Source organism: Pararge aegeria, chromosome 4 (assembly GCF_905163445.1).
Source record: "Pararge aegeria chromosome 4, ilParAegt1.1, whole genome shotgun sequence".
Taxonomy (NCBI): Eukaryota; Metazoa; Arthropoda; class Insecta; order Lepidoptera; family Nymphalidae; genus Pararge; species Pararge aegeria.
The window spans coordinates 1588120-1660208 of NC_053183.1; the positions used below are offsets into that span (position 1 = coordinate 1588120).

The 72089-nt window shown below is 35.7% G+C and overlaps 2 protein-coding genes across 2 annotated transcripts; one reads left to right on the forward strand and one right to left on the reverse strand.

Moving 5' to 3' along the window:
* Window positions 1–10806: 10806 nt before the first annotated feature.
* LOC120637923 lies at window positions 10807–15583 on the reverse strand. Its single transcript, XM_039909990.1, has 7 exons — window positions 15498–15583; window positions 15045–15212; window positions 13577–13731; window positions 12813–12903; window positions 12230–12376; window positions 11651–11770; window positions 10807–11037 (listed from the first exon to the last, which is right to left on the reverse strand). Exons 2-7 carry the CDS (start codon window positions 15108–15110, stop codon window positions 10807–10809), a joined length of 810 nt encoding a protein of 269 aa, XP_039765924.1. The 5' UTR covers window positions 15111–15212; window positions 15498–15583.
* An 18881-nt stretch (window positions 15584–34464) lies between these two features.
* Window positions 34465–47110, forward strand: LOC120623464 (innexin shaking-B-like). The gene is made up of 4 exons (XM_039889498.1): window positions 34465–34529; window positions 44321–44474; window positions 46027–46163; window positions 46939–47110. The coding sequence occupies exons 1-4, from the start codon at window positions 34465–34467 to the stop codon at window positions 47108–47110; spliced, it is 528 nt and encodes a 175-aa protein (XP_039745432.1).
* Window positions 47111–72089: the final 24979 nt, after the last annotated feature.

The following is a 72089-nucleotide window of genomic DNA, read 5'->3' on the forward strand; positions in this document are numbered from 1 at the left end:
CAACTTGCTGTGATAAAAATGTTTCCACTCGTTCTGTTATGAAATAACGTACAAACTGTCATTTAATGTGGCGTAGTTTTAATCGAATTATATTAAAGTGATTCAAATCAATTTAAATTTTTTCGTTTTTCGTTTATAATATAAACGAAAAACAATAATAATCAAAAAACCTTTGTTGAACAAAAAGTAAATGAAACATTAACAAACTCCCAGTAAATAAGCACATGAAAATATGAAGCCAACAGGAGTGCCTGGCTACTCGTTCTAGGGAAAGCGATGCTGTATTACGAGTGCCGTAGCCTTCCTACGGATCCATGCAGAAATTTAGATTTAGATTTAAAGTTGTCATATTAACCCATTAACGGCCCACTACAATACAGTAGTCCACCACGCTGGCCCAGTTGTTGAGTTTTACACGACTTTGAGAACATTATATATATTATGATGAAAATCGGTTCAAGATGGCCGCCACAAATGGCAGATTACATTTTTTTCCACAACTTCCTCAGTATAAATATCATATGAAAGAGCTCGACTAGTTATATTAAAAGTCGGGGTTTTTGAATTTTTAATTGCTTAAAACGCACTTAGCGCGGATGTCGTCGGTCGTCAACATGTTTTATGTCCCACTATTGGGCACAGGACTCATCTTCCATAGGACAGTGGGCTTAGAGCATATAATGTCTGGTACAACGACAGCAGCCGCAGAAGGTACCTGTAAGGCAGAAGTGCAGCTGGCACTCGACAGTTCCACCCTCATGCAAGGACGTGTTCCTTAGTGCGAATTTATGGCCTGAAGGCATAGGCTCTAGGTAGGCGAGACCAAAAATTATTTCTTAGGTCTACTTATTTTCATACTTACGAGTATGTATAGAATGTTAAGATTATTATTTATAAATAAATAAATAAATAAGCCATTTAATCCCAAGTAACATATTAAACATCTAATTAGAAAAAATAAAGAAATAAACAAAATAAAGAAAACCTAAATAATAAACATGCATCAGTTAGTTGGGCACCCATCTTCAGGTAAAGGCCTCCTCCATCTTTACAATTTATATATCGGAATAATTATATTTTGAAATTTTTGTATCGTATTTTACTCGTTTCTTATGGGTCTAGTTGCCTGATTCAAATAAAATACCCAACACGCTTCTTCAAAGCGCGTTGGTTCGCTTCAAATCTACTATTTTGCATTTAATTTCTAGCGCCTTCAAAGAAATTAATGATACAACTTAATTATGTAGCCCAAAATCCCTGTGAATGTAATTTAAGGCTGCATAATTTTCGTTTTAGGACTGGGATTAAATTCACCCAAAAAACAAACCCTAATAGAGGTGTTTTAAGTATTTTCGAAAATATTGTTCAAAGATTTCTCAGATTCATCTTCATTACCACCATCAACTCATTACCAGCATTACAGGGTACGGGTCTCCGCTCAGAATGAGAAGGGTTTAGGCCGTAGTCTAACACGCTGCCCAAGTGCGGATTGGTATACTTCACACGCTGTTAAGAGCTTTATGGATAACTCTCAGGCATTCAGGTTTCCTCACGATGTTGCACTTTACCGTTTAAATCAAGTGTTATTTAAATTGCTTACATTATAAACGCACATAACTCCGGACAGTCAGTGGTGCGTGCCGGGGCTCGAACACGGTCTCCACGAAAGAAACGCCGATATCTTACGCACTATAAGCGATAGGAAATTCTTGACCTACCAATGCATACATTTAAAAAATGTGTAAAAACGCATCTAGTACAGCTAGGTTACTATACATTTGATGAATTCCTCAATGACAAGGTAGAATGGAAGCAGCCAGCCTCGCTCTCAACTCCCGCAAGATAGCAAAATGATTGTAAATGTTGATGTTGGAAAAGAGCAACTACTGAGTTTCTTGCCGGCTCTTCTCGGTAGAATCTGCTTTCCGAACCGGTGGTAGAGTCACACAAACATACATACTTGACGTTTCAAAAGTGCTTATAAAGTAGGCCTACTTGAAATAAATGAATTTTAATTTTGAATTTGAATTTGAACTAGGCTTTTTTTTTATTCCACTACAAGTTAGCCCTTGACTGCAATATCACCTGTTAGTAAGTGATTGTACGTGAGCTATGGTGATACTTTCGATCGTAACAATAGGAAGATCTTCCTCCGAGCGGGTGATCGTGCTCGGGGACCGAGGTCCGAACTTTCATATATTGAAGTTGAATATATAGTCAATTTTTGTGAACACTTCGCAAGCGCGATGCAGGATTTTTGTGGCGCCATCTAGTTCGGTAATGTGGAGTCCGCTGCATGATGATCTGTAGCAGGCTAACCTGGGAGTATGGTACGTAGTCATACCCCTAATAGGTTTCTTCGTGACATCGCACCGAAACAATAAATCGCTTAGCGGCACGTCTTTGGCGGTAGGTTAGTAACTAGCCACGGCCAAAGCCTCTTAATACATTTCTCAGATTACATAGAAGAAATTAACGCATTATTATTCGTGCTGTAGGGGAAATTTTTAATCATATACTCCATTTAAATTTCTTTATTTTCTGTAATCTTACGTTTTATATAATCTTTGAACCTATTGAGAGACATATCGGTACTTTGTTATAGAATACAATCGCCCTTGAATTAGCAATTTTAAGTAATCTAGTAAATTGCACGAGTTTATTTTTGTATACATTCCGAGCTCAATAATTCCGGTCGTTTTTTAACTGCGTTGATAGGTCAGTCAGTTTAGGAACTCCTTTATTGATATCCCGGGTAGATTTACAGCGGTGGCCAACAATGACATACAGGGGAGTTTATCCGCCCTCAGCGGTCTCCGAGTCGCGGAGTCAGCGGGCATAAATTCCGGGATCTTATTTATCAAGAGAAATGGCCGGCTCACATGCCTGCGCCTTACAAATGCACTGGGGGAATTAAAATATGCCCGCAAATGGCCTTTGGACTTTGAAGATCAATGAAATATACCTAGGGAGCAAATAAAATGTTTGCATTTGCGGACGGAATATCTACAAGTCGATTTATGTTGGTGCTCAATAAGTAACAGGCAGGCTGAAATGTTTTGCAATTACCTATTCTGTTTGCTCATAAAATTCACAAGTTGAAACCTACCTTATGTTACAGTAAGTAATTTTGTAAAGTGGGTAGATAATTGAACTCTCGATAACTGTAACTTGATAGTTATCATTTTACAAATGTGCTTATATTACTTACTTAGTTTATGTGCAGAATTCAAGAAATAATTAAAATTTCGCAAAAATACTTCCCAGTGTCTCAGTCGTTACCACTTGTATATAAATAAACTTAAAACTTTACTGTCTTCATGATGTGTTAGAACTTAAGTTTGGAGTCTGATTTAATTACCGCCAGACCATTTGAGCAATGTAGAGCTTCAAATCCCTATCTCCTACGAGTAAGAGTCATGGGTCAAGTCGTGGAATATTATACAATCTCACGTGGTCACAAACGTCGAACTTCTAGCACCTTAAGGCCCCAGTGGCCCATTGCCACTTCAGCTTCCCGACTCGCTGAGCTATGTTAGTAACTTTAGCTGATCTACGGATCTCCTAATTTCTGATTTGATACACTCCTCGCATAGCTCTCTCCATCGCCAGCTGAATGACTCTGGGCCTTCTTTTGAGGCCCATAGTAAGCGACCACGTTTCAGATCCATAAGTTATCATTTAACAATATCTATACTTCTATACTAATATTATAAACGTAATGTTTTTGGGTTTATGAGACTGTTACCAAACAGTAAGATAAGACAGTCTCACAAACCCAAAAACTTGATCTACTGATCTTTTGAAAACTATGAGTGCCATAGGCTGTATATTATTTATTTAATTATATTCTTTATTTGCACACTGCAAATTAAACAAATAGAAGAAGAAAACAAAAATACAGACAGAGGCACTATACAAATGTGGTGGCCTTGTCGCTTGAATTCTATAGAAAAGTTGTAGAACTTGATAATGTATGTGTAACTTGTATATTTAAGGCATGCAACAAACATATATATGTACTAAAATTTAAAGAGCTTCAAAGATTCCTGTAAATGTAAGAAAATATCTTATTAGAAAAATCTTATACTCAACAGTTTCAACCTATGACCTTACAAAAGCGAACTCTATTAGTCCAACGAGGCATTTACCGGTCATTATCACTTGAACCTAAAAATAATCACGTGATCTACAACAAGCAGTCGTCGTGAACTATCGATCAGTTTTTATGTCATAGCAACAATATAGTACGCCACGTAGCAAAGGCTTCTCAGGTGCAATAAAGGTTTAGCCCAGATACCCGGCGACGTTGTAATCGATAATGACATTGAACTGATTTATGAACCGGTTCCTATTCATTAGTTGCTGAACTACGGAGGTTTGTATCCATATGTTTCGGTCATTTGTCGTTTTGATTAATCCCACTTCTGATGAGATTGTATCTTTTTTACTTCGCGCGGGAACGATTTATGTTGTTTATATACATATATAATTTTAGTGTCTTTCTTGATGTCACTACTTAATATATTTATCATGAAAGAATGTAACCCTTCACATTTTCAATCTCTGTGGTGCAGTGTTTAGCGTTTTTATAAGTGGGAGGTTCCGGGTTAGATTAATTGGGTAAACAATTTAACTTTTGATAAGTATAACTTGATGTGTGCCAGATATTTTATATATTACTAGCGTACCCAGCCCGCTTCGTCGGGCTAGATTTTGCTTTATTTTATTAAAACAATAAACTTACGTGATTAAATTTTTAATAAAAGCTGTATTTGACAGTTTGACAGTTCAAAAATAGGAGTGCTCCGACTGTCATCAATCTTTACAGGATTACTCGCCAGGTCAATCCGGAGATTCCGGATCGGATGAAATCTTCATTGAAATCGGTACAGCCGTTTCGGAGCCTATACGGAACATACCCACACACTTTCTTTTTATATATATAGAAATAGAAAATATTCTTATTTAATTAGGAAGTTTTCAAGAATTATTCATAATTAGATTTCATTCAAATTTAGGTGGATGTTTTGGTTGTTAGAAACACTTGTGCATTCTCGGTACACTTCGGGCTTGTATTTAGACTGTACACAAATATCTTCCCATGACTTAAACGTTATCAGAATGTTCTTTATTCGTACAGATAACTTCCCTGGAGCAGTGTTACTGGGTTCATTCCGTAACAAGGCAGGTTTGCGAATTAATAATTTCTGAATTTTCTCTGGTCTGGTCGATGTATCAAATTGCAGAAGAAGGGCGTGTTCTTTTCCAAACAATTTTATCTTACGAAATTAATTATAATTATACAATTTTATCTAACGAAATTAATAATAAAAGGCATATAAAATTTTACAACGTAGGAAAACTAAATTAAAAAAAAACCTTCTTCGTGTTATAAGAAAGTATTGCAACTTTCTTACATATTCCTTGTCTCTTCGCCATCATGTGACCATCTGAGACGGCTCCCGGTTACTTTCTCTGATTTAAGCGTGCCTTTGACCAGGAAGAATTCAGGAGTCTCAAGGAGCGTATATTATAGTTAAAGTTTACATTAGCGTTTAACTATAAATTTGGGAGTAAAAATCGTTAGCACGAAAAATATAGTAAGAAATCAGTGCGGCCGTAACGTGAGTCGTAAATTCCGCAACGCGTAATGCGCGTGCGCTTCCATTATGATTGTATATGATACGGGGTCACGAAGCAAGCGGGATATTTTATTTTGCTTCTCATAAGACTGTGGCAAAAAAACTGAGTATGTATAGCTATTAATTCATAGTAAAATGTTCCCACTGATGAGTTAAATTAACTTTAAAAATTATAGACCATTTGACTAGGTATAACTTTGATAAAGATATATCTTGAGCAATACAAAGAAATATTCGTTTAGCATAATAAAATGAAGCTTAATTTGCTATACTCCTCGAAAACAGGAGAATCTGTATGGTGTTAAGTAATTGTAGAGTCAACGTCTCCTGAGGATGCCTCGGTAATGGAGTACATTGCTAAAGATCTGTTTGGTGTGGAGTATAAAGATTGAAAAAATTATAAATTAAACTGTAAAGATTCTTATGGTTTTCGGCGTATGTATAGCACAAAAAGCTTAATGTTTAATATATATTATCATGGAATTTCAAATATCCCATACTATAAATATCCCTTTCTTTCTTTCCCATTGAAATAAAGAAGTTTCACTTCCAAATTAAAGCTTTCAATTCCATTCATTCTTAAATAAATCTAGTGAAGTGCCAGTTTATGGAAGAAAATGCGAAGTCGCTTACTTCGAAGCCCGACAAATATGAACATCAAGCCTAACAGCAATTTACTTTTTTATAGTCTATAAATCTGGTTTGTCTAATAAAAAGTTATGCGTGTACGCACGCGGTGAGCCGTATGTACCTACCTAAACCTCACTTGTCGTATTTAAACAAATAAATATATCGAGGTGGACATTTATAATTGTAATAAAACTGTAACTGGAAGATTTCTGTACATTTCTTATATTTTGAAAATTTTCAAAACAGATTTTTATTTATTTTTTTGTGTGTGTCTGTCTGTCTGTCCGGGCATCACGTGAAAACTACAGAACGGTTTCAAAACTTGGTATAGTGGTAGTTGATATTCCGGATCAACATATAGGCTACTTTTTATCCCGATAAACAATAAGTTTCTTCCGGAAAATGGGATAAATTTTTTTATTAATTTTGGTCAACGTTAAATTTGAACCGATTTTAATAATTCTATTTTTTATATGAAAGTGTCAAAATACTATCAAGCATGTATGGTCTTATTTTACTAAGGTTCTGATAAATATTGTGGGAGATAAAGAACATAATTTTTCACAAATAACAGCAAGTCGCAAGGCATATGAGACAACGATCGAATGCATGCGTACAATCCTACTAATATAATAAATGCGAAAGTTTGTGAGGATGGATGTATGTCTGTATGTATCAACTAAAATACCACGTAAAACAATAGTAGGAACATAGCTACCCACGATCTTTATGATGCATCAGATATTATATTCTAGCTTCTCGACTGACTCATACGCGGACGAAGTCGCGGGGTCCGTTTCAAAATATTGTTTGCTAAATAGATTTGAATAAATTAATTCACTTTTATTGTAGACTATAGGAAGTTTAACAGTTATAAAACAAGATTACAAATAGCAAGTTAGATAGAGTGTAGAATTTGGCGGCTTTATCGCAACAAAAAGCGATCTTTTTCAGGCAATCAAAGGCGTAAAAGAATATAGATTTAATTCCAAGGTAGTTATTCGTTTAATCCAAGGTAGGTAATATTAGATCTACCTTTAACTAAGTTTGAACAATATATTAAAACACATTTAAAAATCGTGGTTACTACACGATTGATGAATTCCTAAACGACAAGGCTGCTTGGAAGCAGGCCACTCCGCTCTCATCTCTCACAAAACAGAAAAATTCTAAAGATTGTTAAACTTTAAAATGATATTGGAAAAGAGCAATCTGCTGAGTTTCTTGCCGGCTCTTCTCAGTGAAATCTGCCTTCCGAACCGGTGGTAGAGTCACTACAAACAGACTTGACGTTTCATAAGTGCTTATTAATAAAGCCTACTTGAAATAAATGAATTTTAAATATTAGATTATTGTTTTGGGAAACAAGCGGCCCATGACTGTGGATATAGGATCACCCTACAAAATACCTATGTCCAGCACTGATCTTAAATCGGTAGATAGGTGAAGTGGTAATGACCGGAACACAGCATTGCAACAATGCTGCTTTTCATGAAGAAATACTTCCGCGGCTTAGGTCTCCTCCGAAAAGCCTACTACTTTTACATTAAAACGTCTGGAAATAAACGGATATTGACGGCCGGGTGGCGCAGTGGGCAGCGACCCTGCTTTCTGAGTCCAAGGTCGTGGGTTCGATTCCCACATCTGGATAATGTTTGTGTGATGAACATGAATGTTTTTCAGTGTCTGGGTGTTTATCTGTATATTATAAGTATTTATGTGTATTATATTCATAAAAAAAATATTCATCAGTTATCTTAGTACCCATAACACAAGCTACGCTTACTTTGGGGCTAGTTTGCGATGTGTGTATTGGCGTAGTATATTTATTATATTTTTTTTTTTTATTATATTGTATTTGTAAAAATGAGCTCCTATTTAATTGGAAATCTTATTCTTTTTTAATGCTGCACCACCCTCAAAGCAAGGGTTATTTAATATGCAAAACGGATATCCTCGATGTTTGGCGAACGTCCAGCGACTACAAAACTGCTAGGAGTCAAAGGCTTTTTGAGGTCGATCCCACTTTGAGAGTTAGCTCTGCGACTACCTAGTGCCTGTTGAGCTGATAAACTTATGCAGATTTCCGCAATGCTCTTCACGGAATTTATGGAGTTGGAACGTCTTTGAAGTACCTAACGTCTTTGATCGAGATTCTCTCTCTCTATCTTTGTAGAAGATACTTTTGACCCGGTAGATTTAATAGAGGGTCGCTTTTGAATGAATAACAATATTATTATTATGAATAGTCTGTACTATAGGCTATATTAATATACTATTATGATTTTACTGGCTGGAGAACAACGCTACAAACACCTTGCGCATTATATATTCGTAATCGATAAAAAAGCTTGGGTGTAAATTATTGCTCGAACCAGGCTGCTCTTCTAATAATTTAAAATGACATTGTGAGATTGTGATAACAAAAAAAAAAACACCCGGCTAAGTTTGTTGTGGGCTTCTTCTTAGACCAGGATGCGTCCAAACGCATCCTGGTAACAACCCTCGTAGCTTTAGTTTAAAGTTTACGAATGTGGTTATCGCCATCATCTCACTACCGTGTAATTCTTATGTACGCATCAAGAGTGCCACTTATGGGCCTACTTGATTAAAGATATCTTTGACTTTGACTTTATTAGTACCGCTGCCAACCGGGACTGACTATTGCATACAAACTCTTCCGCTTTATCTATTACTATAATATTATCAAGAAGTATTGATTGTAACTAAATGTAAAATTACATCCCTTTAAGTCCGATATTCCGTTGCTTTTATTGCGTTTACGGACGTTTACCATAAACACTTTGGTTTTTTCCTCGACTATACAGTTCGAAAATTAGTGGTTGTAAATTTTCTTTCTTAGGTTACTTTTGTGTGAAAACTGAATATCGTCAGCATCACATCCACCCATTACTAGCCCACTATAGGGCACGGATCACCTCCCACAATGAGAAAAGTTTAGGCTTTTGAAAATATCATGGAGAACTCTCAGGCATGCAGGTTTTCTCACGAGTATCTAAATCGAGTATATATTAGTGATAATTATTTGAGGGGCTTTATAATTTTTATTAGTGTTTTTGTACCTACACTTGGAGGAATTATCAATTTTATTATTTTAAAATGCATGTAAAAAAATTCGTAACTGACATTTTAATCTGCGACTCTGTGGCAATCGCGGCCTGAGCGCTTAAACCACTGGGCTACGGTTCCGCCGATGCCGAAATTAGTATATGCATTTTTATATCAGTCTTATAGCGAATGTAGCAAACTTATGAAACATCAATGTTTCATCTCTCGTTCCAAACGTGTCTCATTGTAATATGGACCTTTGAAACAATAGATTGTAACTGCAATGTTTCCTATTAGATGCTAATAAGAGTGACATAAAAAGGCATAAACGAAATTCGGCATCGGTGGTAGGAGAGCCGTAGCTTAGTGGTTAAAGCGCTCAGGCAGCGATTGCCACAGAGTCGCAGATTAAAATGTCAGTTACGAATTTTTTTACATGCATTTTAAAATAATAAAATTGATAATTCCTCCAAGTGTAGGTATAAAAACACTAATAAAAATTATAAAGCCTTGATTCTCCATGATATTCTCAAAAGCCTAAACTTTTCTCATTGTGGGAGGTGATCCGTGCTCTATAGTGGGCTAGTAATGGTTTCGTTAAAAAAATTTATACGCATTTTAATTTATAATATTCGTGGTGTCCGAGTAGGTACTTCCTTTGCAACAAGCTTTGAATATTAATAAAAAATTGAAAAGGTATTAGCAACTTTACTGCCTTTTACGGCTTTTTAGAAAACCTTTTGAATCCTTTCAGTTTTATAGTGCTGGGCACTCGCCAAACATCGGGAATATCGAATTTGCATATTGTATGCTCCTACTTTGCCCGCCTCGAAACGGCGAATATAATATTAAAGTAGCTTACAAACCTCTTATTGTGCTCGTAAATTGCACATTTTCAACATTTGGGAATGGCAAAGAGAATTTTTGGTTTAAAATGTAAATGCGAGTGGTCTAGTCTAGTTTTGTATCGCGAGCGTGCAATCAAAGGAATTTTTACATTAAATAGTTGAAGCGGTTCGAAACTAGAATTTCAGTTCATTGAAACGTAGAAGGTAAGTATCCCAGTGGTTAGAACTTCTGCCTCCCTTTCGGGGTGACCGAGTTCGATGACCCCGGCACGCACCAGTTTTCGGCGTTTTTGACCGACTTCTTTCAAAATGAACAAGGTTTTCAATTCGGTTTGTATATGTATATTCGGATATAAAACCATTATTTATCATCATCATCATCATATCAGCCAATCACCGGCCAGCTACTAGGCACGGGTCTCCTCCCACAATAAGAAGGGGTGAAGGTCGAAGTCCATTACACTGCCCCAGTGCGGATTGGTTCACACACCTTCGAGAACATTATGGAGAACTCTCAGGTGTGCAGGTTTCTTCACGCATGGAAAAAAAAGACAATAAATACATCTCCTTGAAGCTCAGCTGAGCTTCAAGGAGAATAATAAACAACCATAAGCTTATGGTTGTTTATTATTAAAGATGCCAAGCCACGTGGACGGGCAGGTGTCCTTGAAAGCGGGGCTGGAGTGCGCAAGATGTATGTCCAGCAACTCAGCTACCGGTAAAAGCCTCGATGCCAAAGCTTTCAGCATGTCTATGACTTGCGGACCAACCATTTCTGGCTTTGTCGCCAGTACTTCCAGGGCTTTGGCTCTGATCACGAAGCTGGCTGTGTTTCGTAGATGGTACTGGAACAAGAATAAAGATTATTTTATTGCACGAAATATATAATAGTAAACAGATAACTCAAATGTACCTGTTTGTTAAGAGACGGCTCAAGTAGAGTTTCTGAAGTTAGGACTTGTAGAGTTAGAAGCTTGGCTGTACATGAGATCTAATGACTTTTTGAACGAACTGCTTGTCTAGTAGTTAAACATTTTTTAACACACGTTAAACAAACAAACAAACACACAAATTCTTCGTAAGATTAAAATTAATGATCTGTATCTGTAAAATAAAAAAAAAATTGCTAAATAAATTCAGAACTCCAACTTGTTTCATCAAAAGTAGTTTTCATGTTCATTTCCAAGCTTTAGGTACTTTTAAAAAATAAGGGTACAAGGTGCAAAGAAATAAATATCACTTGACTTTTTAAACATAATTCACCTGAGTTTAATGTTAAGATTAACATAATATATGGGAAGAATATGCATGCACGAATTAACATAAGAGCACTAAATATCCTGCAGTCCCAAATGTTTGAAGCGTGAGGGAATACATGGTAATTAATTATTTACTTATTAAAAGAAGATTGCGAGTTGTGAATGCGGAATGAAAAAGTATTCAAAAGTACGTTTTTACCTGAATAAGTAACGCAACGCCCAAGTGGACAGGTTTTATTTCCATGTCCTTTAGTTTTTTCACGAGAAGTCTGGGCGTCAAATCGTCTAGGTTACCCAGATCAGCTATAATTCGAGGAGCCTATGAAACAAACATAGAATTAAGAACATACAGAATCCTCATTCTTCTTTGCATGCAGTGCATTGTGTCCAAAATCACCACGTCCTACTTCACACACGCGAAATGTGCCTAGCCCACAAACTTTCAACATTTTATGGTAAATGTTTGAGATCATTACAGGTAAAATAATTACTGTCAACGGCTAAATGGAATGAAGTAATTTGTATTCTTCCTGTTCGAGAAACACTATTAAAGTGGAGTGGTTTTTGATACTTCAGTAAAAGTCGTGTACACGGTTTATGTCTGTTCTTAATTCTGTGGAAATATAAATAATATCGAAGAAGTATCATCAGAAAAATGATTCAATAACCAAGTTACCACACCGTTATTTTTAACTATTATTTATGTTGAGATCCAAACCATGTCCATGAATACCAGTCAGGTAATGCACAGAGTTCTCAGCCCAGTGCAGTGTCTTACAGTGAACATCACGTCGTAGAGGCGCGCGCATGCGTGGAACACCTGCACGTCAGCCATCTGGTCGTGCATATCGCGTGTCTCCACCGACATGTAGTAGCGGTGCGCCGTGTCGATGCGGCTCGCGGCGCTGGAGTTTCGCGGCAGATCCTGAACGAATAGAGAGATAATAAGAGAACAGAGAAATCATAAGAGAACAGAGAGATCATAGGCCAATAGAGCGATTGTAGATCTACAGCCGCTATAAGACTGAAATAAAAAGGCATATACTCTCGAGGGCTCTCGATGTTCGAGGGCTATCTTTTAATTTCGGCATTGGCGCTAGGAGAGCCTTTACTGGTTGGAGTAGCTTAATTGGTTACTTAGAATTTTCTCTGGTCTGGTCTGTGGGAGGCTTCAACCGTGGCTAGTTATCACCCCACGATTAAGGTACGATGCCCAACAGTATTTGTAAAATAAACCGTGATAAATAAGCCTACGTTACAAATGACAAAGTTACTACGGACAAGAAGGTCAGACCAATTTCGCGTCATCAAACATAGGAACTCCAAGAACATTACTTTATGGTACTGAATAAGGTGCCCACCTTGGCAATGTCAATGAGTTTCATGATGAGCGAGGAGTAGACGCGGCGACTGATGGCGTCGGTGCGTCGCGAGCGGTAGTTGTCCACCTCCCTAAAATATACAATAATAATAATAATAATTTATTAACCAAAATTCACAAGAAGACTAAAACTATTATGGTGTAATCATAAATTCTTACGAATTTTACCGTACACCACCGTGCCGTCGACAAAAGGTAACATCTAAAGAAATTAATTAACACCCACCTACTTACTACATCAATCAAGATATTCCATATAATATAAATCACGATTTATGCTATATTCATGTATTCCTATAACAGGCACTTATGAACCGTTCATACCTATATATATACATAATTGTGAGGTAATGGTGATAACTTTATTCGCCAACTTAAACCTAAAGCCGTTGTTCCAAACGCGTCCTGGTCTGAGAAGACCCCACAACAAACTTAGCCGGGTAATATTTTTGCTAACACCATCTCACAGGCAATTAATATTGAGATAGATAAAACTAATTTAAAGTTGTGATAACCCAGTGGGTAGCAGCTCGACTTACCTTTTGGGGGGTCAAGTTCGAATTCCAGCACGGACCTCTAACTTTTCTAAGTTATTTGTCACTTCTCACTGAAAGAAGATCCGTACTTTGTAGTGGGCCGGTAATGAGTTGTTGATGACGATGAAGCTGGCTTCTGTTTTCCAAAATGCCGCCCCTAAAATCGCCGCCCTTAAAGTCACTGGAGTTACCAATTAGTAATCATTACCGTTTGACAATATATTTGATGAGTAGAGACATGGTGCGATTAAGGTACACTTGGTTCTCCTTCTTCAGATCGAAAAGCAGCTCCTTGTCAAAGTGAGTGTCTTGGAACGCCTCGACGATGGCTTTAGATAGGCGGCGGTTTTCTTGGAAGAAGTCCTAAAAAATTATCAGAACTTAGAAAAGTTTTTTTCATAATTTTTATGGTTATCTGACACGTACCTAAGGAAACTAACTTACTTACTAAGTCTAGGCTGTCCGTCTGTTTATCTGTCTAATGAACCTTAACCACATAAATTATATCCGTACTTCGGAGGGCACGTTAAATGGTCGGTCCGTCGGTCGTTCGGTTATCACTAACTTGTTATAAACTCGTTAAGCCCACCAAGCTGCATTGGGGCATCGTGGTGGGTCTATGCTGTAAAACCCTCTATCTTATAATTAAATAAATTGTAACAGAGGACTTGGGATCCAGTTGACAATCAAAACGGTTCAGATACAATAGCACTAAAGCATGCCATGATGTACCAGGCACTCATAACTTATGAGTTGGTTTTCTTAGTACATATTCATAACGCAGCACATTGTGATAGTATTGTGAATGCGCCCGAGAGCCTGTAAGCCACTCGGGGCCCATTGACACTTCGAGACGCCTCGCTGCTCAGACACGGCCATTCCCAGTCCCGGTTATATTTTCCAGACGTTTCTTTTCATTTGTTAAATCAATACGTCGTTAACTAAACCAATGCATAGAGACATCTGCAATATTTTTTTTTTTAACGTATTGATTAATTGTTTGTTTGTATGTAATGGTTGTAGTGGTTGGGACTTCGGCTTCACTTTCACGGGGTCGAGTTTGAATCCCAGCAATCCTCTAACTATTTAAGTTATAAATAGTTAAAGGTTTTAATTAAAATATCACTTGCTTCAGTGGTGAAGGTAAAGTTTCGTGGGGAAACCTGCATGACTGAGTTCTCCATAATGTTCTCAAAGTCGTGTGGAGTCCATCAATCTAGCGTCCAGCGTGCTGGGCTACGACCTAAACCTTTTTCATTATGGGAGGAGACTCCTGAAGTTGATACTGTCATGGATAAATTAGAATAAGAAAGAAGAAGAAGAAATACTTTATTGCACACAAACATCAAAATATACATAAAATATAGAATAATAAATTATAAAATACAAATTATTGAACCTATTAAAAAAATATTCGCCCATACGAAGCAACATTCCCCGAAAGTAGCATAGGCGAAATAGAATATAGCATAGGCCATATTCTTTTTCGCTTATAATAAGATTTTAGCCTGAAAATTCATTTATTTCAAGAAGTTGCAGTAATTAAGATAACATTCAAAGAGTACGAGGCGAAATCTTTAAATTCCGTATCAAGTATTAAAATACTTTAAGCAATTGAAGCATTTTTTTAAAAGAATTCTAAAACAAAAATTAAAAAACAGTAGCGGGATAATTACCTCGTAGCCGTGGGCAAAAATTACGCAAAAAACACAAAATGTCGTCACTTTGTTGAGCACACTCATTTTCACTGGAAAATGTCCACATTAACAGCCTATATCCATGTTATTTTCAGTAACACGTATCCTTAAAGCCTTTACAGATGCGCCAACACGTTCCTAAACTGTCTACAAATATTCCGACCTAGTTATTATAATAAAATTGGACAGAGGCTGAGTCTAGATGGCTAGCTTATAAGATCACTCTTTACTTATGATGCCAGAAATGCATTTCATGCCTAGTTGCCATGCAAATCTACTCTATATAATTCCGTTGTACTGTGAGACGTCGTAGTAAGGTTTGTGAATACGGCTATGAGATGCAGGTAAAAAAAACTAGAGATGTGATTGAAAGTTTCACTGTCAATCTATGCTGAAGTTGGAAATTGGCGTGTCTGTAGATGCTTAACATACAATTTTCAGCAAATTCCACTTTAAAATTCTGCCCGGAGAGTTTGTACGTAAATGGAGCCAAAATTTTTAAAACGTGTTGCAGCCACCTCTCGTTTTGAAATAGTTTCGGAAACTAAACTCCTATACTACACTCTTTAAATTGAATGTTCTCAATTTAATAATATATACCGATATAAGAATTTGTAAGTTTAGGTCCGTTTATTGGGTAGAGTTTTTAATTTTCTTAAAAGCATTTGTATGTGAATATGAATTGCTAAATAAGTGAACCCCAAATGTAAACTTTAGTTGTGTTTATATGCTTCTTTTGATAGTAACATATTGAATCAATGCTTCTTAATATTTTAGTAATAGTAACTCAATATATTCACTAAGTTTACTACATACATACACTAATTACTTTTAAAAGTAAATACCATCTAAATACAGGAAGTAGACATAATTAAGAATATAACTAAGTATGGCTTTAAAACTATACAGGTTTAGGGAGCACTATACAATAGTCTACTAAAAGAGATTTTTGTAAGAAATCTATTAAATTATTTAAAAATAAGTTAAAAAAGCATTGTTTAAATCTTCTATCTATCTATATATATAAAAGAGTAAGTTTGTGGGTATGTTCCGTATAGGCTCCGAAATGGCTGGACCGATTTCATTGAAACTTTCAGGGAATCTCTAAATTGACTGGCGAGTAATCCTGTACAGTTTGGTGACGATCGGAGCACTCCTATTTTTGAACTGTCAAACTGTCAAATACAGCTTTTATTTACTATGATGATATTCTATTGTTGGGTGTACATGGGTGTAGATAATGATCTTCACCCGCTCGAGCAGAGAATAGAAGAGAATGAATACGGAGAGAAATAAATGATTTCATATATTATGAGAATTTAATTAAAAAAATTATGAAGTAAGTTTATTGTTTAAATAAAATAAAGCAAAATCTAGCCCGGCGAAGCGGGCTGGGTACGCTAGTTTCTTATAAACGCGCTACCTTTATTTTAGTAACCTACCACTAAATGCTGTGATTCGTTTAAGCTGCGAGTTTTGTATCACACTAACTAGATAAGTACAATTTCTTTACGTAAATTTGAATTTCTAATTAAGTGAAACTGTTTCTTATGAGAGTCAACGTCTTTAAACCAAAGTTCCCTTAGTTTACCAAAGGATAACTCAAAAATACAGAATCTAAATGTTCTTTTATATCCTTCTTCACTTATTTTATTGTTCTTTTTCACAGTTTAAGCAAGTGATATTTGATTGCCTAAAAAAATGCAATTAAAGTTTAATAGCGTTGATAGCTTAGTGGTTAGCACTTCAGCCTTCTTTTCGTAGGGACAGAGTTTGACCCCCGGCACCTCCAATTTATCGGAGTTATATAAGGTATTTATATAGGCAATTAAATATCACTGGCTTCAACGGTGAAGAAGAACATCGTGAGGAAATCAGCATGCCTGAGAGTTCTCCATAATGTTCTCAAAGGCGTGTGAAGAGCGTTATTTCAGGGCTTTTTATAACTCTTACAGCCTATCCTCAAGTTTTTTATAACTCGTATTGGAGATTTTCCACTTATTATATCATCTGCGAACCCTCTATGAACGCCACTGCTAGTTACCACTCTACCAACAAATACATGCCGCGAAGTTTTTTCGGATTTTGTGTAGCTATTATAAAAATTAAGCTTAATTTGCTATCTTAAGAATTATTTATTGTTAAGTCAACATCTCCTGAGGATGCTCCGGTGTTTAAGCGAAACGTGCGTAGAGAGTATACGTTGCCGAATATCTGTTTGGTGTGGAGTATAAAGTTTAAAAAAATTATAAATTACATCATACAGATTCTCCTACTTTCGCGGAGTATAGCAAATTAAGCTTAATTTTCATAATGTATCATGGAATTCCGCAAAGTATCGCCTGCTTCTATACCATATTGTGTGTACCTATAACCCTACTGATTTTAGCAGCTTATCGAATCAGAAATGTGGAGATTCGTAGAAGAACCAAAGTTACCGACATAGCTCAACGAGTCGCGAAGCTTAAGTGGCAACGGGCCGGGCACATAGTTCGGAGAAAGGATGGACGTTGGGGTCCCAAGGTGCTGGAATGGCAGCCCCGTACTGGTAAGCGCAGCGTTGGTCGACCCCCAACGAGGTGGACAGACGACATTAAGCGCGTCGCAGGTAGCCGTTGGATCCAAGCAGCTCAGAATCGTGGAACTTGGAACTCCCTACAAAAGACCTATGTCCAGCAGTGGACGTCTATCGGTTGATGTGATGATCGCGGGCTTGTTGGCGTGCCTCGGAATTGGCTCTGCCAGGAAGAGTTTGTACCTTATGGCTCAATGCGAAATTGAAATTCATATTCTTTTATTTGCATAAAACTTTGTAGGTATACATGTTTAGTCATAATATATGACATGCAAATTAATTTAAACAAATTCTATATAATAATAACGAAAAAAACATCAAAATAAACAAAATCAAACTAATCAAAATATGTCAGCTGAATATGTTAAAACTGACATAAATTTTACTGTATGGAATAATAAATAAAACGAAGGCTTCGGCCTGAGGGCGCCTCGTGTGAGCCCGCAGCTCGCCTCAGGCGACGATTGGAGTGAAAGGGTTTCAGACGGTGATAAGTCCGCGTGCCTCCGAGGCCGTGCTGTGAGGCCACGTCCGGATGACGTCAGGAGTCGGACCTGCCGCGAAGTGATTTAGCGTTCCCACTTTGAAATTGTAGGGATTAATATAACTACCGTACCTCTTACAGGTCACTGTTACAGCTACTGCTTACTACCTTTAGACTGCATCACCACCATCAGGTGAGATTGCAGTCGAGGGCTAACTTGTTGTTGGTAAAAAAAATCGTCAAAAATATAGATTTAACATTGCTATAAGCGACAGAACTAAGTCCTCAATTATGTAGTTTTTCAGAAAAATGGTAACATATAAACGTACATACAACCTGTAACGCCAAACGTAATAACTTTTTCCGTTCCGTAAGTAAAAACATTTTATAAAACACAAAGGTTTACTCTTATTTCTGTGAGTGATCTCTACCAGCGACTTTAAAAGAGTCGAGACCGAGTACAGTCCTAGTAAAACACTTGTATAATATTAAAGCGGTGTAAAATAAAACGTCAGGTCGCGCGGTGAGTAATAAAACGAGATTGTTTTATGCCGCCATTTTGTTTCGCGGCCGTGTTATGACGGTTTCGATGGAGCTGTTTATATTTCCGCTGGAAGCGCCGAAGGGAAATCTGTTTGTTTTATCGCACAGATATTTTATAAAGCATTTCTGAAATATTCAAGGCTATCATGAAATATGCTTTTAGGGTTCCGGACCAAAAGTGTAAAACGGGACCCTATTACTACGACGCTGTCAATCCGTGTCTTTTTTCAAATCTGTCTTACTTAGTGTTGCCTTGCTTATAGGAAATGGTTTTCCACATAACATAAGGTGGGACATATGCTTGGTCTACCAAATATGTTAGTTAGGCAGTTAATTTGAAAATTTACACAGATGTGTAAATTATAAATATGATATTTCCTGCAAATGTAGGAAAAAAAACTATAATAAAAATATCTAATTTATAGATGACCAGCTGTTGCCCGCGACTTCGTCTGCGTTTGATTTTGTTTTTTGATGTGGCATTAAATTTAGTTGTAGATCTAAAAATAATTAAAGTATTCAGTATCGCTTAGCCTTAAATGAGGGGTTTGCTGCTGTCCGCTGGGGAGTTCTGTCCTAGTATATATGGTACAAAAATAATTATTTAAATCGGTTATAATTTGTCGGAGTTATGGTGTAAAATCGTCAAACACTCATCCCCTCTCCCAAAGGAACCCAGCTTAATGTCGGGATAAAAAGTATCCTATATTACTTCTAATACTTCCAAAAATATGTGTAAAAAGTTTCATGAGGATCGGTTAAGTAGTTTTTGCGTGAAAGCGTAACAAACAAACTTACATTGACATTTATAATATTAGTAGGGATTGTGATGTATTTCTGTTTACTATTATAACAACAAATACTAAAAACAATTGGAAAATAATTTTTTGCTGTTTTTATAGATAATGGTACGGAACCCGTCGTGTGAAAGTTCGACTCGCACTTGGCCAGTTTTATTTTGTTTAAACTTTCACATCTGCGCTCGCACCTTTTTCGTAACATCAAGCTTTTTTAATAACCTATTTTATTGCACAGATCGCTTCTTCCATAGGGTACGACCTCCCTGGTGGCGAAGTGGCGCGTGCTGCGATCTTATTGGTTGCCTATTCCGGCAAATCACCGGGTTCGATCTTCAGTAGGGGCATTTTAGAAATTAATATTATTTTAACAGGTATGATGACTAAATTTGAAAACTGCCCTATGATGTGCGGAAGTATCTACTTTATCAAAGAAGTATCTTTAAACGAATTAAATCCTGGAAAAATAAGATACCTACTTCTTGTGTTCATATAAATTGCAAATTATATTAATAAAAATGGTTTCCCGCGAAAACGCAAGCCGGGGCGAATAAGTCCTAGTTCTATAGCTAAAGATTTTTGATTTTGGTATCGATAACAAAAATCTTAGCAACTTATAATTTGAAATACTTGATAGGCCTTAATGGACTTGAATCCATGGCCGTAAAATAAAAAATAAAAAAGAAATACTTGATATACGCAGAGATATTCGAAGTTCAAACATTACAATTTTTTTCTTTATATAGACGTGGCATCATAATTTTGTATTCGGCGTTTCACCTGTCATGGCGGATCGCTACATTTTGCAGTTTTATTTATTGAAAATAAATACAAATCTCACTTCGAAGATAAATAAAAATACGTGTTTCACAATATGTCATTAGATAAATACAATATTTTAGCGATTCTTTGTTACTGTCATCATGTCTATTGTTGTCTAGTCTGTTGGGAGGTAACGATTGTGGCTAGTTACCACCCTAACAAAGAAATGCCGCTTAAATAGCGTTCCGTAAAGGCGCCTGTGGAAACCGATTAGAGGTGTAGAAGTTAAAGGCTAAGTTTATAGGCGATGGTTTTCCACTTACCATCAGATGGACCTGATGGTAAGTGGTGATGACTTGATTCGTCAATCATTACTCTAAAAAAAAAATCATCAATTACAATTCTAAATCAATGACGAACACAAAAAAATTTCCCGCGTTAAAGTGTGTTCATTTGTTTTTTTTTTAATAGATAGTTTTCTTTTTCCAAGCCATTTCGAAATTCAAATAAAACCTTTGATAAGTTATCTCCTTGGTTGCTCGGAGTAAAAGATCGTTCCATTTTTAAATTACACCACAGATATGAGTTTACTATGTAATTTATTTGGCCGCTGAACCACGACAGATACGAATTTTTATCTCGAAGAATGTCGTAAAATAATGTTCGAATTTCCAAGCCTGTTTGAGAAAAAAATATAAAATCAATTAAAATACAACAAAAGGTTGTTTTGGCCACAGAATTAAGAACATACAGAACCCGTGTATACGTCTAATATTGAAGCATTGAAAAACTACTCCACTTTAGTACTGTTTCTTGAAAAGGCGGTTAGTCAGTACATTCAATTTAACAATAATTATTTAACCTCCGATGCTCTAAGCGTTTACCATAAAATGGGGAAAATGGAAAAAAATTGTGAGCTAGCTACATTCTGCGGAGTGAAGGTGAAGTGAGACGTGCACGGGGCGATTTCCCTATTATCGGACACATACATGAATGAGGGTTCTGTATTTTCTTTATTCTATGATTGTGGGAGAGCTCGCGTATTTCTGCCAACCTCAGAATGCTTAGGTATGAATCAACCGCTGCAATGAGGCCGGCAGACGGATGCTGCCATGAATTCTCGCCCTAGATTACTTGAGAATAATAAGAATACCTTGCCTTTCATTTTAATTGTAATCAGTAAGTAACAGTCTATTAATATTCCACTTCTGTGAAAAGCATTCCATTCTAATAAGAGATGGGAGAAATATAATTTAAATTGACAACCGTTCTAACACAGTATCAATAGATTTATTAATCGAACAACAGAAAAAGTAAGTTCTTATATAATTAAAAAACATAAACACAATTAAAGTGCTAAGAACAATCAAATTTTAAAAAGTTTGAATTAAAGATGTTTTCACATAAATCAAAAAAATAAAATTATTCAAATAAATAAAAATAAATTAAATTATTCCCATCCAATGTCATGTGCAAAACTATTGGCTTTAAATAAAGAGTAACAGGATATGCAAGAGCGAGGGTTTTTAAATACATAATTATAAACAGTTACATACGATATGAAACTTCTAAAATATTCTGAAATATCTACTGACTCATTACATCATTCTGGGCTTACTGTTAATATTAAAACAGCCAGTCCTAGTAACCTAATATTATTAATTGCTGAGTATATACAAATAAAATAAGTATTAATGCAATAAGGATTTGATTAAACTACTTTTTTTTCGGCGCGGGGCGTTCAGCGGACCACGTGCGTGAATGACAATGTTATTTTTTTTGAAATTCATATATATACCACGCACCGAGCGGGAAGGAATTGTCTGTCTGTGTGAAACCCTTTGCGCAAACGGGATAAAAAAAACAAAGCAGTGTAATGATGAAATTCAGTACCACAGATGACGTGGCTCTACGGTTACATCCCTTTGCCTTCCCGTTTTTCATGGGAAAGAATAAAGAAAAAGAAGAAAAAGAAGAAAATGAAATTCAGTACAACATTAAATGATCCGTTTGTGGTTATTATATCATCCAAACGGATGGCAATAAGCTAACTGATTCAGAATCTTTTATTGAGGATTTAAAGAATGGGCGTAGACAAAATAAACAAAACCCCTTCCCTTGCTAGCTATTTTTTTGGGAAAAGAGTCGAAAATGTGGGAAAAGATTTTTTTCAATGGAAAAATTTATCAATTTGTCATAAGAAATAACTTCATTCAAGAAACAGGAAGGTAGCCAGAGGTTGTTCAAGTACTAAGTTTCTCTCAAATTTAATATTAAACTTTTAGTTTTTTTTTTATAAGCGTCCGTAGCGTGAGTATAAATAAACTATTGGGGCCAAACAAGTATAATGAGATATTTTAACAGAACTTCTTGAGCCTTTTTCCGCGTCGACATATAGAGCGTCGGGAAAGAATTCGTTGGGGCGGAAAAGAAGCGGAAATTGAATCGCGTTGCGAGCATTCGCGATAACTTCGCGGACGCCTGTGAGGCGAACCAACATCATATTTCGATACGGACGTTTTTTCTACTCATGTTGACAACCTTTTTTTTATTTCACTACAAGCAGTGGCGTGCACTCAATAGAAATACAAAAGCAGGCAGTGCTTTGCCTAAATTTTATGCTGTCTTGCTTTATGCCTGCCCTGGTTGCAAACCCTATGCACGCCACTGACTACAAGTTAGCCTTTGACTGCAATCTCACCTGGTGGTAAATGATGATTTTTTATATTTTTTTATTGCACTAGTTAGCCCTTGACTGCAATCTCGCCTGGTAGTATGTGATGATGCAGTCTAAGATGGAAGCGGGCTAAGCTGTTAGGGAATATGGCACTCATAATCGGTTATTACGCGACTTCGCACCGCCTTGCTAGTCTTTGTCGGTAGGGTGGTAACTAGTCACGGCCGTAGTCTCCCACCAGACCAGACCAGACCAGATAACATTCGGAAATTATTAATTGCCGAATCTACACCGGGAATCGAACCTGTGACCTATGATCCGTATTTGAACTTTCTAACCATTAGAGCAATGAGGCGTAGGTGATAATAATCAGTATTAGGTAAGTAGGCAAATAGTAAACTGTATTAGGTAAGAATTCGTTGGCAACATTTTGTGCTAAAATTTTGTTCGTTATACCCATCTCCCCTATGAGGGAGGAGGATGCCGAGACGGAACCTTGGCGATACTGATGATGAAGATAATAAACTATATGGACTCTGTAAAAGTCGACTTATCTGGTTAATTAGTCATTTGGCAATTGTGTAAATAAAACATCTTTTAAAGATGCTCCAGTATCGAAGTGAAAAGTGCGTAGAGATTGTTTTTTTTTCGCATTTCTTGCATTGTTAAATGCACAAGTGAACTTATTTTATTTATTTATTTAAACAACTTTATTGCATATAAAGGAAATACACCCTGGAACACTTACAATAACATAAATTATATGCAAAAGGCGGCCTTATCACTAACAGTGATCTCTTCCAGGCTACCTTAACTATTGGAATAAGGCAATGAGAGACGGGAAATCGCAATAATATATATATATATATATTTATTTATTTATTTTTTTATTTATTAGCTTTTCAAGGTAAACAAACAGTATAATTATACATAAAAGTAATGCCGTATTTTTGTATCACATAGACCAATAAAGTTTCCACAACTTGGTTATACATATAACACGATAACATTAACCACAATTGCTTAGGAGTAAGTACCTAGCAAGCAATTATTATACAAAAAAAAGAAAAAATAATAATAATGTAAGTAAAACAAAAATGAAAAACAAAAACTTTAAAGCTATAGTACTTATTTTGTCAAAATAAATTTTCTAAACGTGCCAATTTTGACATGAAAAATGTCCGTCTCACAATATTTGTTGTTAAAAGCATTGCACGCACGAGATAAAAAGTTATTTGCCGAATACCTTGTCTTCCATCTAGCCCACGCAAAGGGAGGTTTACGCTTTGCATTTAACCTACGACATGCAAAATCGATATTACTTAGAAGTGGGGAGTCAACTAAATTATGTATTATTTTATATAACAACATTTGATCTCTTAAATCGCGTCTTTTTTCTAAAGTAATTTCAGTTGCAGATATACTGTGATCACATAACAAATTACGACGTTTAATATAACGCAGAAATCTTAATATATATAAATCTCCTGTCACGATGTTTGTCCGCGATGGACTCCTAAACTACTTAACTGATTTAAAATTAAATTGGTACACCGTGAGCAGTCTGGTGCAACTTAAGAGATAGGATAGCTTAGATCTTTAATTATAGTCGCAATTTTATTTTATTTCAAATTATTTGTCTATAATTAATTGGCAGTCACATGTTATATATATATATACTACTATACTCATTTAAAGCTTAGCGATACTGAATACTTTAAAACAAAATCAAACGCAGACGAAGTCGCGGGCAACAGCTAGTTTATTATAAATCCTTTCAATTGCATCAATGCTGAACAGTATTCAAGAATAGAACGTATTAAGGCATTAAATAAAAGAACCAGAGTTGACGTCTTCTTAAAATCCTTAGTAACACGCATGATAAAACCAAGCATTCCAAATGCCCTATTAGTAATTATATTTATGTGCGACCTGAACAAGAGCTTGCTATCAAGTTGTACACCCAGGTCACGCAGCTCATCCACTCTAACAAGCAAGCTATTGCTTAGGTAATAATCACTAATTATATGATTTTTCTTTCTGGTAAAAGTATTAACATTACACTTCTTGACATTAATATCAAGAAGGTTGACTTTACAATACGTATTCACTCTAGAAAGATCTTCTTGTAGGAGTTTACAATCATGAAGTGTATTGATAGACCTATAAATTTTCATGTCATCTGCAAAAAGCAAAACCTTTGAATTTTTAAAACAAGAAATAACGTCATTGATAAAGATGTTGAATAGCAACGGACCAAGATGTGAGCCTTGAGGGACACCAGAGGAGACTGGCAGGAATGAGGAACAGTATCCTTTTATAGCTACATCCCTAAGGTAAGATGCAAGCCATCGTAACAGGTCACCAATTTTATCGAGCTTCTGTATGAGAATTTCATGCGATATTTTATCAAATGCTTTAGAATAGTCGGTATACACAGCATCAACCTGAACCCCGGCATCCATGGCTCTGTAGACATAGTCGAGGAATTCACAGAGATTGCTTTCTGTAGACTTCCGTGTAACGAACCCATGTTGTTCCTGTATAATAATTGGTCGAATAATACGAAAAAGGGTATCATATATAATTTTCTCGAATAATTTGGGAATAGTACTCAACTTTGAAATAGGACGATAATTACTAATATTGTGCTTGTCACCACATTTGAAGATAGGAGTAATAAATGACTTTTTCCATACCATAGGCATTTTGCCCTGCCCTAAGGACTGTCTAAATAATAATACTAAGGGATACGCCAGCTGATAGCAACAACTTTTCAAAAATATAGGAGGAATACAATCGGGTCCTGCTCCCTTACTAATATCTATTTTTTTTAAATATGAAGCTACTAGGGGCACACTGAAGGAAACAGAAATAACAAATATTGAAGTGAACGAAATTAAAGACTGAGTATCCCTAGGGGAGTCCTTATTTTTGTCAAAAACCGAATAAAAATAAAAATATATAAAAATATATATACTTATTTCAATATCTCGCCTAACTGGAGACGCTATGAGAATCTAAATACAAACTTTTTTGATTGCAAATTAGGGTAATTTATAATACACAATTTTTTTCTTTCACGCAATCCTACATTCTGAGCATGATCACTTTAATTTGGTTTTATGTACCTAGAATAATATATATATTTATGTACCTCATCTGTTATTTAAGAGAAACCCATACAAAGTTGAAAAGGATACAAATACTTTTAAACAAAAAATTTGATATAATATTATCTGTAGTGTTGGTGTATAAATAATAAAGAAATTATAAATTGAGTACAGATTTGTCGAGAGCACAGAATTAAGAACATACAGAACCCTCATTTAACCATTATTGTATTCATTACATTGTGCCCCGCGCACATCTCACTTCACACCCGCGGAATGGTGCTAGCTCACAAACTTTTTCCATGTTATGGTAAATGTTTAGAACATTAGAGGTAAAATAATTACTGTCAACTGTTTAATGAAAAGAAGTAACACACCACCGGTTCGAGAAACACTACTAAAGTGGAGTGTTATTGAAATTAAGCTTAATTTGCTATACTCCGCGAAAAGCAGGAGAATCTGTATGGTATAATTTATAATTTCTTCAATCCTTATACTCCGCACCAAACAGATCTTCGGCAACGTTAAGAATTATTAACAATTTTTATATAATTGTTAACAATTGTTCATTGTAAAGTCAACATCTCCTGAGTATGCTCCGGTTTCGGAGCGAAACGTGCGTAGAGGGCACATTGCCGAAGATCTGTTTGGTGTGGAGTATAAATTACACCATACAGATTATCCTGCTTTTCTCGGAGTATAGCAAATTAAGCTTAATTTTCCATGGATTTCCGCAAAGTAACGCCTGCTTCCATCCAATAAAGTGAAGTGGTTTCGATGCTTCAATATTAGTCGTGTACGCGGTTTCCGTAAGTTTACTTAATTCTGTGGTCGAGAGTATATTTTTAAAGATCTGTGCGGGGAATGAATTGTAGAAATTATGAATTACACCGAACTTATTTGTTAAGAGGATATTTTGTAAGATCTGCGTGTTGTAATAAAAAATAAAGATTAAAGACAGTATTCATTTTAACGTAACGTAAATCTGTGTTCATTGTATACAAAACCTTTGTTGTGAGGTTTTATTTGTACTTGGCTGGCATTCGTAGTAGTTCAAGAAGTCATAAAATGTTTCACAGCTCTGTAGTGACTTGACATATACGGTTGCACTTATGGCGTCATAAACTGCTGAAAATCGATTGGTGTGCTGTTTTATGACAGCAGTTATCACCTACTTTGGATAGTTTTACGAGAAAGAAACATTGTCGGTATTTCTTAGCCGACTGCAAATAAATAAGTTCTTAGTTCGATGCATATTTTATTCATACCACATTAATATCTACTAGAAGAAATGAATCTATAACTACATCACGAAAAAACTTATAAAACAAACTACAAATAGTCGCAAAATCACTTACAAAAACACACACTGACAAAAGTACTTACAGAACACATCACAAAAACTCTCACAAGACACAGTCACTAAAATAATTACCATAAAGACTACAAAAACTCTCACAACAAACTCACAAAGCACACACACAAAAACGCTTTTCAGTTGGTAGTGGTATGGAAGTTAATTTACATGCGTTAGAAGTTATACTTCCTTGGCGTAACAAGATAAAGATCGTTTCAAGAATTTTATCTTACGCCGTATTCTACGTTTGTAGAGAAAACGACACTGACAATAGAAAAAAGGTATTTAATACATTGAAAGTTTTATTATGACCTAGTTATCTCGTCATCGGAAAACCAAGTTTCACTCAACATTAAAATTTGAGATTGTTGTACAATAGAATCAAATAAATCACCGGAATGAGTCCGAAGACTTTGACAATTGATAGTGTACACTGTCAAACCTTATAGCTAACTTTAGGGTGCCGGTTTTTTGTGACCTTCATCCTGTTAAAATCGCATTTCGTTCATTTAGCAATCGCAATCGTTACTTATAATTTCACTCCCATAATTTTTTCCTAACGCCGGTAATGAATATACTCGTAACTTCAAAACAATCCAGCACAATGAAGAAAAGCTCAAAGAGTTATAAAAAGTGGGCGGGACACCAAATCAATGGACTTTGGGGTACCAAGGGTAAATTGATTCCACCAGAAAACACAGTGTTGGCGGAACTTCTTATGCAATTATGGCAAGATGCAGAGAGCTGCTGGATGTATATATAAAGTTGCCAATTCTGTTGTACAAAAATCTCTTAATGTAAATAAATTAAAACTTCTAAAAATAGTACCTTCCTTGTTTACCTCATCACAAGATGATATCATTGGCACAATTAGTTTTCGTTTCTATTTGTAGATACATAAGGTATTTGCGTTTTCATCTATATATATTAGAAGGTATTCATGTAAAACAATGCATTGAATTTGTTTTTGTTTTAATTCCTACAGACAAAAACGGTAAATCATACTATCAAATGTCGGATCAGATTGCCTGTAACTGGGTCAGAGAAATGATTGATATGTTTCACGACTGATTATTTACCAATAATGGCACCAATAAGTCATATTATACAATGATTAGAGGTTGTGTGAATGTGTATGTGTTTGTACTGTTATAGCGGTGACGCATGTGGGAGGTCCTGGGCTCGGTTCCCGTTGGGGCCTATTTGGATGTTTATAATTTTCTTAGAATACGGCCTAAGTCCATCTCATTCTAAGGGGAGAACGGTGCCCCGCAGTAAGTAGGTAATAGATTTATATTTATGATATTTTTCCCAGTTCAAGTCGGCCTTGACTGCATTCTCACCTGGTGGTAAATGATGATGCGTTCTAAAATGGTAGCGGGCTAACCTGGTAGGGTGTTAAGCAGTTATATTAGTCGTCATGATTCTTCTTGTAGTTGGGTAGCAACTAAGTTTAGCTACACCTATTAAGTGTCTAACATTTCAGATTTCACTCCAACCATATAATCCAAACCTTTAGCCATTGCTTCTTCAGAATGCTAAATCGCTTCGCCGCTAGTCTTTGTCTGTAAGGTAACTAGCCCCGGCCGTTGCTTGCCAACAGAAAAAAATGTTGATGACATAATGTATAGGAAAAATATCCCTATCCCTACTAATATTATAAATGTCAATGTAAGTTTGTTTGTTACGCTTTCACGCAAAAACTACTCAACCGATCAATGATCATGCAACTTTGTACATATTAACATATTCTTGGAAGTGTTACAAGTAATATAGGATACTTTTTATCCCGACATAAAGTTCGGTTCCTTTGGGAGAGGGGAAGAAAGTGTTTGACGATTTGACACCATAACTCCGACAAATTATAACCGATTTAAATAATTATTTTTGTACTATAGAGGTACAAAATAATATGTGTTTAACGTGCGTAGTATAGTTTGGTTTGGATTATAAGGATTGAAGAAATTATAAATTACACCATACAGATTCTCCTGCTTTTCGCGGAGTATAGCAAATTAAGCTTAATTTTCATAATGTGTCGTACATTTCCGCAAAGTAACGTCTGCTTCTATCCAATGTTTCTCCAACTCTTAGGTAATAACTATCAGTGAATAATTGATGTATGCTTAGGGATGTCCTTAGATTAGTCGTTGCTTATTATGGCATTTCCTTGTTCGTCGTCTAAGTGTCTTATTCGACTCTAACCTTTCGTATTTCATTCCGCCCTCATCGTCGTCGGAACGTTGGAAGCGTGACACCCAAAAACGTATAACTCCCCCTTGTTGGGTAGCAACAAGGTTAAGCTACACGTACTAAGTGTCTTACTCGGCTATGACCTTTCGGATTTCATTCCGCCCTCACCGTTGAGCTATTGCGGCTTCAAGTTGTCAACTCATGTAGCTGTAATGTAAATCCGCAAACCTAATGTTCTTACATACCGGTGTACAAGATTTTACAATCGATACCCGTTTATCAGTCGTCGCCTGTCGGTCAGTTGACCGGTGTCGGCGAGAGTGTCGGTAAAATGATGCGAATAATACCGTGTGTCGGCGATGTCTGTCTGTGTGTCTGTGTGTCGTGTGGACTGGTGCTAGTGCGACATGTTGGTGTGGGCTATGGTGCTGTTTCTGCTTTTTCTCTTCCTCTCCGGCCACATTCAGGGTCTTGCATGGAGACATAGCTTCAGGTAGACTATACTCCCATTTTCAGTACATATAAAGCGAGTTTTATTTTTAATTTTTCTATAACGTTAAATATAGATTTTGTGAATTATTTTTCATCCCCCGGTAATAATTTATGTCTATTTTTCTGGATAAGGTAAGGTTGGGTGCTAATTTCTGTATTTCCTACTTTACATTCTGTAACAAAGTGGATGCAAAGCTTCATGTTGAGTAAGTAGTTACGGCGTTATTGCGCTACAAACAGACTAACATTGGCATTTACAATATTAGTTAAGAATTGGCAAGCATTCAGTATATATCTAGGCTTTGCTGTTAATAGCTGGATTTTGATGCAATTTGGCAGAAAAGTAAGTCAAAATCTTAAAAATAATTAATGAATGTTTTTGTTATTCATATAAAAAACTTTTTTATTCTGTTTCGCGGAAATTGGCGGGAAATATATTTATTTTTAAAATGTCTTTTCTTTAGGTTTGATTTTGTTACCATACTAACGAAAAGAGAGGAAATGTGAGCGTCAGTTCTTTGCGATTGTACTTCACAAAGACTCAATTTGTTCAAAGACCCTGTTATAATAAAATTCATATATCACTAATTGCTTCCAGTAGGTCTACTTTATAAGCGCTTTTGAAACGTAAAATATCTATTTCGTATTTACCACTGGTTCGGAAAATCGATTTTACCGAGTAGAAACTTTTCCTGAATTTCACCATTTAACAATCGTTTTTAAATCTTGTTTGTAGTGAATGCGGAGGGACCTGCTTCTAAGTAAACTTCTTGCAAATTTCATAACAGTATTGAATAGCCAATAAGCATTGGCAATAGTTTATTTTGAGACGATTGTCCTGCCCTAATTTTTGTTATTTATGCGGTCATTAACCCGATTCAGAGACATGACATATTTTAAGTATTTATTTGTTTGCCAGAACGCGCTGAAATGTTTTACACATTTTCAGTCGGCACTATGTGTCATTTGGAGCCCACTTTCTGAAACGCTGATCATTGAATTAATCATGGGACTATAAATCGTTAGATTTTACTCACCATAAACTTTATTCAAACCTAAGCATTGTAGTGACAGCTTCAATCATAATTTCAACCCATTGCCGGCCCACTACAAGGCACGGTTCTCCTTTCAGAACGAGAAGGTCCGTAGCCCACCACTCTGGCCAAGTGTGGATTGGTAGATTTTCACGCCTATGAGAACATTATGGAGAACTCTGAGGCGCAGGGAGGCGTATTTCCTCACCATGTTTCTTACACCGTTAAAGCAAGTAATATTTCATTGTATAAATTGAAAACGAACATAAATATTGATAAATTAGAATCGAACTCTGTCCCTCCGAAAGGGAAGCCGAAGCCGTAACCACTAGGGTAAAGTAGTAATACAAAAGGCGGCCTTATCGCTTGATAGCGATCTCTGCCAGGCAACCTTAGAATTAGGAAAAAAAAGAAGAGGAGAATAGACTGCTGGTGGTACAAATATTAAAATACACTATATAATACTTTGTATACTCATTGAGCGTATCGGCGCGCAAGGAATGCAAAGCGGTCCTCCGCAGGAATCAAGTTGGTCGCCTTGGTACCAGCTTTGTTTTAAGTCATGTGATGTTTTCTTTAAATTGTTGGCAAGGAGTGGTCAATTCAGCGTATACTACTGGCTCAGAAATCTTAAACAATGCGTTATGTCACATAAAATAACGCACACATTCCATTGCTTTATGATACCCGAAGGTGATGAGGTCTGCCAGGCTTTATTTGGAAATAACCTTTGTCAGTAGCGGTCAACATTGAATGTGTTCACCATTTGGCGCAGTGAGCAGCGACCCTGTTTTCTGAGTCCACGGCGGTTGGTTCGCTTCCCACAACTGAAAAATGTTTGTGTGATGAACATAAATGTTTTTCAGTGGCTGGGTGTATCTGTATATTCTAAGTATTTATGTATATTATTTATAAAAATATTCATCAGTCATCTTATGACCCATAACACAAGCTACGCTACTTTGGGGCTAGATGGCGATGTGTGTATTGTCGTGGTATATTATTTTAATTATTTATTGCGCCAGTGGGGTAGTTGCGGCAGTCTGCGAAAACTTTATACCTCCGGGATCATCGGTTGTAATAGTCAGCGGTGACCGCGGTAGCTAAGTTAATTGAGCAAGCTTCATTTCTACAGCTTCAATAGACAAATGTAATACTTCCATCATAACATTGTAAGTGTATGTTAGTTCGTTTTCTTTTTTATTACACAACAAGTTGGCCCTTGACTGCATTTCATCTAATTTGAAAATTAAGCTTAATTTGCTATGTGATCACATGCTGTACTGATAATTTAATTTCCATTTAAACAAAACATCAAATTCATCACATCACGATGGCCCAGTGCGGCTTTTGCGGTGGACTCAACACACCTTTGAAAACATTGTGTAGAACTCTCAGGCATGCAGGTTTCCTCACGATGTTTTCCTTCACCGTTGAACATAGTGATATTTTAATTACTTAAAGAGCACGTAACTTTGAAAAGTTAGAGGTGCCAGCCCTCCGAAAGTGGACCCAATGCACTATCGAGTAATGTAACATCAAATTGAAAGGTGGAAAATAGAAAGGAAATGTAAGTAGAACCACGTATATCGCCTATGCAGCGTAATTAGCTTATAACTCACCGCGCGGAGTCAGTGGGACAAGTTCAAAGGAATTACCCCTATTTGCTCCACAGGTTCCTATGCTGGCTACGTTATTAATGTCAACACTCAACTCTAACTCTTTCTCTAATCGATAAAATGTTATATGATGACCAGTGGCGTGCATAGAGGGTATGCACAACGTAAATGATATAATGATTTTCGTGGGAGTCGGATTTAGAAATTAAGTCGGAGAAAAATAAATAAATAATAATAATAAATATACTACGACAATACACACATCGCCATCTAGCCACAAAGTAAGCGTAGCTTGTGTTATGGGTACTAGGATAGCTGATATTTTTATGAACATAATATACATTAATACTTATAATATACATATAGACACCCAGACACTGAAAAACATCCATGCTCATAACACAAACACTTTTTCAGTTGTGGGAATCGAATCCACGGCCTTGGACGCGGAAAGCAGGGTCTCCGCCCACTGCGCCACTCGGCTGTCAAAAAAAACGGCCTATCGAAATCGTTTCTTACGAACTCTGCCTTAACGATGAGAGTTATATTATTGAGTTCTATAGAAAAGCTGTAGAGCTTCATAATGCCTACAAAAAAATCCGCGACAGCAAATATATAAATATTATTATCGTATATTTTATATAGGGCATTTAACACGACATTATATATCGACCTACTGTATATTTTCTTTACATTGCGGCACCGCACATATGTCAACAGCCTCATTTGGTGGGCCATTTAGTCGTGCTTCTTAAGATATTATGAGTTTGATGCTATAACCACAATCCTAAGCTCTGAAAAGCTTGAAAAATATCTTCGTGACCAATTTATTTCAGCAGTTCTCTATCTATCAGAATTATTATTGTTTTATCTTATATCTTTAAACTAGCAATTCTTGTATATATATATATATATAATTAATTGGAATCTCGGAATCGGCTCCAACGATTTTCATGAAATTTAGTATACAGGGGGTTTCGGGGGCGATAAATCGATCTAGCTAGGATTCATTTATTAAATAAACACAAACACAAATAAAATGTCATTTTAATTGTGTTTTCCGGTAATCGGTTATTGGTGCAACGAAGTTGCACGGGTCAGCTAGTAATTATTATATATTATAAATTACAATTGAAGTTAATGATTCAATCGTTGGAGCTATCTCATAGTTTGGATTAATTATCTCATGAAGCCTCTACGTAACCTCGCGAGTTGAATAAGCGAATAAGTGAAAGAGCTGAGAGTGCAAACAATAACCGAATTGAACTAAACGCTAAAAAGCCTTGTTTGTTAAAATGGTAGCACTGTTAATGATGCTAGCTGGTATTTTTTTGGCAGTTGCCAGAAGGTTCAAAATTACGTCACTTTCCAGAGAAATACGCATAAAAAAATATCAAGTTAACGGTAATGGCTTCCTGAATAATTTATCTTCCTGGAACTGTAATTTACAGAAGCTGAAGCTACAATCAACTGTATTAATACTGAAAGAATGCGATAAAAATCGCGACATACACCTTTATTCTTGTGAAAAACTTTAAAACCATTATTTTTTATTAATATATTTACAGAGTGTCTAAATCAATATTTAAACCAAAAGGAAATATCATCTTTTACGTAAATAAATATAATTATGAACTACCCACAAAGTTGACTCATCGATCGCTCTTATCTAGTTGTCGTAGGTCCACGTTAGATGGCGCTGTCTGGATATCGTAGGTAGGCGCTAAGCTGACAGTCTCGAGACGACCGCCCAATGGGAAAGACGTCCGGTGGTCGGCCCGAGCCAGGAGTACGCTTGCACAGAATAAATAATCGCAGGTGATTTCGACTATTATAAAAGGGCATGGAGCAATTTAAAAAGCTAACTAACATATTTTTAATAAACAAAAACAAATTGGCAGCTTTATGTACTGCACGCATGACTTGTTGCTTTTCGGCTGCTAAGAATTACGCATTATTCTAACCTAACTATTTTTGTACAATAAAAACTAAGTAATTTAGCTCTGAAAATATGCTTTTAAACATGCTTATATTAACTTACTTGTAATAAAATTATAATTCGTTGCACATTTTTTATGCCTGGTACGGATTTATGAGATTATTATTATGAATCTTTTGAAATGAATTCCCAAGATTTACAGTGTTAGGTTTGACAATTTAATTTGATGGAGATCTTCAGGTAGGTTTTTTTATTCCACGCAAGCTAGCCCTTGGCTGCAATCTCAGCAGGTGGTAAGTGATGATGCAGTCCAAGATGGTAGCGGGCTAACCTGTTACGGAGTATGATAGTCATATCCCTAACCTTACATACGCAACAGCGCACTGGAACACGAAATCGCTCAGCAGCACGTCTTTCTCGGTAGGGTGGTAACTTGCTACGGCCAAAGCCTCCCACCAGACCAGAGATAATTTGCGAAATTGCCCCTGCCAGAAATAGAACCCGGGACCTCCTACTTAAATTCATAGCGCTCACCGTTGCGCCAGGGAGGTCGCCAAAAGTCGGTAAAACTCCTTATTCTCCTGTTAGTAGGAGTGATGGCAGATCGGAATAAAGTTGCCAAATCTCCACTTCCTGCGGGTGTCGTACAAGGCGGATAAAGTAATATAAAGGAGAACGGACAGCAGCGTTGTCTGTGCTGCTACTACCAACTAATGCTATCACAAACCTGTCTGTTCAGCGTACCTGTAATTACCAATTACGGGAAATTTTCCAGTTGGGCAATATAAAAAAATCTAAATTCTTGTCAGTCTGTCTGTAGTGACTCTACTACCGGTTCGAAAGGCAGAATCCACCGAGAAGAGCCGGCAAGAAACTCAGCAGATTGCTCTTTTCCAACATCATTTTATAGTTTAACAATCTTTTGAATTTTTCTGTTTTGAGATAAGAGCGGAGTGGCCTGCTTCCAAGCAGCCTTGTCGTTAAGTAATTCATCAATTGTGTAGTAACCACGATTGATTAAAATGACCATTAATATTTATTACATAATATTTTGTTAAAACTTAGGTAAAGGTAGATCTAATATTGCCTTCGGAGCATGTTATAAAAGCATATTCTCACAAAGGATTCCTGTACTTTTCTCATACGATATGCAGACATCAGCAGAGGACTGTTATATGGTTTATCTTAACGTACTGACGGTTGCAGTGGCAACTTATATCAGGGAAACTACACTTTGGTTTTATAAAATTCAATTAAGTATTTTTTCATAGTCTTTTGCAGTTCGATTTTACAAGATGGTGTCGCGAGGTGCCAAGTTGGAAGGGTTTAACTAAACAATAAACACGTTGATCAAATTAACAACACATAAGATCTTTTAAGGTAATCAACAAAACAAAAAATTAAAATTTACAATATTATAACAATGCTATCTCTAAAATAATTAAAACAATATAATATTTATAAACATAATACCACAGAATAAAGGACATACAGAAACCGTGTACACGAATAATATTGAAGTATTAAAAACCACTCCACTTCTGTAGTGCTTCTCGAACAAATGGTTAAACACTTCATATCATTTAGCAGTTGAAAGTAACTATTTTACCTCTAATGTTCTAGACGTTTACCATAAAATGGGAATATGGGACAGAGTTTGTGAGCTAATTTGTGTAATTCCACGGGTGTAAAGTGAAACGTGGGCTTTATTCAGTCCATACTGGCCTAGTGCGGATTGGTGGACAGTGGAATAAAAAAAAGGAACTTCTGAAGCGCAGAATTAAGAAAATACAGAAACCACGTATACAACTAATATTTAAGCTTCAAAAGCCACTCCACTTTAGAGTTGTGAGTGCGCGGGGCGTTTTCACTGTTTTTGGATACATTGCACTGCATACAATAATTGCTGAATGAGAATTCTGTATATTCTTAATTGAATGCATAATACTATAAATAAGAAATAAAGCAAATTCATTTATAGAGGTGGAACGTAAACATAATTACAGGCTTTTTAATTAAAATCTCACTGCTAATTTGATGCGCCTGGAGGGGCGGTAAGTAACGTTTATAAACGCCGATTACATGGTGGAAAATTAAATTAATGGCCAAGTATGTAGCTACTCTACAATGCCTGATTGTTTGCTGAATAATGAATTTAATTATTATTCGCTATTTTGATGTTAATAAAACGTTTGGCATTTAAACTGATTTTGCGATTTTATTTTGCAGGATGAAACTTGTTTGCTGAAATAGTTCTATTTGCTGTAGTTGTTTTATTTATGCAACTTATCTGGATCTCATTATTTTTGATTTGGCCAAGGAGACATTCACACATTAATGGATTTTCAATGAAAACACGTCGCCAAATTTTTCAATCACGTCCAAGTAATATTAGGTGATGGTGATAACTGCATTCGTTATTTAAAACTAAAGCTAGGAGGGTTCCAAACGCGCCCTGTTCTAAGAAGAGCTCGCAACAAACTTAGTCAGGTATTTTTTGTTATCACCATCTCACAGTCGAGTTACTATTTAGCTATGAAGTTAGAGCAATTCATACCCAAGTTTTTTCATTGTACATGTAATCCTTAATATTATAATAGGATTTTTCTATATTCGTTTGATATAAACTTTGAAATTATTGAGAGACGTCTTAAGGATTTCATCTGGTAATTTCTTATAAAATGATATACAATTATTTTCCCTTAAATGAAAACCCAAAAGGATTATTTATATAATTTGTAAACGCTATCCTGCCTAACGGAATAATGAATAATGATTTTGACTATTTTTCTGAACGAATGCAGTTATTAAAGCTTTTAAATTAATTTGGATTTTTTTTTGAATGTCGAATTCTTTTAAGTCCTATTAATTTGTTGTAACATTGAATGATTTATTGTAGTCCTTTATGGCTCTGAAACGTGGTCTCTAACTATGGGATTCATAAGAAGGCTCAGAGTCACTCAGCGGGCGATGGAGAGAACTATGCTTGGAGTATCTGGAAGTTATTGAATCAGGATGCAGAATATCTGTAGAAAAACCAGAGTTACCGACATAGCTCAACGAGTCGCGACGCTGTAGTGGATATGGGCGGGGACGTAGCTTAGTGGAAGTTGGAGTCCCAAGGTGCTGAAATAATGACCTCGCACCAGTAAACGCAGCGTACGTAGAGGTAGATTTATGATATAAAACGAGATAAAAAGTATTATTCCGGGATAATAAGTAGCCCATGTAGCTTATAAACTATCTCTATGCCAAAAATCTCGTCAATACGTTGCGCTGCTGCTGCGTGATTGAAGGATAAAACGTAGGCGTACGCGTATCTTCCCACAGGAACTGTACATTTTTTCGAGATAAAAAGTCTATGTCACTCATCGGCCCTTCTTCAAAAATTCACATCAATCCGTTGCTCTGTTGCTGCCTTATTGATGGACAAACAAACACACTTTCGCTTTTATACTATTAGTGTGGATTTAAATAAATCTAATCAAATCAAATCCTTTTATTTGCATAAAACATTGTAGGTATACATGTTTAGTCATAATATATGACATGCAAATCTTAATTTAAACAAATTCATTTATGTAATAATTAATAAAACATCAAAATAAATAAAATCAAAATAATCGGCTAAAATCAAAATAAAGAAAATATTGATTTCGACAAATATACAGAATTTGACAATAAAACATAGGTATCTGCCAGCCAATTTATACGTTTCTTATCTACAAGCTTTATATTCAACTTCATTGAGGGCTGCATAAATTCTAATTTGTAATTCATCATCATCATCATCATCTCAACCAATGGACGTCCACTGCTGGACATAGGTCTTTTGTAGGGAGTTCCACAATGCACGGTCCTGGGCCGCTTGCCTCCAACAGCTCCCAGCTACTCGCCTGATGTCATCTGTCCACCTCGGTTGGGGCCGACCTACGCTGCGTTTACCGGTGCGGGGTCGCCATTCCAGCACCTTAAGACCCCAACGTCCATCGGTTCTCCGAGCTATGTGCCCCGCCCATTGCCACTTCAGCTTCGCAACTCGCTGAGCTATGTCGGTAACTCTAGTTCTTCTACGGATCTCCTCATTTCTGATTTGATCACTGAGAGATACTCCTAACATAGCTCTCTCCATCGCCCGCTGAGTGACTCTGAGCCTTCTTATGAGGCCCATAGTTAGCGACCATGTCTCTGATCCGTAAGTCATCACTGGCAACACGCACTGTTCGAAGACTTTAGTCTTCAGGCACTGGGGGATTTTGAATTACTTTTTAATATTTTAATTTTTTTGTAAGTTTTTTTTTTTAATTCTCATGCAAATTTTTCTTTTTTGATTTTGTTTTGATTATTACTGTAAATGGGTCATAGTTACCAATTTAAAAATTGTTATTGATATTATCGTGGGTCGGTTGCACAACTTTTTGTTTACGTATAATAGTAAACAAAAAGTTGTGCAACCGACCTACGACTTTGCGGCAGTCATACGTGGCCTACATTGCTTATGCACGGATCCATTGAGTTGTAACCTTAAAAAAATAGCACCTTAAGATCTTTATGACGTAGATAATGCTGTTAGTTCCGATGACTGAAATAGAGTTCGCTATTATTTTTAGCGCATTATTCATTAGCGAATTATTTCTAGTTCAAGGCCTAGTATTAGTTGACGAGTGTTTACGCCAAACTAAATTTGTTCGAGATGAACCTGGAATCTCTATAAATAGGATGACGCGATTACAATACAGTCTAGAAGGTAACGTTGAATAGAAACACCTTACTTTATTTCTAGGCCTCTGTTCGCGGATATCACTCAGTTTGAAGTTCGAAACAAAGAAACTAATACCCCTGTTTTGGGTTAATCGTATAAAAACAGGTGGTTGGCTCTGTCAAACGTTGCCGAAAAAGCATGTCAAGTTTGACGGTCAAAAAACTTGTTCTAAAGTTCAGATGCACTGTTCTCAAGATATTTTAAAGAAAAGTCGTCGTAATCATGAATCACTTAAAAAACAGTTGAGTCGAGACTTAAACAATTTATCATCATCATCATCATTTCAACCGATAGACGTCCACTGCTGGAAATAGGTCTTTTATAGGGAGTTCCAAATTCCACGGTTTTGTGACGCTTGGGTCCAGCGGCTAGCTGCGATGCGCTTAATGTCGTCTGGCCAACTCGTTGGGGGTCCACCGACATTGCGTTTATCAGTGCCCGGCTGCCATTCCAGCACCTTGGAACCCCAACGTCCAATCTTTCTCCGAACTAAGAAAATTATTTGTCTTTATTTCTAGAGTTTTAATGTACTTGAAAGGTAGAAGGCTATCATAAAACTATCTTAAGTTTTAAAGAAATAAAAATAGCGACTATTATCTACGCTACGCAATATTACATGCTGTGACGTCACTACAGGTTTCATTGATATTGAATTGCTTAAATAGTAATGATTTGCCTTATACAATTCGTTATAATTCTAGTCTAAATATTTTAATATTTTTTAAATAGGTTAAAATAATCTTGTTGTAAAATAATTTACCGGAAATATCGTTAAATATTATTATTGGCTCGTTTTGTTGTCAACATTGTAAACGATATCTGAGCCGTATACAAGTAGAAGCATTTCATTGTAAAACATTCACTTTGTATCAAGTATTTGTAGGCGGAAACTCTGCTTGATTATTGATCTAATAAGTGAAAACAAGTATTATTCAAGTCCCATCCCGACGTTCTGTAAAACTGTGGTTTGATTTTACGAAAATTAAGTTTTGTTGCTATACGTATTAGGATGAATTAATAAGGCTGTATAACTGTTTCTCTCATCAGCTTTTTTTCTTAAATAACTTGGAACTCAAATGGTTGAGGCAGCTCAGGCTAAACGATAAAGCAGACGCTTATACTATCACTAGATTCTAATCGTACAACACTTTTGACTTTATATTATACTAGCTGTTGCCCGCGACTTCGTCTGCGTTTGATTTTGTTTTTTGATGTGGCATTAAATTTAGTTGTAGATCTAAAAAAAAAAAAATTATTCAGTATCGCTTAGCCTAAAAAATAAAATGAGGGGTTTGCTGCTGTCCACTGAGAAGTTCTGTCCTCTATCTCCAACCATAGTTTGGGCAAAATTAAACACATATCATAACCTCTATAGTACAAAAATAATTATTTAAATCGGTTATAATTTCTCGGAGTTACGGTGTAAAATCGTATAACACTTTCATCTCCTCTCCCAAAGGAACCGAGCTTAATGTCGGGATGAAAAGCATCCTATATTACTTCTTACACTTCCAAGAATATGTGTACAAAGTTTCATGAGGATAGGTTAACTAGTTTTTGCGTGAAAGCCTAATAAACAAACTTACATTGACATTTATAATATTAGTAGGGATTGGGATAAGGATATGGATAGGGATATATATAGTAGGATAGTAGTAGGATAACAACATTTGATCCCTTAAATCACTAATCATTGTAATTTTTAACTTGATATTTTATACCTTATAAAATCGCACTTTACTTATTCTCTAAAAATATTTTAATACAATTGGACAGTTAGGTGAATTTATTTAATTGTGCGATTTATGTTCACTAGGATTATGTGTAAGGGCACTCAAAAGTCCATTTATCACAGCTTAACGGACAATTTGGAGGGTGTCCAAATTTAATTTTTGCTCGTTTTTCGTTTAAATGAAGACCAATGCGACTTGAGGTTTAGGAGTTGCCGCATTTGTCATTTCTTAAAATGAGTTAACGAGGCAAAGCACAATAACTCATGATGGCAAATTTATAGAGATCCGACATGAAATGAAGTTTCGTTGCATGTCCATAAATCATATTCAGATTTTCTATTGATTTTACATGCAATGTTTACGTAAAATTTTATAGTTTACTGTTAAAAGTAATTTCTTTTAGTGAACGATGGATTAAAATTATTCAATGATAATATAATGTACACCCACGTTTCTGACTTTCAAAGTAGACAGGGGTTTAATAGAGGTCAATAAAAATACGAAAATATCTTTAAAAAACTTTATGTAGCCTAACTGGTTTCGGTCGATTAAATAATTTATAAAATCTAAACTACCTCCTTGGTCTTATTGTTAAAATGTTCGGCTATAGTTCTTGAGTTTTGATACCCGGTTGAGTCAAAAATTATTAAATATTTAGTTTTCCAATAAGAAATTCTGAGTATCAGTCGAGAGTTAAGGACAACATTTGTAATTTGTTTCGGAGTGCGGTATAATTGTTAAACTCAAATTTTGAAAGAAAAGTTAATCCATGCTCTTAATTTAATCGGTGTTCAAGTTTGACCAATAATAATAGGCGCAGTCTAGCAGAAGTGTCGTGATTGGTCGTAGACCCATTCGTGTGTTTTTGCTTAAATCCTTATCCTATAAGAGAAGAGGCTTGCGCCCAGCACTATGTAACATAATATATTAAAAAAATAGAAAAAAAACCCGTATTCTACTAATTATTACATTATTTTATTTTTCTCCTCTTACATTTAAATTAATCATGATTATTAATTTTGAATTAATTTGATTATTATTATTATTATTAAACTCTTTATTTGTATACCACAACATTAACATATATAAAATATAATAAAAACAGAAACATATCGAAATAAGTAGTAATACAAAAGGCGGCCTTATCGCTTAATAGTGATCTCAGATCTTTGATAAAATAATATATGAAAATAATTTTGTGATGTCTTTTACTGTGTATCAAGTTATCAAATTTTATTTAAGGTAGAAGCAATGGGACATTAAAAGCACAATAAGTTTGACACCTTTGATCGAGGCATCCTTATATAGAGGTTACGTAGTAAATTAACTCAGATTTGATCCGATCAGAGGCTTCGGTCGTAACTAGATACCACCCAAAATCATAGTAACCGGCAAAAGCGTACAGTCAAGTGATTAAGCGTTACAGTAAGAGTTCGTATAAAAGCTAATAAGGGGTATGGATTCCATAAACATTATATAAGTAGGTACTTTGACAATACACACATCGCCATCTAGCCCCAAAGTAAGCGTAGCTTGTGTTATGGGTACTAAGATAGCTGATGAATATTTTTATGAATATAATACACATAAATACTTATATTATACATATAAACACCCAGACACTGAAAAACAATCATGTTCATCACACAAACATTTTCCAGTTGTGGGAATCGAACCCACGGCCTAGGACTCAGAAAGCAGGGTCGCTGCCCACTGCGCCAGTCGGCCGTCAGATTCTTACCTATAGTACTAGTAGGTACAATAACGTCATATCCTTTCCAGTTAAACGCGCTTCCATATATTTTCATACCTTTTCTAAGTTAGCATACCATCTTAGATCGCATTGAATCGCTAACTTTTATTCTAATAAAAAACTCTTACTAATATTCCCTCCTACGAGGTTATCCGAACAGTTTTATCGCCCAACATTATGTTCTTAACAGATGATATCAATTTAGCTTCACAGATTTAAATACATGTGGATTCGGTGACATAATTCGCTCTTTATTATATGTTTTTTCTCGTAAACGTAAGTAGAAGACTATCAACATTTCACTGTCGGTCATTACCGAAAATTTATAGATACTTTTTCGCTTCGATCTTTTGTACGCTGATGCTCGTGTTATCCGTTTTCATTCAAAATTAGGTTCAGTTAATAGCAAGCTGTATAAGCAACGCTTCGGACGTTTTGAAGGCGTGCATTTATTTTCGGTTCCCACAGTGCTGTCTCGTTCGTCTTCAGCGGTTTACTAATAAACGTAGATTTTACTCTTTGTTGGTAAGTTACTGTATTCGTTTTGTTTTATTGTGTTGTTTTTATTAACCTTAACGTTCCAGCATTGAGGGTTGTTAGAGGTTTGATTTGATTGTTTATCTGTGCTTATGTATCAGTGTCTGTATTGTCACAGCGCTTCTATCTTCAATCAATAATCTTATGTACATTATCAAGATCACCCCCGAAGGTAAGGATCGCTGCAGCTATATACTGGAACTAACAGAATTGTTGGATATCTGCTTATATAAGTTTAATTTTTTTTGTTTTTATAAATAATAAATAATTAATATTTTTTATGTTTGTTTTATATAGAATGAGATGTTCATTGCGCTTTCAGAAGTCAAGCACACACATTCATATTCAGATTGCTATCTAGCAATGTAAACGAAATCTACCAAATCGATTTAAATGCTAATTTTTTGCCCAAAGTTTTGCTTTCTGTGGGTTATTTGGGTGCTATATAGTATATCTACACGCCGCTCTCTTGAACCTGCTTATTGCATGACTTTATTATGCTTGGCAGAATATGTTGAAAGAAGGAGTATGGGTACCGGATATGTGAAACAGACATGTTGTTTCTACAATATCCTAGTTATATAATTACTGTTTGAAATATCAAAGAAGAACGAATTATGTTTTTTTTCTTATCCACTCAAAAAAATATTGTGAATCATTTGAACTATTTTATTTTCATTCCTAGGAAAGGGTTTACTTTTCACGAATTTATTAACAACGTAATGATTTAATCTCATAAAATGTATTCAATAAATGAAGATTTTTTTTTTTACTGTTGGAACATTTTTAGCAGATCTTGCAACGCCTGTGACACCTCTTCGTACAATAATTATTAATATTATGATTTCATAGTTAAAGGTTCTTCAGTTTTGTTTTGTGTTATAGGGAGTCGGGCGTGTCGTGGGGTCGCCGCGGCCGCGGGGTCGGCGGGGGGCGCGGCGCGAGCGGCGCGAGCGCTTGGCGGCGGCGCGAGCGCCTCGCGCAGTCTCGCAGGCCCATGGAGATCCTCACCAGCCTCTATGCGCTGCTTTCTGGCGGGGTAAGTAATGTCATCAGGTTTGTTGTGGGGTCGCCACAGCTTTGGGGTTGTCCGAAGGTGCGTGGCTAGCGCCTCGCGCAGTCTCGCAGCCTAGCAGGCCCATGGAGATCCTCACCAGCCCCTATGCGTTGCTCTCTGGCGGGGTGATTGATATCATCAGGTGTGTTGTGGAGTCGCTTCGACTGCGGAGTAGTAGGGAGGCGCGGTGAGAGCGCTTCGCGCAGTCTCGCAGCCTCGCAGGCCCATGGAGACCTTCAACAGCCTCTATGTGCTGCTTTCTGGCGGGGTGAGTAAGTCAACACGTGTATTGTCTGTTCGCAAGCTTGGTGTCAGAGGGGGCGAGGCGCGAGTGCCTGGCGCATTTTCACAGGACTAAATACTATTTGAATAAAGATCTGTGAAGATCCTCTACATCCCTCATGCTACTTTGTGACAGGGTGAGTTCTCTGTTGTCGGGACATACTGATATTCATATTTAAATAATATTAGTAGGGAAATAATATTAGTGAAGTCACAAAAGTAAGGTTTCCGTTAAGCCGTTCTGGCAAGCGATTTAGCGTTCCGGTACGAATCGCATCAATAATTTAAAAATATGGATTTAATACAACTGCGATAACCCTGACAGGTTAGCTCGCTATCATCTTAGATCGCATAATCACCTACCACCAGGTCAAGGGCTAAGGCCGTAGCTAGTTACCCTAACGGCAAGATGTGCTGCCAAGCGATTTATCGCTCCATTAAAATGTCGCGTAGACACCGATTAGAAATAAAAACAGTTAAACACATTTTGTTCTGCATCCTAATTATTTACAACCAGTTAAGATTAAAGCGTTGATAGCCCAGGAAGTCGGACTGCGACTTCACTTTCGGGGGTCTGAGTTCGAATCCCAGCACGCACCTCTAATTTTTCTAAGTTATGTGCGTATTTTAAGAAATTAAAATATCGTAAGAAAGTAAAATAGTGAGGAAACCTGTATGGCTGAGACTACTGAGAGTTCTCTATAGTTTTTCTCAAATGTGTGTGGAGTCCACCAATCCGCACTGGGCCAGCGTGGTGGAATACGGCATTAATCCCTTATCATTTTGTGTGGAGAGAAGTGTAGTAGTTGTCGGTAAAGTGTTGGGTTAGATTATTATTTTTCAATTATTTTTGATTTCAAAGATGTGTTTATGATTAAGGACACATCGCCATCGAGCCTCAAAGCTTGTGTTATGAGTACCAAGATAACTGATGAAAATATATTTATAATATATAAACTGAAAAAGAGTCATGTTCATCACACACACATTTTTCAGTTGTGGCAATCGTACCAAAAGCCTTGAACTTAGAATGCAGGGTTACCACAGGTTACCCACTGCGCCCATTGGCCGTCGTATACTTATAACGCAAGGTATATCAATGTATATATATATATTCTCAGTAGTACATATAGCTCATAGGAAGCGTTCGGTGGCGATGACGCGTTTTCCATATTTTTTGTTCCCCCAAAAACTTCTCAACGCGCTTTAAGAAGTTTTCACTCCAAAAATCTAAAGTGTGTGCTGTCTACAGCAAGGTGTTAACCCGAAGATCGACTCCGTAGCCTTTCGGCTACACTGCGGGGCCACGACCGCGGCGTTGCTGGCGGCGAGCGCGGCACTGACTACGCGCCATCTTGTGGGCAACCCTATAGACTGCATACACACAAGGTTGGTAGTTTCGTGCTTTGCGACGAGGTGTGACAGTTTTTACACAGATGGCGCTGAACTGTCAAATATTGCACCAAAATTTAATATTTTCCTGCAGCGCTGAAGTGCAGTGCTCAGGAAAACTTAATAGCGCTCATGACTATCTTTTTAATATTTCTTTTAAAACTTAAAGGTACCCTTAACTGCTAAAGTTGTTTGTATTATATTGTATATATTTATTTTAATTTGTAACGTATTCGCTAGGGAATAAATTTTACTAAGATTCAGTTTGTTTGTTTGCTTGTTTTCTTGAACGCGATGATCTCAAGAACTACTAATCCGATTTGAAAAATCCTTTCAGTGTTTGATAGCCCACTTGTTGAGGAAGGCTCAATGCTATATATAATCACACTAAGACCAATATGAACATAGCACCAATGAAGAATGTTTACAAATCAGGGTGTTCTTTTCCTTTTGATAGTTTAGATAAAATAATGTACGACAAAGTTGTTCCTTTTTAAAGGTTCTAAAAAAAAGGTCCGCGACAGCATGCCTATCTTTTAAAGTTGACTAATACGCGGAAAAAGTCGTGAGGGACCGCTAGTATTATGTATTTAATAAATGAATGAAGAACGGTTATAATTAAGTTTATTAAGACATTTGATTTTTACATTGACTTTGGTTGAATATAACTGCCATATCCCTAACAGGTAGACTGTATCATATCTTAGCATCAGGTTAGATTGCAGTCAAGGGGTAACTTGTAGTGAAATTGAAGAAAAAAAATTGTACGCAGGGACATCCCGGAAGACGTGCTGAACACGTACTGCTGGATCCACTCCACCTTCACGGTGGCGGGCGAGGCGGGTGCCTACCCTGGCGTGCGCGGCGCCGGGACTTCCCCGCGCCGCTACGGCAAGTACTACCAGTGGGTCGCCTTCATGCTGTTCCTACAGGTCAGTGCTTGACACATTAGTTATTTCTTACCATCTCATGTTTGTTTGCAGGACGTTTGTTTTATTTACACTACCAGATTCACAATACCAATATACAAGCGAAATAATACCGACCCGTTACCGACTACTACAAACCATGATGATGGCAAAAAAAAAGATTTTTATCAGGGCAATGTACTTATTTCATTTTATTTTATTTTATCTAAGTATTATTAGAGCTTTTTGCAATCTGAAATCTATAGGTGTTTAGCGGTATGGCGTACGTAATAAAACTTCAGAAGGTTCTGCTGTGATAATTTGTATTGATGTGGTGCATTCTTGCCCTATTTATACAAAAAATAATTTTAATATTATTTTATATATAATGTAGGTATTTGTTTTTTTAATTTATTCTAAATGTATGTTTTTGTTCGCGGTGCTAGATTCGTCAAGCTTATGGCACAGCCTGATGGATCTTATAGCTTATAAGTACTCTCATGTCTCTCTTAATTTTTTCTCCTTCTAACTGACAATATAGTTTTTATTTGCAAGTTGTGGCAGTCTTTAAGTGGGTCTACAATATTACATTTATATGTTTTTTCATTTTTTGTTTAGTTTTTAAGAGTTGTTGTTGTAACCTGTTGATTGTCCCTTAAATAAATAAATAAATAAATAAACAAAAATATCTTAAAACTAACACCAGTGACAAAACGTACTTAAATCTAACCAATTAGGCATTCGGAAATTTTAACCAGTGAGTGGTTACTCGCATCGTGCCTTCTCAACGGCGAGTACCTAATGCCTATAGGTGGGACAACTACAGATGCAAAATTATAATCAATGAAACCAATAGTTCTGCTACTAAAAAATAATAGGAATGTGAATAATAGAAATAGACTTAAAACAACCTTCATTGTTATGCAACCAAAAAATGAAGCGAACCACTAACCAGTACGTCATGATCATAATTTTTTTATCTGTTATTTTTTTTTCAAAAAAGTGCAGTAGTATTTATAATAATTACAATTATTTAAATACTACTACACTTCTAACTATTTGTTGGCCGACTGGCGCAGATGGCAGCGACGCTGCTTTCTGAGTCCACGGCCGTGGGTTCGATTCCCACGACTGGAAAATGTTTGTGTGATGAACATGAATGTTTCTCAGCGTCTGGGTGTTTATCTGTTTATTATAATGCATATTATTTATAAAAATATTCATCAATCATCTTAGTACCCATAACAAAAGCTACGCTTACTTTGGTACTAGATGGCGATGTGTGTACTATTGTAGCATATTATGCTACTATGATATCAATACTCACGTACGAGAAAATAGCATATTGGTCCAGTTATTTTTTGACTTCGTACATTTAGCAAAAATACAACCGAATTGAGAACCTCCTTTTTGTTTATAAGTCGGTTAAAAACTGAGTGTTGATCTTTAGTTATGGAGTTATGGTTAGGGTTATATATTTTTATAATTACTAATATTTTTTTTTAGGAATGCAGTAATATTTTTTTCTATAAACTCTTTATTTTTACACCACTACACAGTTAGGAAAATAAAGGACGAATCAAGAACACAAAGAGTGGAGTAGTATACAAAAGGCAGCCTTATCGCTTAGAAGCGAGCTCTGCCAGGCAACATTAGGATTGGGACAACATGAGCGAGAACAAATGTATTCGATATTGACTACGATTAGTGAGGATTTTTGCATCTGTTTGCCTGATTAGTGACACTTCCGATAAAACCGACATGCGGGCGGGAGAATCTGTGAATAAACTAATATCGATGTTTACTATAAATCCGTTCTCTATTGTTTTTACACAACTCCCGCCTTCTGTCTGTGCGTGGGTACAATGAAACTCGGTTTTATATTATTTCGAAATGATATTATTATAAAAGCCACGGGGACGGCCCCCTAATACGTTTCCAGGATACAGAGTATCCCATGTCATAGAGTATCTCCCGTATCCGGTGTGAAATTGCATCTGTGCAGCGTTTGAGGTGAACAGGTAACAAACTTGACAGCCGATTGGCGCAGTGGGCGGCGATCCTGCTTCCTGAGTGGCTGTGGGTTCGATTCCCACAACTGGAAAATGTTTGTGTGATGAACATGAATGTTTTTCAAGGTCTGTGTGTTTATTTGTATATTTATAATATTTACACACACTTTATTTATGTAACTCTATATATATAAAAGAGAAAGTTTGTGGGTATGTTCCGTATAGGCTCCGAAACGGCTGGACCAATTTCAATGAAACTTTCAGGGAATCTCCGGATTGACCTGGCGAGTAATCCTGTAAAGTTTGGTGACGATTGGAGCACTCCTATTTTTGAACTGTCAAATACAGCTTTTTTTTTACTATGATGATATTCTATTGTTGGGTGTACATGGGTGTAGATAATGACGGCCGAGTGGCGCAGTGGGCAGCGACCCTGCTTTCTGAGTCCAAGGCCGTGGGTTCGATTCCCACAACTGGAGAGTGTTTGTGTGAACATGAATGTTTTTCAGTGTCTGGGTGTTTATCTGTATATTATAAGTATTTATGTGTATTATATTCATAAAAAAATAATTATCAGCTATCTCAGTACCCATAACACAAGCTACGCTTACTTTGGGGCTAGATGGCGATGTGTGTATTGTCGTAGTATATTTATTTATTTATTATTTATCTTCACCCGCTCGAGAAGAGAATAGACGAGAATGAATACGGAGAGAAATAAATGATTTAATATATGTTATGAGACTTTAATTAAAAATTTTATTATGTAAGTTTATTGTTTAAATAAAATAAAGCAAAATCTAGCCCGGCGAAGGGGGTACGCTAGTTATTCATAAAATATTTATCAATTATCGTAGTACCCATAACACAAGCTACGGCTACTTTGGGGCTAGATGGCGATGTGTGTATTCTCGTAGTATATTTATTATTATAAATATATATATATATACATAAAAGAAAACCAATTCGCATTGGCTATCATTTTCACCAAGGGGCACGGGTTTCCCAGAATTAGCATAGTCTTAACCAAAGTACCCCACGCTAGCCAATTAGTGTGGATTGATAGACTTCACACGCCTTTGAGAATATTATAGAGCGAGGGTTCTCAACCTTATTAAGCCAGCGGTGATTTTACAAGTTAAGCTAGTTAAGATAGATAGGTACTTGTATGTTTAATTTAAAAAAATGCCTGCGCCCAAACTGGGTATTCATACGTTACATTCTATAATTGAATTTATCTTAAATATTGTATTATAAATGTAACATTATGTATTGGGTTGAATAAATTGAAATTGTTAGGCTGATAGGCGCGAAAAATTAAACATTTTCATTATGAAACTAATAAAACTAATAATGAATAATAAATTAAAAAAAAAAGAATTAAGAAAAATAATACCACCTATACAATGGCATGGCTAAACTTGGTGATATCCACACAATTTTTCAAAGTGTGACACCACTCCACAAAACTATCAAAAACTCATTTTGCACGCCTCATAAGCGAAGCGTTGAGGTGGGTATTACTGTCAGTTTACGCACACCGAGTGATTTTTCAACTTAAAATGTCACTTTTTTATTCTTTATAGCTTTTATAAGTGAATATAAATAGACAAATGTTGAGAAAAATCACTATTATTAACACTCATGATATATTTAAATCTCTTTTTATTTTTTAAACTAATTAAAAAATTGTTTAAAAAAGTTCTGTCTTGGAAGTTCGTGTGTCTGTATGTGCGGATCCCGTATCTTGTGGTCACGATATCAAGCAAAATTTTTCACTGTGTCGAGTGGGTTTTTTTATAGGCTTCAGTATTTTGAGGAATAGAAGCCTATTACTTTTCACGGTATAATTAGATGTAGTTTAGTTATTATTTACAAAGAATCTCAATTTTATTGTAATGAATGAGATTATTAGACGTGCTCTTTTGGATTTTCCAACTATTTCTTGATTTTTTCGAAGTACAAAACGTCTTTCCTTCTCCCAGCCCAGGTCGGGAAGCCCTGTTATAGATAACTCAGGCATGCAGGTTTCCTCAAGATGCTTTCGATCACTTTTTTAAAGCAAGTAATATTTTAATTGCAATTTCCATGAACTAAAAGAGCAGAATCATGCTTAATCGATATTTTTTGCTGTCGAATAATGTTCTCAAAGGAGTTTGGAGTCCACTAAGCCGCACTCGGCCAGCGTGGGATACGGCCTAAATACTTCTCATTCTGAGAGGATAAGTGCCCTATTTTGGGACGTTAATAGGTAATTAATGACGTAGAACATTATGCAGGTTAGTAATTTCAATCATTAAACATTTAATGTCTCGCAATCAAATTACTTATATAACACGATTAACAGAAAACTTAAAATATATCCGCAAAAATTGCATGCTTGCAAAGAAATATTAAATAAATTTCTATTAACATTAAATTTTAATGAAGTGGAATCGTTATTAAAACGCATAATTTAATATTAAGTACAATTATAGAGGTTAAGACACACACACACACACACACGCACGCACACGCACACGCACACCCACACACACCCACACGCATACTCACACCCTCACGCATACTCACAAACACGCACGCGAACTACTTTGCACTTTAAATATATTGTAATGTCATTTTTCTTTAATGTTCATCGTTAAGTTAACTTATCTTCTTCTGTTAACATGTCTATTATTTTTAATATCAACACTAATATTTTTGTTTGTTTACCTACCCTCGTTTTTATGTTTATTTCTTGTTATGGAAGAGCAGTGTCTTCTGACACAGGGGTAGTAATACTACCCTTAAAAGAAGGCTCCAGCCATTAGTGTTTAAAGTAATTTTATTTACCCAAATAAACTATTTTTATTTTATTTTTATTTAACTTTCGACTAGCTGTGCCTGAGACTCTGTTCGCGTTGGTTTCGGTTAAAGAGCCACTGGAACTGTTGGTTTTTCAATACTAAAAAGTACTTCCCTACTGACGCTTTAAATGCCAAAGGTGTGCTAGAAGAAAAACTAACAAACACTGTCATTTATATAATTTGCCTGGGCATAAGTCTGACTAACATGGGATAGTGGTTTTTGTCTTTTTTACTAATATTATTATATACTAGCTGACGCGCAACTTTGTCTGCATCAAATATAATTAAAATATTTTTAAGAATTTCTATACCCGTCGTAACGTTTAAACGATAGGTCCAATTTGAATAATTTAAAGAGAAATTACCTGCAGTACATAATCAATTTTAACTATAAAACTATTTATTTGGATAAAGATCTGATAGGAACGTCACCATCTTAAGATTGTACCAGTGTTTTGATTGACAAATTATAACAAAAAGCGGTAATTGTGCCTTAACAGTTAGACATTTAGCCTCCCGGACTTTTTTAAAGTAATAATGATTACTTTAAACATCTCCATCGATTCACACATACATACTCACAAACTTTCGCATTTATAATACAAGTAAGATGGTACGCATGCATTCGATCGCTGACTGAAAGTTATTTGTGAAGAGTTATGTTCTTTATCTCCGACAATATTTATCAGATCCTTATTAAAATTACTACCAGAACATATTAGACACTGCCGATCGGTGCACTCTTTTAAACACAATGTAAAGGAGCATTATCTATCGTTGTCATAGTATATTTATCACTGTTTACTTATTATAGATATATATTTATATTTATATTATATAAATATTTATTATATTATTTTGATGTATTTTGTATAAATAAAAATATAAAATTCAAAATTCAAAATTCATTTATTTCAAGTAGGCCTAATATAAGCACTTTTGAAACGTCAAGTCTGTCTGTTTGTAGTGATTCTACCACCGGTTCGGAAGGCAGATTCTACCGAGAAGAAGCCGGCAAGAAACTCAGCAGTTGCTCTTTTCCAACATCAACAATTTACATTTTGCATTTTAACATTCATTTTTCTATCTTGTGAGAGCTGAAAGCGGAGCCGGATGCTTCCAAGCAACCTTGTCATTAAAAAATTCATCAATTGTATAGTAACCTCGCTGTAATAAATGTGTTTTAACAAATTCTTTAAACTTGTGCATTGGCAGGTCCAAAATCACCTTAGGAATCATATTATAAAAGCGTATACTCAATCCCACAAATGATCCCTGTACCTTACGCAGACGATATGCAGATGACACTAATTTATGACCATTTCTTGTAAGTCGACTGTTTATGTCCACTTTTTGTTTATAAAGACTAATATGTTGTCTTACAAATACTATATTGTTATAAATATATTGTGAAGCTACAGTAAGTATGCCTATTTCTTTAAACTTCTCACGGAGGGATTCGCGTGATTTAAGTTTATATATTGACCGTACAGCTCTTTTCTGCAATATAAATATAGTTTCGATATCAGCTGCTTTACCCCATAACAAGATTCCATAGGACATAACACTATGAAAGTACGCAAAATAAACTAGCCTAGCTATTTCAACGTCAGTAATCTGTCTAATTTTTCTGACTGCGTAGGCAGCCGAGCTTAGTTTACCCGCTAGTGAATCTATATGGGCACCCCACTGTAGCTTATTATCCAAGGTCACGCCCAGAAAAACTGTGGAAGTCTCTATTTTTAGTGATTCACCATTTATCATTATATTTTTATCAATTTTCTTTACATTTGGTAAGATAAATTCGACACACTTTGTTTTTTTTTGCATTTAAAAGTAAGTTGTTAACTGTAAACCAGTGCGACACATGCGACATAACACGGTTTACTTCGTCAGAGTTATCTTTACTCCTATCAGTCTTAAAAATTAGAGATGTATCATCTGCAAACAATACAATGTCGCATGTTCCACTGACATGGTACGGTAGATCATTTATATACACTAAAAATAGAAAAGGACCCAAAATCGAGCCTTGTGGGACACCCATTGAAGTATTTGAAGCCTGAGACTTTGCATCATTTATGCAAACTCTTTGAGATCTATTGCTGAGATAAGAGGCAACCAAATTTAGTGCAACGTTTTGGATACCATAGTGGCTTAGCTTAAGAAGCAAGGTTTTATGATCAACACAATCGAAAGCTTTAGATAGATCACAAAAAACACCCATGACGTTCTGTGAACATTCCCAGGCATCATAAACATGTTTTATAAGTTAAGCGCCTGCGTCCGTTGTGCTACGACCTTTAGTGAAGCCATACTGCTCAGGGTGTAGTAAGTTATTTACATTAAAATGATATAGGAGTTGATTTAATATAATTTTTTCAAATATCTTACTAAGAGCTGGTAAGATTGAGATAGGTCTGTAATTGTTTATATTATTTTTATTACCAGATTTAAATAGAGGAATGAGTTTACTATGTTTCATTAGGTTCGGGAAAGTACCTAAATCAACACATTCATTGAAAATTATGGCTAAAAGAGGAGCAATGACGTCAATAATATGAGATATTACCTTTACCGACATTCCCCATATATCACCTGTTTTCTTTAATTTTAACAACTTGAAGTTTTTAATGATATCCGATGCATCTATATGTTCGAAATGAAATAAAACTTTGCACTCATTAATGTTGCCTCTTAATAAATTCTGAGCTGCAGTAGGTGAGGAATTTAGTGAATCTTTTAACAAAATAGGAACATTCTGAAAAAAGTTTTCAAAAGTACTTGCAACTTCTGCATCAGTAGTTACCATATTATTATTAATAATTAATTCAAAATTTCCGTCTCGAGATTTAGTTTTCCCAGATTCATTATTAACAATTTTCCAGGTTGTTTGTATTTTGTTTTCAGATTTTACTATCCGATCTTTAATGTATAGCGACTTAGCTTGTCTACAAACATTTTTAAATGTTTTGGAGTAACATTTTACATATTCAAGGAAAGTTGGAGTCTGATTGTATTGTTTTTCATCATATAGCTCATACAACTTATCCCTGCTTTTGTAAATGCCTATAGTCGCCCAATCACTAAACCTCATTTTTTTTATTAGAATCTATGTATTTAAAATTAAATACTTTATTAAATGCACTTTCTATTTCATTGAAAAGCGTACGATAAAGATTGTCGGGATGACAGTTTTCAAAAAAGAGAGCAGGAATTTTGGCTGATATTTCACCTTCAAATCGCGTCAGTTTACTCTGAGTTATCGGCCTGTACTTAACAATATGTTTATTTCTATTTGTACCAACAACAGTAATTTGTTGGCCACAATGATCTGACCTTAAATTGTTTAATATCGATTTACCTAAGATATCACAGTTAAAAAAAATATTATCTAAACAAGATGCTGAAGTTGCTGTGATTCTAGTAGGTTCATCGAAAGCATTATTCAAATTAAAGCATTTAAATAAGTTTAACAACCTAGTCGTAGTAGTATTATGTAATAAGATATCAACATTGAAATCCCCGCATACTATTACATTTTTAGTAGACATACACAATCGCTTAAGGACATCTTCCATTACATCCTCGAATTGGTTGAAATCACCTGAGGGGGGATGGTACACACACACTATTATAAAACGCTCCAGCTCCACACAAGACAGTTCAATTATGCGCTCCACAGAAAGACTAACTATATCTTTTCGCTCCTTACATGTTATATTATTGCGTACAAAAATTAAGGATCCACCATGAATAGCAGTCTTTCTAAAGAACACACTTGACATTTTGAAGTTATTGATGTTAACTGCTATTTGTGCTCCAGTGAGCCAATGCTCAGTTATACACAATATGTGTATATTGAATTTTTCAACAAACAGTTCTATTTCTAATTCTTTGCCGGTGAAGCTCTGTATGTTTTGATGTACAATGTTCATATTACAGAGCTTCCCCGTTGTCTCACTGTCTAATTTAAATAACTATTTGAATTAATTATAGTACTAGAACAAGTACTAGGGTCAATATTAGAAATATTGGTGGTACTTGAAGTACAATATGTAGAGGTGTCAATAGACTTAGTTACAATACTTGTAACAGTATCATTTAAGTTGTAAGCTAGTAAAGATGCCATGTGATGCTTACTTTTCTTAGATAAAATTAAACTATCTCTAGACAATAGGGATGACATGGATTTATTGATGTCAAAATAAAAAACTGCGTCACTATGACGGCATGTCAGGTTATAAATTAATAAATTTAAATTATAAATATGTTCATTCTGCTTTGAACTAAATGTGCCACAGTAAGGAAAGGCACACATAACGAATTTACATTGAGTTTTACTATGTAAAGCTAGTAATTTATCAATGAATCTTATAATTTGATGCTTTTTGACATTCAAACTGTCTCCTATTAAGAGAACAACATTTTTATTTACATCTAAATAGTCACTATTCAAACTATTAATAAGATAATCTAAACTAGCCCCCGGTGAACATCTATTAGTCACTGAGTGATCAAGGTAATGGTTCATAATAGGTCCAAAACCTTTACCTAACATGTCGGAAAATATAATTGTCTGTTTTTTAGGCATACTTTTTAATAAAGGTGAAGGGTCTGGTATGACAGTTGTGCACTGCTCCAGGCATGTTTCTAATTGGTTGGAAGATACTGTATCACATAATTTTAGGTTAGTCATAGGTATCTCATGAGTACAGTTACATTTATTTGCTAAAGACTCAAAGCGAGCCATGTTGTAGGTACCTAGGGCTAACAACTCATCAGCTGCCAGAATTTCTTCATCAATCTGCCTTTGTGATAGCTCATATTTAATGGTTACAGTTTTAAGTGAGTCCTCCAATTGTTTAATTACATCATTGAGGCTTTGAATTTCACTTTCATAGTTTTCTCTACTTCTCTGAGAGGATAATGAAAGGGTGTTTAATTTATTTACTAAAACTGAGCGTTCCTTTCTTTATACCAGGTTTTTTGTGCCAGCCCTTTGTTTTTTTATTAAAGTTTGAGTTTTTTTAATTATTTTACTTATTTTAATGTATTTTTTTATTTTGTTATGGCTATTTAAATAGGAACAGGAATGTTGCTGAGGCATGGGGTTTTTAATACAAGGACTATCACAAGTCAGATCGATACACATTGGCATTGTTGAGGATGAAGCAACAAGTTCGTCGTACAGATTATTTGTTGATAGTATTTCAGCACTGTGTAATTGTGACTGAAGGTCATTGATTGTTGAACATGCCCTACTTAATTCACCCTCCAACATAGAAATTTTCCCTAGAGCTTCTTCATAGGTTGATATGCATTGTTCAAATGAGCTGACTGCCTTCTGGAGTTGGTCGCGCTCCTCTATGACCAGATTGTGTGCACTGTTTAACTCTGCTAGTTCACCTTTCAGTTGGGAGTTCTTGGCTATAATTGCTCTCAGTTCAACTTCACTGTCATCTTGTTCCCTCACCAAGTCAGCATTTACTTGTTTGAGTGACTTGAGTTCACGGAGGGCATTCTTTAGTTTCAATTGCTCTTCCAATGCAGCCGCTCTTCTGGTTAACATTGGAGGAGCCATTTTATAGAACTTGTCTCTGAAACACACCAAACAGTGTATGTAAGTGAAGGAAAATAGATGACCTACAGAAGAGAGAGACCAAAGGAATAAAAGTAGGATTCAAATTATTATTAAACAGAGTAATATTAAAGATCTGATTAGAAATATAAAAACATACTAGTTTGGCATATCCAACAGTTACAAATACTATTTTTTGCGCTGACTATTGAAGTTATTTCTAAAATGTATTAATTACTAAAGTAGATTACTAGAACAGTGACCTATATCATAAGGTGTGCATGAGTAGATGCTGTAAATGTTGTCTGAGACAGTTTCAATAATTCTTTTTCTTCACTTCCACAAATCCGTCAAGTAAAGCAAGAATGATTTTGTCAGAGTGTATATAGGGACGTGTCTCGTGATCAACGAGAATGTACTGTGTAGGGAGTAATGTATTTAATAGCTAGCGGGATATTATAACGTGATAACAGAGAACGATAAAGAAAATAAAAGCAATACTCCCCAGTAAAATCCTTTGAACGTAAATCATACGTCGTTACAGACGTTGGATTTTGAATTCTCGCCGAACGAACCTCCTGTCACATGGATAGTTCGCTTTTTGTGCTCGCTGAGTTGATTACACTTTTTATGACTATTTATCTAATGAACAAACACTTATTTACAAATAATTTACACAGTTTTACGAATATTAAGACTAAAATTAAAACTTAAATTATAAATAAAATACGAGCAGCTGATTATACGACATGTCAGCTTGACAGCGACCACGAAATTATATTCAAATGTATGTATGTAATGTGTATTAGTATGAAGAAATTTGTTATTATTTAGATATATTAAATATACTTAGTAGTTATGAAGTATATTGTACCTTTATTTGACCTATACCACAATTAAATCATCTTACTCACATCCTGGGGTAGCTGGAAGAGATCTCTTATAGAGATAAGCTTTCCTTTGTACACTTCATGTATCACAATCACAATTTATGGTACATAAATAATAAATAAATAAATAAAATAAGACCATACATGCTTGATAGTATACACTTTCAAATAAAAAAGGATTATTTAAATTGGTTCAAATTTGACGGAGCTATGAAGTAAAATTGATAAAAATTTTCATCTCATTTCCCGGGAGAAGCTTATTGATTGTCGGGATAAAAAGTAGCCTATATGTTGACCCGGAATATCAGCTACCACTATACCAAATTTTATTTAAATCGGTTCAGTAGATTTCACGTGATGCCCGGACAGACAGACAAAAATTAAATAAAAATCTGTTTTGGACTCAGTATCGATTATAAAGCATCCCCCGGTAAAAAAATTCTAAATATATTAAATGTACAGAAATCTTTCAGTTACAGTTTTATTATAAGTATAGATGTGCTACGCCTGAAATAAATTCTTTTTTTCGTTTTTTTTTTGGCTATTGCCTAAACTCCAAAGTCTTGATCGGTAGGTAGCCGGTAGTTTATCGGTGTTCTGTAGGATATACTATGATGTAGATGTGGTGCTGGAGACGAATGCTGGGAGTGTCATGGACCGAATTTCGTACCAACATCTCTATACTCCAAGAAATCGGCATTAAAAAACGTTTTCGGCGTTAGTACAGAGTCGCATCTTAAAATTCTTCGGGCACGTCTCCCGGCGTGAGAGTGACTCCATAGGGCGTCTTGTCGTGCAGGGCAAGGTGGAGGGCACTAGAGGTCGAGGAAGGTCACCCATGCGATGGACCGATCAGATTAAGTCTGCTGTGGGTGGCCCTTTGCACGAGTGCACCAGGCTTTCGGCCAGCCGAGAGAAGTGGCGGATGCTCGTGGGGCGTGTGACATCTGCCCTCAAAGACGCTTCATGATGACCACGACCACTCTGCCAAGAGTGTAACGACAAAGAAGAAGTAGGATATACTTTGGAGAGTGTGCTCAGGAACTATTCGATCTCATGCCCTCTTTACAATTGTACCATCGCACTCAGTACACCAGGCGGGTTTTAATCCAAATAAACTAAGCTACTCTTCTAACCTAATATATAACAAATAATATGTCATTACATACTCATAATGTTTATCGAAATGTATCAATTCATTATTCATTGCTCTTAGTTTATCTACCTTGGTATTAACTGCATAGCATTTGACGAAACACATTTGGTAATTCAATTGCGTATATTTTACGTCTTCTGTTGACCATGTCATAATTTGATTGCGACAAGTATTGTTTCCGCGCAAAGGCAGTTTCGATTCGAAGTGAATTAGCCGCACAATATCTATTTACTGTTTACTGGTAGGTATATTCGGTAAAGTTTTGCGCCTTCTAAGAACAATGTTTGAAATATACAGCTTTCTGACAGTAAGTATATGGATCACCTATGGAGGGTAGAAGTAAGGAGAGTCATCTGTGTATATTAAAAAGTGTCGTCAAAATGTATTAAAATAGGATGGCGCCACATTTGCATCAGGGTAACTCTTAAAAGAAGCGCCAAATATAAATACCGTAATATTTACTGTTTACGAAATAAAATCACTCTAAACGCACGTTTGGTTATAATAAATCTGTAAGGTTATATTTACCACAATATTTTGTACAACGTAAGTTGTTGAAATTCTCAATAATTAACTACTTTAGTCGATAATGACATTAATTTTTTTAACTCGGCATACTTCAATTCATCTACGATTGCTACATTCATACCATACCCTGTGCATCCACCAGCGCCATTGTGGAGGATTTTTGAACTGTTATTTAGCGCAACAACTGGACACTTTTTCAACTTTTCTCCCATATAAGATGACTCTCCTTACCTCTACCCTCCATAGGATTACCTTACACAACCAATCAAACAATGGAATTCATCACTAAACAGCATTTGATTATGATTCATCGACCGGTCTGTGATTGATGCACACTATTTGATTATAAGCAATCTCTTAACTCTTTTATATTTTTCGATTTACTAGCATAATTTCGTTACACTCATTTCTCAGTTCTATTACAATGGAATAGAGGCTAATTTGAATGAAACATTCTGTGGGGTAATAAAAAGGGCATTATTACCGTGCGTTGCGGAATACACGTCCTTTGATTGGCCTCTTGGTTATACATCACGCTACTGAGGGTATAGCGAGGCTCTCTTACATTGGTACGTTAGATAAAATTATTATTAAAGGTTTTAAATCATGAACTTTTTTTTTATTGCATTTCACTAAACCTAAGAACCGCCTAGATCGAATGTCTAATGATATCCCCTTGCGCAACGGTTAGCGCTGTGAATTTAAGTCGGAGGTCCTGCGTTTCCCAGCAGAGATTTTTTTTTAAGTTTGGTAATTTATAATTCTTGAATTTACTCTGGTCTGGTCTGGTGACAAAGACATTACTTGTAGAGGTAGGTATAAAAGAAAAAAAATGTCTATGGAAAGAGTTTCACCAACACTTAAATGATAACTATTTGACAAAGCTAAATATACTTAGATTAAGCGTTACTTATATAGGCATTACCTTGTTCGTCGTTAAGAATAAGTGGAAAAGAAGTAAGTGATGATGCTGTCTAAGATGGTGGCGGGCTAACCTGTTAGGGGTGTGGCAGTTATATTAAAACGTTAGCGTATAGAAAATCTTATTGTAATATTAAGGATTGCATATGATAAAAAAGCTTGGGTATGAATTGGTATAACTTCATAGCTAAACATTAACCCTACTGTGAGATGGTGATAACAAAAAAAAATACCTGGCTAAGTTTGTTGTGGGCTCTTCTTACACCAGGGCGCGTTTGGCCACCTAGCTTGAGTTTTAATTTAATGAATGTAGTTATCACCATCACCCTAACATTAGTGTTAACATGTTAAATGTATGAACGCTTTATAAGTGCCTATAATAAGGTCTACATGGATAATGCATGATATTTGGATACACGGTTAACTGTAATATGTATTCTATGAAATATACATAAAATTGCATGATGTATTATAGCAATTTAATATTAATTATAAAAAACTATAAAATAAATTATTCAAGTATGCGCATTAGGCCGTCTACGCGGCATGCTACGCCATAGCAAGTCGCTACAATACTTCAAAGCACAAAAGATAACTTGTCAAGTACTTGTGAAACCATCTGGGTTAACGATCAGTTAACGTCCGAAAGTTATAATTTTAAGGTAAAAAAAAATCAGCCCAGAGTTTGTAAGTGTGTTAAAAAACACTATCAAAATTTATATAAAAATCCACTCATCCGCTTGCGGGGTTTTTGAGTATCGAAACAACCAGGTATATATACTGTATCTCAGTGGACACCAAATTAAGCAAGCCACTGTGGAAAGCTGCTAACAAATATCCTGGAAAATGCATATCTCGCATTCTGAAACCTAAGTTTCCAACTGAGTTCATTTAAACTTGGTCGGCAGTTACAGTTACATGATGTGTAATAATGATTTGAGCGATATTTGATGGCAACAGTGGCAAAATAAATTTGTTGACAACTAAGATACAGAATAGCCCTGCAGAAAACGGTAAATTTATATATAACTGTAATTCTTGACCGAAATTAATCTCATTCAAAAGCTTAAGATGACAGATTAAATTTCTTTGCGCTATCTACAGATAAGTAAATAATGACAAACACACCGAGCAAGACTAAGTAAGCGCTATCGTCGTAAATAGATTAGGGGCGTGGGTTTAATATACCTGCAAATTCCTAACAGGTTAGCCCTATACTATTTATTATAGACGGCATCATCCATTACCAGCAGGTGAGATTGCGGTCAAAGGCTAACTTGTGAATAAAAAAAACACTAACAAATTGTGCACTAATTTTTATAGTCCCAAGTTAACACTTATGTCCACATCTTTAAACATGCTGAACCGATTCTGATGGAATCAGTGTGAGTCAATAAAAAATAATGGTTAAATAATTGAACTTTTGACGTGACAACGTCTTATAAATTGGTTTGCCGGGTGACACTTCAAGAAACTGCGTTACGCTCCGATCACGTTACGAGTGAGAGGCACGCGTCCCTTCCACTCGGGCATGGTTAGCCCGCCTAAGAGCGAGAGAGACAGACATAAAAAGTGAAAGGCACGCGTCCCTTTGTAGTAAACGCTGTTTCATTGTACGCAAATGTATTGCAAGTTATTGTATGTATATTTGTATATAAATACGTATGTATGTGTAAAGGTAAAAATAAAATTTTGTTAATATGAAATTCAGTGCGAGATTCTTTGTATAAATTAATGTTTTAAATATAATTCTTTGTATAAATAAATGTTTTAAATTGTTACTATTATTTCATCCTTCTTCCTACTATACGAATGAATATTCACATTAAAATTATTTTACCACTCAAAGTCGTTGTCACGTAAAACTTTCGCCCGTATACCGATCTTACAGGCAACCAATTTTTTGATAACTACAAGTCGATGTGTGCGAGATAATTTATTAAATGGAGAAGCATTTTAACGAATGTTCATAATTCTTACTTAATTATTGAATAGTTTTTAAAAAATATGTTTTCATTATGTCGTTGGGTATTTTGATATAAACACGGGTGCATTCAAATACGCTTCTGTCTTGTGAGAGACATAGACGATGCAAAGATACTTCCCGGTGTCTTAGTCGTAATAAATGGGTTTGAAGCCCTGATAGATTGTGAAAGGTAAAAACAATATAATAAAAATATAACCCTTTTAATAAACGTGTTTGTCAAACATACACATTCGTGTTTATTGTAGATATTTTTATTCAGTAAACTAATCACAGGTATTAAAACCAAAAACCTAATGATAAATGAATCATATATATATATATATATATATATATATATATATATATATTATATATATATAATTGGAATCTCGGAAAGCCTTTTTTTAGAGATTCTGATGCGTGCGATGCGTGAACGGTAAACGTTACGCCAAACGACGGAATTATGTAGTAAGTATATCGGAATTGTTTGAATTGTTGTTTGTTTAAAGTTCTATAAAACAGTCCGCGACAACGTACTAATATTTTTTTAAGTCGGCTCATTCGCGGACGAAATCGCGCGGGTCCACTAGTGTATAATAAAAAGTCCACGAAGCTAGTTGCGACAAACTGTGTAACAGTTTGGAATACTTTATTTAGGTGTTATATATATACAAACTTAAATAAATAATCAAAAAAAAACAAAACTTTTCAGCTCTATAATGTTATAATGTCTCTATAGATATACGTAAACTGGAGAGTTATGTGAAACAACCAATATTCATTGCCATAACTATACTGATCCAGATAAGTGGCAAATGGCAGAGGATAGCAAAATCACTTGGCTTCCACTATATTACACATACAACGGTCCTTACCTGGCTTCACTTGCACGTCAACCTGACAGTGTATTTAAATACCTTTTTTAATCCACTGAAAGTAAAGCCTTGATAACACTCACCTGTTGGTAAGTGATGATGCATTTTAAGATGGTAGCGGGCTTACCTGTCAGGTGTATGATAGTTATATTGTACTCATAATTATATATATAGCGGTGATATCCTAATTGGTAGGCTTCACTTGTGTTGTGTGAAGTGAAGCCAAATTAGAGATGCGTTAAAAATTTCGGAGTTATGAGCTTTACGGCAAATAAATATCTCACCCCTTAGGTGATACAACCTCGTATGGAAACCTGATTATCATATATGAGCAGCTGAGCTGACCTGCTAGTGTCTCGATATGGGCACCCCACTGTAGCTTACAATCCAAGGAAACTCGTAGAAAAACTATGGAATTCTCCAATTTCAATGATTCTCCATTTATCATTACTTTATTTACACTTGGCAACATAAATTTGCCTTTTCTTTGCGTTGAAAACTAAATTAATTAAAAGAGCGTGCTAAGTCTACGAATCTACATCTTCTTTTACGGCAATTATATAATCACTTGCTTTTACTTTCAAGGAAGACATCGTGAGGAAACTTGCACGCCTGAGAGTTTTGAATAAAGTTTTCAAAGGTGTGTGGAGTCCACCAATCCGCACTAGGGCAGCCTTGTGGACTAAGGCGCTTTACTACTGTGGGAGGAGACCTGTGGCCTGTAGTGGGCCGGTAATGTTATATTTCTTAATGACAAGGTTGCTGGCAAGTTTCCGGCTACGCTTTCATCTCTTACAAGATAGAAAAATGAATGTAAAATGTAAATTGTTTAAAAAAAGCAACTGCTGAATTTCCTGCCGGCTTCTTCTCTGTAGAATCTTTCTTCCAAACAGGTGGTACAGTCACTACACAAAATTGACTTGACGTTTTAAAAGTGCTTATAGAGTAAGCCTACTTGAAATAAATGAATTTTAAATGTTGATTGTGTTATGAGGTGAGAATGACGAGGTTGAACTTAGCCCTGAAATAGAGGATGCAGTCTTTACCACGAGGCTATCGCCGCTTTCGTTGCCCCAAATACAAAGTCAACATGAAGGATGGACGAACATCATTCTTAGGGCTATAAACATAAAGTCAACAAATGGCAACAAAGGTAGGTTACGGTGGAACGAAGCTGATTAAGCAAGATTGCTGGGCCTGCATAATAATGCATAGTCGCAAATAGGTCACGACCCCATCCGATATCGAGACTCTCCACCTGTCTTCACAGCTCAGCTGATGTGGCTTTAGCATATTCTTCTTTGTGTTCGGTTGGAGATGTGTATTCCTGAACGCAACACTAATGTCAGCTTATTTATATTCTGTGGTGAACTGTCAACAGTCAAGCAATTGTTTTAAGAATAATGAATATACTATTCTTGATTATTCTGTGGTCGCGCGATTAGGAATGACACTCTGGAAAATCTTTAAACTTCCATAGTGCTGTTAACAGAGCTAAGGACCCATTGACCACAATGACGTACATTTAAAGGTTTTAAGAGAGAAAACTCTTATTCTAATATTGAAGTCAATAAAGCGTATTGTTATTATAAACTTATGTATTCTAAACCGTTCTTTAATAAATACAACCTTTTTATAAAAGTTATTAATGTCTTAAAAATTAAAAAAGTGTGTTAGAATGAATAAAATAATAAAAAAGGGATTTTACTTCTCTTCGGGATCTTGCTTTTTTTATCGACAAAGTAAGCGAACATGTTCAAAGGCAAACGATAAAAGTATGAAAGTATTGAATATAGCTACTCAAATAATTAAAAAATATCGTGATTTAAAGACCTATTTGCACGCAAGAATAAAATGCGCAAAATAAATGGTGCATTTTTTGTCCTTCCGATTGATAAATGTAACTAGTATTTTATAAGACTAAAGATTATGTTTTTCTCGATAAACTTTGGAACGATAACTAATTTAAAAGCCATGAACAAAATAAATCTGTTGATAACTATGATAACGTGTATGATCGTTTCAAGTCTTTTCACACAAAATTAGAAGGACCATATTCCAAGTGTGAGTTCCTTTGTGAGCAGGGAACTCTCATGCAGGTTTTCTTACGAAAATTTACTTCACCCTTAAAGCAAGTGATATTGCACGACTCATGATGCGAAGCATCAGAGAGTGCTTTACGCTCAAATTTTTTCGCCTCATTTCGGCGGTTATTTTTATTATTATAGCCTTGATAGTTCACGGAATCAAGATATTTTGCATACTATTGTCGAGATAATTTAATGGAGATTAATTCCATACTTTTAAAAAATTGATTTACTGCAATAGAATTGAAAAAAAAACACCAAAATAAATCAAAAAATGTTCCTGTCCGTCATGTGTGAAACCCGAGAACACTCTAACTTGTGAAAAAATCCATTATTTGAGTTAAATTCAAAAAAAAAAAATTCTAATCGACGATTGTAGGTCACTGAATGCGAATGATTAATTAATTCAGTGTAGTTTAATTGCAATTAATAAAAAAACGAAAACTGCAAGACTGTATATGTATATATATCCATGTAAAACTAACATGGATGGTGAGATATCTATATCTTTAGATATTATGTACATTTTATTCCACCAGGGGCGCCTGTGCATCACTTTCCTAGTACAGCTGTTTTAAATTTTTTTTTTTTTTTTTTTTTCTTTTTATTTTGTACGACTCATGTGTTTTTTTTTCGTTATTTATTGACAAATAATTGGATTGCTATTTTATTAATGAGTCGTGCACTTTTGGATTTTCCAAATTTTTTCAACTATTTGAATTAAGAACGCTACATAACTCCGTGAGGTGCATGCCGAGAATCTATCTCGGTCCCACGAAAGGGACGTCAAGTGAACCACTAGTCTGTCACCGTTCGGGAAAGAATATTAAACACGTAATGTCCACTGCAAATTGTTATGATGTGCGCAAATCGCGGAAACGAAACTATGTTAATGTTCCACGTACAGCTGAGACTGTCGCGGCCGCGATTCAATTTATGGAGTTCGCACACGTGGTGACAACTGGAGGACGGGACCTAAGGGATAAACTTCGAGAGATTTTGTTATTTCTTTAACTACAAAGCTAATTAAGAAATATTGATAGTTTAATTAAACCGCTTTTTAAGGTTAAAACCGCGGTAAACCTTTTAAGATTTCTCCCTCTGGCTTAACAAGCGGCTCGATGGGAAGATGAGCTCAAAATAATAGCCGGCCAAAATTGGGCTCAGATAGCAAAAGATCTTGTAATCGGGGTTCTTGTAATTAAACAACATTTGTTACAACATAAGTTAAATAAACAAACACTAAAATACTTACATTTAACTAGCTTAGGTATATAAATGTAAGTTGCGTGAAATAAAAGGCTTTTATAAGCCTTTTAGCGCCTTTTGGTGACCAAAGCCAACAAATGATGAACTTCTATACAACAAAACCCTGCAAAATATATTGGTTTTGTCCTGATTTGCTTTAAAGACGTTGCAGAAACAGCTCTAAGTTATCTCTCACGAGGTTCTGGGTTCTAATCACGGATCAGGCCAAATTATATACATGCTGTGCATTTTATAAAATAATCTTCGGCACAAGCATATAAACAAACAAATCAATTTAAATCAATTAAATTCCTTCATATTTATTACTAATAAAAATATGCAAAATATAAATTACTGTTATTTGTATTATGTTTTTTTGTTCATAACTTTTTGAAGTCGGGGTCTGCGACATAGTTAAGTAGAAAAAAATGTACCTCGATACACTTTGTAAGAGCACTTCAAGCGTCGTTTGATAGCTAATGTCCTTTGTAATAACGATTCAATGGGATATTGAGATATTTTCCTTTAAAACTATATATTCCGTGGATATTAAATTTTTTCTTGTTACTTTACAAGAAATATATATTGATTTTATCAACGAAACTCTTCTGCTTTTTCTTTATTGGTTTTGATTACTTTTTATCAGTTCCAATATTTACTTTATTGTTTCATATTTGCCGGGTACCTTGTGACTGTCTGTTTTTGAAGTTATATTTCTTTAGCGGCTGTCTGCGGGCTCATTCCGGTGATTTAATTGATTCAATTGTTCAAAAATCTCAAATTTTAATGTTCAGTGAAACTTTGTGGTCTGATGATGAGATAACTAGATAATGCGTTATAATACTATAACCTTTAATGTATTAACTACCATTTTACCATTGTAAGTGTCGTTTTCACTACACAAGTAGAATGTGGCGTAAGATAAAATTTTTGAAAAGATGTTAATATTTTTACGCCAAAGAAGTATAACTTCTGACGCGTGTACATACATATATACACTTATTTTTAATGAGATAACTAGATAATGCGTTATAATAAAACTTTTAATGTATTAAATACCTTTTTTCCATTGTTAGCATAGTTTTTTCTACAAACGGTGAATATGGCGTAAGATAAAATTATTGAAAAGATTTTTATCTTGTTACGTCAAAGAAGTATAACTTCTAAGGCGTGTAAATAAGTTTTTTTTTTTTAAAACGGGTTTCAACCTTTTCCTATTGTTTACTGCTAATTTACTACAGCTTTAACTGCTGGCGGAAGAAAGCATACTTTCACGTTATATTCGTACTGTCGGTCTATTGACAACCGGATGGGATTTAAATCCACGCCCCTATACCATCGAAATGGCACCCAATTCACCTTTCTTTTAAGTTTAAGCCGCGTTGCGCCCACCGTGTCGAGATTTATCACCACTTAGATTTAAGCCCTCTGAAGTTAAAAAGAAAAGAAGTTGCCCTAGATATAGTTCCATTCATCGATCTCTCTACATCGATGTATTTATTGGAATGCCGGCGATGCTATTCTGGTTGCACTTGCTTTTATATCGACTTCAAGAAAGACGAGGTATTCAATTAGACTGTTATGTATATAATTTCAGCGGTGATAGTGGTGATGAAGATAATTTAATATACCATACCGACATTATTCAATCTAAGAAGGGGTTTTTTTTTTTAAATAAATATCTAGTAATTAGTAGTATGAAATCGTTGGGTTTTTAACGAATATAGCCTTCTGGGTGGTTTCGCATACATTTGAGAATATCTGATGGAGTTCTATGAAGATAGTGAACGGAATTATTGCATAAATAATGAAAACTTTTCGGTGAGTTAATTTTTTTTTTCAAATTAAGTTTACATGACGCTTTGTCAATGCTCTGTGCACTTGTAACTGACGTGCATATCAGTCCATGATTTTGTGTGTGTGCTGTATTTAAAAACGTGTAATATGCATCTTGTTAGTGCTCTGAATAAATAAATAAATAAATTAGAATTACTGAGTGTTTTATAGAGTAATCGTTTTATTTTCGTAGTACCTAGTATTTTATTTAACTTATACCTAACTCCAACGTCGTACCGTCCACCAATCAGCACTACGGCTTAAACTCCTTCTTATTAATGGGGGGGGGGGGGGGTGATGATGATGATGTTGATGCACCTTAAATTTGCGAGTGAACGTAAAGTGTGACATTTGCTACCTATACTTTTACTTATTCGATTGCGTGATAGTTAACTACGATTATATTATAGTAACGGAGAAAGGCCATCTAGGAAAAATATAAGAAAACCACACTGTCCCTAGATTGCGCTCTTTTGATATCATATAAATCGTAGTTAACGAATCGAATAAGCAAACGTAGCTAGAAAATCTTACACTTAGTTTTTTGGTTTCAGCAGCCATTTCTAATCTGCAATTTTACACATTTACGTGGTTTGGACTACAAAAGACTTCAATGGCATTAAGCTCATCAAATAATTAAGTTACAAGGATAGCATCCCCTGACGCCAACTTATTCTCAAGTCATCAGTCGGTCGTAAAAAATATGCTGAAACCAAATAACAAGTCTATCTGTTGTGCTGTTGTGTAAAGATTAGAGCAAGAAGAACAGTCTGATTCTGAGAGCAGTGAGGAATTCACCCTGGGTTACTGATGAAACATTTGTAAAACAATTTACAGTCACATGCAATGTGACCAGTGTCTTCCGCGACTTCATTAGCATTATAGGGCTGGCAACGTATTTTTAATTGAACAACATATTTCGTAAAGCTGTGAAAAAACAAGAAAACATCACTTCGTCTAATTCTCAAACCACTCCTCCTAGAATCAAAAGCGTTGTTCGTATGAAAATAAGGCTTAATTTGCTATACTCCGAAAAGAGCGAGAAAGAGGAGAGGCTGTATGTTGTAATTTATAATTTCCTTATACTCCACACTAAACAGATCTTCGACAAAGTACGCACGTTTCGCTCTCACCCGGAGCATCCTCACGAGGTGTGAGGACACCTATGATGGAAAGATGTCTGTTTAACAAGCTATGCCCTGTTATGAGTCCCACCACCTTAATCTTGAAACCCGAAAGGCATATAAAGTCAAAGTCAAAGTCAAAAATATCTTCATTCAAGTAGGCCCATAGGTGGCACTTTTGATGCGTACATAAGAATTACACGGTAGTGAGATGATGGCGATAACGACATTCGTAAACTTACAACTAAAGGGTTCCAAACGCGTCCTAGTCTAAGAAGAAGCCCACAACAAACTTAGCCGGGTGTTTTTTTTTTGTTATCACCATCTCACAATGTCATTTTAAATTATTAGAAGAGCAACCTGGTTAGAGCAATTATTTACACCCAAGCTTTTTTATCGATTACGTAGTCCTTTATACTATAATAGGACTTTTCTATAAGCTTACGTTTAATACAAACTTTGAACTTTTTAAGAGACATCTCCAAGATATCAATTGGTATAAATGACCTCGAATTTAGTGCCACTATTGACTTTGTAGTTCGAGTTTTGTTTCTTATTGTCCTGCGACAAAGGTCTGTGCAGTTGTTCTAAACGTATTCAGACTAAATAAATAATAAGAGAAAGGTTGGCGACAGCCCTAGGTCCAGCATATAAAATGTATGAAAATTAAAAATGGCACATAGCAATTGGCTGCTTTTATGGAGCGGTCAGCAACCCACGTGAATGTTTCACGAGTTCTATGGCACAGTGGTGCTTATTTTTGAATCATATGCCAGCTCGACTCTAGGTTCGACTCGTAACTTAATACCATATTCATACACATTTGAGATTTTGAGATAGTTTCGTATGAAACAAAGTTATCGATTGCAAATTTATTATATTTATATGATCTTATTTAATTTTCAAAATTGAAAATACTAATTTTAATTTAAAATTCATTTATTTCAAATAGCCCTATTTATAAGCACTTTTGAAACTGTCTAATTTAAGTGACTCTACTCTGGGTTCGGAAAGCAAATTCTGCCGAAAAGGTTCCCTACAAAAGAGCATTGTCCTTGAATGGACAACTATTATAAATAAGTAAATATACTACGACACTACATACATCGCCATCTAGCCCCAAAGTAAGCGTAGCTTGTGTTATGGGTTACAAAGATAGCTGATGAACAGTGGCGTGCGCAGGGTCATTGGCCAGGGTATGCATGAAGCAGATACATGGCATAAAATGGAAAAATTCCCGTCCAATACGAGCTATATAATATGATTAGGTAGGCAGTGCATTTGTGGGTGTATGAAGTGCACGCCACTACTGATGAATTTAATACAAATAAATACTTATAATATACATATTTGTAAACACCCGGACACTGAAAAACATTCATGTTAAACACATACACATTTTCTAGTTGTGAGAATCGCACCCACGGCCTTGGACTCAGAAAGCAGGGTCGCTGCCCATTGTGCCAACGGGCTGTCCAATTGGTTGGCATGATCATGGGATCAGGGTTAGAAGCTGTTCCGGCGTGAAGTAGCGCTTTACATTGTTGAGGATGCGAAGTTTTTTGCCAGCAGTTTTAGCTTTTTATACTTTGCTTTGTCCGAAGTTAAGACTGGATGAAATGTTGATACCTAAATTTTTAACCTTAAATTTTTGTCATGATTGGCACAGATACATTTCGGAAAGACGGAGTTAGGGGCGGAAAATAAACACGCTTGAGTATATTTTAAAACTATAAGCTTTTTCCTTGCTCCAAAACAATTCAACAAACTCCCCACCTCGCTATTTAGGTTGATTACCGTGAATATGACATATTGTGTGCACTCATCACTATTCTTAGGTGTGTGGAACCACGTGTGGTCGCGGCCTTACACGTACAGGCCTTGGGTCGTTACGGACTTCCGATGATTCACATTTCGTTGGAACGGGCATACATCATTGAGCTTT

Excerpts from the sequence above, each read along its gene's own strand:
- LOC120623464 (XM_039889498.1), top strand. The coding sequence starts at position 34,465 with ATGGGAAAGACGTCCGGTGGTCGGCCCGAGCCAGGAGTACGCTTGCAC. Across the intron at positions 34,530-44,320 it reads CACAGAATAAATAATCGCAG|GGAGTCGGGCGTGTCGTGGG; the intron begins GTGATTTCGACT and ends TTTGTGTTATAG. Across the intron at positions 44,475-46,026 it reads ATGCGCTGCTTTCTGGCGGG|CAAGGTGTTAACCCGAAGAT; the intron begins GTAAGTAATGTC and ends TGCTGTCTACAG.
- LOC120637923 (XM_039909990.1), bottom strand. The coding sequence starts at position 15,110 with ATGAGTGTGCTCAACAAAGTGACGACATTTTGTGTTTTTTGCGTAATT. Across the intron at positions 12,904-13,576 it reads ATCAAATATATTGTCAAACG|GGAGGTGGACAACTACCGCT; the intron begins GTAATGATTACT and ends TGTATATTTTAG. Across the intron at positions 12,377-12,812 it reads AACTCATTGACATTGCCAAG|GATCTGCCGCGAAACTCCAG; the intron begins GTGGGCACCTTA and ends CTATTCGTTCAG.